We start from the raw sequence: 72,089 nt of genomic DNA on the forward strand, positions 1-72,089 counted from the left end.
AGTATTACATGTGTTTAAGCAAGCAAAATGAATAATAACAATGAAGGCACAGAGAAACAAAGACATTATGATTACAGAAATAAGAGGGTGTGCATGATATATTGCATAAAAGATAAGTGGCACACCAAACTTAGTGTGATACTTCCACTTGGAATTGATGCAAGTATCCAGTAAAGATTGAAAGCAAATTTTGTTGCATAGCAACACCAAACTTAGAATGCAACCATATGTCAATTATTTTAACTAAAACAAAGGCAACTGTTATATGTTAAATACAATTACCAAGGGAAGAATCTGTCATGAATAAGAATTTCTTGGTAAGGTATTTAACAAGAACAGTTAGAGAGCAAAATAAAAGAAAGCATTAAAAACAAAGAAATGACTAAAGCAAAGAGGAAAATAGAAAAAAATCAAACCAAAAGAAAGATAAAACTGCAGAGGCATTATGATTATGCAGACAAGTGGTGTTGCTGAATAAATTGCATATAAAATAAGTGGCACACCAAACTTAGAATCTCAGTGTGACACTTTCATTTTTGATTTGATGCAATCATCCAGAAGGATTGAAAACAAATTGTTGCAGGGCAACACCAAACTTAGAATGTAATCATATGCCAATTTATTGAAATTTAAACAAAGAAGACAGAGAAAATAAACAAAGCAAAGGAATAAAATGTTACCTAAGGTTGGGTTGCCTCCCAACAAGCGCTCTTTTAGTGTCATTAGCTTGACATGTTGTTCTTCACTTTCTTTCTCTTCTTCCAATTTGTTAAGAGGAATGACCTCAAGGGGGGAGAAGATTCAGCTATTGTCCCCTGTCTTGGTCTCTCCTCAGCAAGCTTCCTTTTGTTATTTGCTAGATTGAACTTGCTTGCTGGATCAGGGATAGGATCGGTGCTCTTGTTAGTTACCTTCACTTCTTGGATATCAATACTTGGTGGTTGTGTAATGGTTGGAGCATTATCTTCATCAAAAGCCTTTTGAATTGGTGGTTCAATGAGCCATTCTTCTATGCAACTTTCTGCCTCACTTGAGTTTGGATTTCCTTGATTGTCTTCCTCACTTTCTTGTTCTTCCACTTCCTCTTTTGCACTCAACATTTGACTTAATAGCACTTTCATGGAGGAGGTTTGTTGTTCTTTCCAAGATTTCTTCATCTCCTCTTCATATCTTTCAATTACGGATTCAAGTGTTGAGAGTCTTTGGTTCAGGGAAGTCTGTGGTGGTTGTGAGTTTTCATATTCCTTTGTCATCTCAAGTGGCTTCTATGGATATGCAATTTCAGGTTCAAATACCTCCACCACCTCATTCTTTATTAAAATTTTGCTTGCACAGGGGCCTCTTCATCTTGCTTCTCCACTTCCTCCTTTACATCCACCAATTGATCTTCATCTTCATTGCTTAGCAATTCTTTGTTTTTCCTTGCTTGCTCTAGATATCCATCCATCTTATTGTAGAGGATTTCTTATTCTTTCCAAGAGTCTATAGATGTTTATAGGTATTGTTCAATTGCTAGCTCAAGGGATGAAGGTTGAGAGTAATTTTGTGGGCTTGGATGTGTTGTAGTGATGTTTTGAGGGGCATGGAATAAATTTTGTAAATTGTAGAATGAATTTTGTGGTTGGTATGGATCGTGGAGGAAACTTTGTGTTAAGGCATCATCAAGTGATGAAGAGTTTTCACATGAGAAACTGCGAGGTGAGGTTGGACAATTTTGCATGAATGAATTGAAGGTTTGCTCAAGTGATGATGGCTCTTGATAAGTAGAGTATGAACTGTCAAATGCTCTCTTGTTTTGATCCTCCCATCCACAATGTGAATCATTGTAGAATTGATCATTTTGTGGCTCTGGGGAGCAATCTTCCAAGTATGTATCGACAGTATAATCAAGTGATAATGTCTTTGAATGATTAGAATATGTAGCATTGAAATTCTCTTCCCAGCCATAGTTTGTGTCAGTGTCATAACAGTATGAGTCACTTTGTGGTTCTGGGAGGAAATTTATTTCACTTGATTCTTTACATTCTTGTTGATATGCCCAGTCACCATGAAGATAATGACCTAAATCATCTTGTGGTGGTGGGCAATATCTCATGAAATTGTCTTGATCATTTTTTGAAGCATATTCCCATTGATTGGGTTGCTCAGAATCTGTTAATTCTTGGTGATACTCCCAGCCACCATTAGGATATTGATATGAATCATTTTGTGGGGTTGGGTAATATTCCATGAATTTGTCTTGCTCATCTTGTGGCTTTGAAGCATATCTCCATTGATTAGAGTATTCAGAATCTGTGATTTCTTGGTGATATTTCCAACCACCATTAGAATAATCAATTGGTGATGGTGGGTAATATCCCATAAAATTTGTTTGATCACAGGATGAGTTGAACTCCATTTGAATTTTGTAAAACACATCACCAATGAAAAATTGAAATTCATGTCACAGAGAAGAATTTCTTAGTGAGACAATAACTCAAACACCTTGGTATCAGCCAAAATAGAAAATTAAAAGAACAAAAATAAAAAAATGCTTAATCTAGATTTCTCACCCACTTAATCATTGTCAATCTATATCAATCCCGGCAACGGCGCCAAAAACTTGATGAGGGAAAAATGATTCTACACAAACTCACCGGCAAGTGTACCGGGTCGTATCAAGTAGTAAAACTCACAAAAAGTGAGGTCGATCCCACAGGGATTGATGGATCAAGCAACTTTAGTGAGGTGATCAGTTTAGTCAAGCAGAAAGTGGTGAATTGAATGAAATTAAACTAACAGAGAATGAATTGCAAGAATTATAAATTGCAGAAAGTAAATTTGATAGAATCTTAAAGAGCAAGAAATATAAAGTGCAGTAAATGTAAAGGGGATCGGGTGCAGGGAATTTAAAGAAAGTAGTAAATCAGAATTCTGAATAATTGCAGAAGATGTAAAAGTGCAGGAAAGTAAATCAAGCTCAATGTGAACGGAAATGTTAAATTACAGAAGAACAGAATGGCACAGAATTGCAGGAAGAATTAAATTGCATAAGCTAAATTGGATTCAATACTCAAATGTGACAATTGCAGAAAGATAAAAGTGTATCAAACTATGCTAAGCTCTCTGGAGTCTCTAATCCTCCAAGAGAGATCTGGAGTCTCTAATCCTCCAGCTTAAGCCTCTATTCTACTCCTACTCCTACTGTGCGCTTGTCCTAATGAATGAAACTGATGCCTTTATATAGGCTTTACAAAATAAAAATGAAATTGCAAACAAATTACAAATAAAATGAAATTGCTATTCTAACTATCTCTTGTGCCTTTGAGTGATGTCAATGGGCTCTGCTTGCTTTGGAGCTTCAATGGGCTTGAAATCAGATTAATTGAACCAAAATTCTGCTCCCAGGAGAACGTAGCGTTTTAAAATTGAGCGCAGCGTTCATTCACCAACGCGTACGCGTCCCTCACGCTTGCGCGTGCCTTGCATTTTCGCCCATCGATGGATACGCGTCATGTACGCGTACGCGTCATCATCAGTCTTCAGCTCCAGCATGCTTGCGCGCCATGATCACGCGTACGTGCCTTCAATAGCATTAACTTAGTGAGAGCTACGTTGGCTTAGTGAGCGCTGCCCACGCGTGCGCGTCGTCTGCGCGTGCGCGTGGGTGGCAAAATATTCAATTCAGGCTTTAGCGTCAGCCACGCGTGAGCATGCTTTGTCCCAGGTGCTCCATCGACGTGTGCGCGTCAAGCACGTGTGTGCGTCGTTTGCAAAACTTTGCCTCCAATTTTTAATCTGCCCAAAAATGCTGGCTTATTGAATGTAGCTCTCTCTTAAAAAATGAGCGCCAACCACTTCCACGCGTACGCGTGGGTCTTCAACATTTGTTGCTCGACGCGTGCGCATCTTGTACACGTGCGCGTCGTGACGTTTTTGCGCCAAGAATGCTTTCCTTGTTTAAATCATGGGCCACGCTTTTAAAAGCGTGGCCTAAAGCTCCAAAGTGTGCCCCAGAATTCCTCTTTTCTCTGATTTAGCTTTTTTGCTTCTTTTTCCACTCATTTCCTACAAAGTTTATAGAATTAAAAGATCAAAGTAATATACTATTTAAGCACAAAAATACTTGCTATTTAAGCACTAATCATCAATTTCTTGTATGAAAAAGTATAGAAAAATATGACATGATGACATGTCTTAATTCTTTCTCCCATCTTCAATGAAATTCTCGCCCCCATCAATAGATTCCTCCTTCGGAAGAGCGGGTTGAGGATTCATCTCATTAAGCAACTCACTTCCTTCTGGAGTTATAGCATCAATGCTAGACCTCGGAGTTGATGTGTGTGGCAAGGGCGGAGGAGCAAGGTTAATAAGAGTGAAGTGAGAGGGTGCTAGACGTGACAAAGCCTCGGCAAGAGTTGCCATGCAATTCTCTTACTTCCTTTGAAATTTCCTTTGCTCTTAGATGTTGGCTTGAAAGCTAGGCTCTCCATAAGAGAAGTTAATGGGGATAGGATGGTGGTGGAAGCTAGGTTGTCCCAAGTGAGGCGGTAGGTAGATGGGTGGAGAGGGAATTGGTGGTGAAAAAGGTAAAGGAGCTTGAGGATATGATGGTTGCATTTCATGTAGAGGGCATAGAGCATGAGCATATGGAGGGGCAAAATGGTAGTGAGGACGTATTCCACTAGGTGTGAGAGTTTGCTAGGCATTAAGATCGTAGGGCCTTGCAACGGTCCTTATTGCCAAGAGTTGATTGCTTGTGACCCTTCCTCGAATTGACATCCCATACCTTGAGGTGAACCAACGTCGGAATCGCTACCCCCTACAACATGATAACAACTAGACTCCAAGCCAAAAGGGTGATAGTTCATGATGAATAGGAAGAATAGAACGCAATGATATCAACAAAAGTAATGAACAAATGAGTATATATGTCCTAATTATATCCACTCGTCTAGGGCTAAACAAACAAAAAGTGTCAATTGCTATCTATACTAAGATAGAGGTGCCTCCTACCAAATAATGCCTAGTAGCAAACCAAAAATCAAATATCCACACTATTCACATATTTACAACAACCAAAATTGTAGCACTCATTGCACTTAAAGTGAACTCCCCAGTAACGGCGCCAAAACTTGATAGGCGAGCAGCCAATATGCATATAGGTTAGGAACTCGATTATCCAAAAATTGGAGTTAGCATTGTAAGTATAGTCCTAACCCAACAAGTCAGCTGTCGATCAAATTAGAAATTCAGAAAATGTGTCACATTTCAAAATTAATTCAAAACTGAGAGTATTTGACTCCCGAGTCGTCTCCCAAGGAGTACTTTTAGAACAATGAGTGTGCAAATCCGGTTGTAGTGATCAATGGGTTGTCAATGAAGAAATGAACATATAAAGCAATAAAAGAACATGAAAAGTTATAATGATTGAACTAATGAAGAAATTAAAGAACCGACTATGTAATATAAACAAGTAAAGTATTAAAGAGATCAACATAGAAGTATATGAAAGATTAAAAGCATCAAAAAGAGTCTTGGCTTGGAGTGAGCTAAGGGTCCTTTCCTTGTTGGAACCACAACTATGACAATTATGATGGATTAATCTCACTTGATCAACCCTCACATCGAAAAGTAAGTTAAATGAGCATAAGTGTTCCCAACCCACAAATCCTAAATTGCTTGCTAATTGCCTTAGCAACAAATTAGCGTTAGTGGGAACAAGAACAATTAACAATCCAAGAATTAAAACTAAATGTTGGACATTCCAACTCTAGAAACTCAATTGCTCACTTTACCTAAGCCAAGAACCAAAAATTTAGCCTAAAACCATGTTTGACATTTTTCAAACACTTGGTGGACAAAAACCTTAAACATGGAGAAAATGAAAAAAGGCTTGAAACTAAGAGCAACAATTGATCTCAATCAACAAGAATAACACAAGAAAGCATAAAACAAACATCAAACATCAAATTCATCAACACGAAATTAAAATTGCAAGAAAGAAGCAAAATTGAACTATAACTTGAATTAGAAGAAAGAGTAATGACAATGTAACTATAAAGAGTAATAACAAGAGAATACTTACAATGAAAGCTAGCAAAATCCAAGATCAAAAACGAAAATGAAACTTGAATGTAAAACCCTAATATAAACCCTAATAGAGATGATGAAAAACTTAGAGAAAAACAAACTAAAGCTTCCTACTACTACTCCTAAAGCTACACTAATGATATGCTATCTTATGTTCCTCATTTCCCCTCCAATATGAGCTAGAAGAATTTAGAAATGGGCCTCCAAAGCCCTCAAATCTCGAGTCACATGCCATTTTAGTGAAGTCATGTGTGGACACCTGTGCGGACGCACAGATGCGTGCGTCTGCACACCTTGCGAGAAATCCAGTCCTGTGCGTACACACAAGTAGCTGTGCGCACGCACACTAGGCGATGCTTGAATGGACGCGTGATGCGCTCGAAGCAATCCACGCGCTCTGATTGGGCAGCTGTGCGTATGCATAGGCAACCGTGCGCACGCACACGTCTCTGAGCTCATCTCCTTTGATTCTTCATGTTTCTCCACTTTGCATGCTCTTCTTCCATTTTCTCCAACCCATTCCTACCTTATACACTTGGAATCACTCACAAATAACATCAAGGCATCGAATGGAAGGCAAACAGAATAAAATAAATTAAATTAAGCACAAAAGAACACATTTTCATAATCAAGCGCAATTTGGAAGGAAAGTTCAAAAGCATGCTATTCAATGGAATAAGTGCAAGTTTATATGATGAAAATCTATCAAATTCTAACCAAAAATTATCATCAAATATGGATTCATCAACGCCCTAATAGGTCGGGCCACTTTAAACCGACTAGTAGAAATTGTCTCTACACCTCACTTGTGTCTGAAATTTCCCACTATAGAAGAAATTGCCCCCATAAAGGGAGATCAAAATTTGGCATAAAAGTGTTACAATGAAAGCCTTAATTTAAAAGGCAGCCCAGGTGGAAAAGAGGTCAACACTATCGAGCTCGGTGGTGTCCGAACTCGGGAAGAACTACGTCCCCAACTTGAAGGGAAAATAGAAAAAGTGCAAATCGGAGATCATGCCGACAAGACAACGAGTGTAGGGGCCAACCTAGAGGAAGGTCTAAAAGGACAACTCATTGACCTCTTATGAAGAAACTCTGACATTTTTGCCTGGAAAGCCTTCGATATGTCTAGTATAGATCTCGACTTGATGTCTCACAAACTTGTTGTCTTCCTGGGATCTCGACTTGTTCAACAAAGGAGTCGAAAACTCGGTTACGAAAGGACACAGGTCGTGGAGGAATAGGTGTAGGCATTGTTAGAAGTTGGATTCATAAAGGAGGTAAAATATCAGGTGCACGACTCAAATACTCCTGGAACAGGCCAGCTATGCTCTCTTCACAGATCGTCTAAATCGTCCAAATTGTATTTAACTATCACCGATTTTTCTTCCTGGTATAAACAAAAGGGTTCATCGTTCTCATAAAAAAAAGAAAGGTTAGACATTCTTAATAGCTCGAATTTTAAAAAAATAATTCTTAAAATTATGAAAAGACTCGTCAAAGATAGCAAAAACCTTTCTCCCCTGAACAACCCGAAAGAGACTCATCCTTGTTTTTTGGAATTAGAACTAGAAGGCTTAGTAAGAAAAAAGAAATAAAAGAAGACCTTTGGAGATGGCTGGACATCAAGCTCTCGACACAACAACTAGTATATTTTCAGAAAACCCCAAGAATTAGGGTGCAATTGGGTAGAAGCGACATTACAAGTTCAGAGGACATCAGTCTCAAAATCGGAAAAAGGGAGGCAGACATCTAGCTTCATAACGAAGCAATCATAGGCATAGAAAAGTGGCATTCTGACCAATCATGTCAGGAAAAACATACCTTCTCCTCGGGATCAGAAACAATTATCTCATAATTTCTCTCATCCTCCCGATTTACACACAGCCTATAATGTCTACGAAATTGTTTAGCATACTATCTATCAATTACAGGGATGAGAGTAAGGACAGTTATATCTACCCAGATCAAGTCGAACGAAACTTTGATTAAGATGTTGTGAATTAAAGATCGAGACATAAAAGCTATACCTACAAATACAATAAACCAAGAAATTGTCACAAAAGAACTCGGACACCAAACAAAAGAAATTGGGTTGTCATCAACAGAAAAGAAAACACAAATTTGAAAGGTTTCTCACAAAGAAACTCAAGATATAGAAATGGCATCACTTTCAAATAGGTAAAAGTGATACCATTTGGGGACAACACAACTATATCAAAGTTCATAGCAACAATCTCAAGTAATGACAATTTCAAAGGTTTCAAGTAGCGACAGTTTTAAAGAAAACATAAAATTCTTCATCACCAACATTTCAAACCATCATTCAAAGCAAATACAGGTACCACCCAAAGCAATTTAAATAAAATAGAAAATAAGAAAAAGATAGAAAAGAGTACCAACCTTAAAGAAACGTGAAGACAAAGGGGGCACACTGACACTGCAAAAACACGAACGATCCTTTTCGAAATACAAATAAAACTCTGAAAAGATTCAAGATGGAGAAATCTTGCGTGATGGAGCAAAATTGAAAGAAGAAGAGAAAGCAAACATTTCAGAAACAAAAAAGAAAGAAGAGGAAAAAAGTGAAGATTTATAAAGACACAAAGGGAAAAATAGACATTTTGTACCCTTCTTTAAAGGTCATTAACAGACGCAATATTTCAAAAATTTTGAAACACGTCGAATATCCGACCTCTTGAAAGCGGCATACCAGTCAAAGAAAAATGAAGTCACAAATGGTTGAATCCGGCCTTATAAAATCTCAAACTCAAATAAGGGTATAACACTCCAAATTTTTAAAAATTAAATAATGAAATATTTTGAGAAAGATAAAAAAAAAAAATTATTATTATTATTATTATTATTATTATTATTATTATTATTATTATTATTATTATTATTATTATTATTATTATTATTATTATTATTATTAAAATTCAAAAGAAACAAAAAAGAAAGAAATTTGGCCGAAGCCAATTGGGAGCAAAAGAAAGAAAATGAAACATGGCTTTATATATATATATATATATATATATATATATATATATATATATATATATATTTGTACAATGGAATATTTGTTCAATGTGTACAATGGAGGTTTATTATAACCATTAGTGTTATCTTTTCCCATTAGCTGAAACTTTTGGGATGAGTGGTATCATGACATGGTATTAGAGCGCTAGATCCGAAAGGTCAAGAGTTCGATCCTTGGTGAACCCCAAAATCAGTTTAAGCTTTTGGGAAGATGTTTATTATCCCTAGTACTCGGATGGTTATTCTAGATAGTATGGGGGATGTTCATTTTATAACTCAATTGTCCATTATACACATTGTACAAATAATTCATTATCTCTCTAACGGGATCCATATATATAATCATGACACATAAGTCCCTCATGTGTCCCTTTAATACTAATTAATCATTCTTCCTTCATTAATAAAAAAGACCGAACCATTTTCTTTGGAGAAAAGAAAGAGAAATGACCGTAGGTAAGGAGAGAACCATGGAATTTTTGAGCTTCCGACTCTGATTTCTTCGATTTGAAACTCCAATAAAAAATTTAATCTTATAAAAGTGTTTGTATCTTCTTCCTCTGTATGTTGGTGTCACTTTTATTTGGTAGAAATTGACATTAATGTAGCTCTCATTTTTCTTGAATTCGGTCAATTAGAGTTCTAGGAGGCACAGACAATTTCTGATGTTTTCCTCTTCAGCAGCTCGGTCAGAAAGCTTCTTCTTCGTTGACTTTGATTTCGTATGGAGGTAGGGGTTCGTTTTAAAATTATAAGTTTTTAATTCATGAATGCTCAAAAGCTTAATGAGTAATTGCAAATAATTTATGACTGTCTGGACCGGTTGAATAATGAATTTGTGTTGGATTTGTGATCGTGAAAATAATTGAATTTAATGAATATATGTTTGATTTCCTAGATGTTTGAGAATGCTAAAGATTCTTATTTGTAGCTGGTTGTGATGAGAATTATCGAAACTGTGGCTATGAATAAATTATGTTTATGTTTTGGTAAAATAATGTAAAAATTGAGAATAGTGTATGGATGGAGATAAGTTAAGGAACGATGAAAGTGAAGGAGCCCGTGAGGATGGTGAAGTCTATTTTAAGGAGAGGTTTTGCCAAGTTTTTGTAAAATATACAAAAAAAAGTGATTTAATTTTGGAAACCTGATTTACAAGCTTATTTTAAAAAATGACTCTATGTTAGAAAAAAATTTTGGTTTACATATTTACTCATAATTGAGAAAAAGATTTTTGTATTAAAAATTTGACTTATTGAAAGTGATCTTTGAGAATTGAAAATAGATTTATAATATTGAATTTGATTTGTTTGAATTATCAAGAAGGGGTTTTTGAGAATTGAAGATAGTTTGGCAGAACCCTTGAAGGGTGGCAAAACCCATATTTTAGAAGAAATGTTGTAGAAATTTTTATAAAACTTCGAGGCTTGTTTAAAGCATTATTTAAAAGAAAATTTGATTTAAGAATCGTATTAATTAATTTTGATTTATTAAGAAAAGTATAATGTTTTAAGTTCAATCTATTAAGAAAAGATTTTGTTTTAAGTTAGGAATTGAATTCGGTTTATTAAAAAAGTGACTTTTATCCTGAATAACAGTTAAAGAAGTTTGGGTATTTAAAAATTAAAGATTTTGATGCTAAGACTGAAAGTATACCTATGAAGTGATGTGAAAATAAGAGTGATTGATTATTTGGTGATGCAGAGGTATGTGTAATTAACCGGTGATGCGGATGTATATTTAATAATGTAGGTGATGCGAAGGTATGTGTATGTAATTGGTGATGAGGAGGCATAATAAAGAGAAAGAAAATAAGAAGCCATGTATAAAAGAGATAACTGGAACGGACAATGAATCATGAAAAGTGTATTTTGAATGGGTCTCGTGCCAAATTGCTAATGCGAAAGGGCCCGCCTAACTGATAGTCTGAGATTGCTAATATGGGAATGTTCGCCTAGCTGATAGCCTGTTTCTACCATAATGCTAAGATATTCTGACTGACATGGGTTCGCCCATGATGATAATTGTGCCTAACTGACACGGTAAAGAAACCATATTTGTGGTTTGTAACAACCCTGATTTTCAAGTACGCGAGATCTTTTCTGAAAGTACAGATTTCTCCGGAGGATCAGCAAGGGGAGAACCTCTGATATATCATCAAGTATCTCAATCCTCATTGTCATTATGTCATCTTTAAGTTAGAACCTTTTATGAGGCAAGCTCGATAACACAGTCACGAAGAACCTAGTTTTTGAACCGTATCGGTTAGGAGTTTTGATTCTGTTTTTCGTAAATAGTCTCAGTTTAATGAACCGGACTCAATTCATGAGAGAAGAGATATAATAGGATAATATTATCATTATATTATTATTAGAAGCTTTTTGAATAATATTATAAGGTTACTTGGTCAGTTTTAGTTAAAAACAGAAAATCGGTTTAACCGGGTTCACAGTTTACTGGTGCAGCTTAGCACCAGCACTCTCTGATGACTTTAGCAATGCTAAGGCCTCATTATTCATATTTTATTCTCATAATAAATATGTTACTAGTGTCATTTATGCTACTAGCTCAGAAAATAATTTTTAGAGAAGTTTTTACGAGTGTTCCGATACATCTAGTTTTAGTAGTTATGCACCTAAGATATTTTAATATTATTTTAACCCACCTCCAAGCCAACCAATCACAACTCACCTTACACCCCCAAGACCTCCAAGGCTGTCTCATTTCATCATTTTGGCCGAAAATAACAAGAGAGAAAAGAGAGAAACCTTCATGAACACTTAATCTTCAAAGCTTGATTTCTTCTGAACTAAAACTCAAATCAAAACTCCGATTTCACCAAAATGATCCTCTCTTCTTTCTCTACATAACTATGTAACTTATAAAGATTGGAAATAAGGTTAGATGGCTGTCCCTTTCCCATTTGAATTCGGTTTCCAAGGAAACATGCTTAAACAAGTATTTTCTTGATGTTCTTCCTTAGATATCTTGATTAGCTTGACTTGTGGGCCAAAGATCTTTTATTTTCTGCACATTTAAGGTGAGGATAACCTTCCTAAGATGCTGCTGAAGTTCTTTTAGTTGATGGTTTAGAGTTTTAAAGTTGTTCTTGATGTGTTTTAGGAGGAAAAAGTGCTTTAAGAACACTTCAAAGAGTAACCGGATTTGGAGTAGCAAATCAAGGTAGGGTTTGACGAATTTAATCTTGATTAATTGTGCTTGAGTGGTGTTATTATGATATGGTTTGGCTGTGCTTGAAATTGATTATTTGTATGAGTAATTCTTGTTGAAATTTTGGTGAAATTTTGATGAAATTTGATGAAATTCAAGCTTTAAAGTTCATGTTCTTGGGGCAGCTGGAAAAACAAAACCCTAGGCTTAAATTGAGGTTCAATTTGTGTTGAAATCATGTAGAAAAGATGGGGTTTTAGTGGCTGCTAATTTATTATGAATTATAGTAAAAATTGGTTGCTGAAAAGACTGAAAAACGGGTAAAAACAGAGAAAGAATTTGAAGAATTTATGAAGAACATGAAGAACACTTTGAGTGTGATGAAGAACAATGAAGAACAGGCTTTAGATCCTTAAAAGGGCAAGGAAGTAAAAATTTTGGTGTTTAAGGGGTTATTTAGTAATTTCTAAAAGTTAGGGTGGTTAAAGTAGAAATATTAAAAGTTACGGGTGGTAAAAAGTGAATTTTAAAGGTTAAAAGTAAAAGGTAAGTTAATTTTCGAAAATTAATGATAAAATAATAAATAATAATATTTAATTAGAAATAATATTTTAATAAAAATAATAAAATAATACGAAAAATGCAGTTTTCTGTAAAAGCTTTAGAAAGACAACTTTAAGCACAGAATCTCATAATTACCTTCATAAAACACTTAGGGAGTGGTAAGAACATATTAGTGAGGCAAAGATAAATAAAAGATAAAAAGTTGAAGAAAAGATAAAAATCGAAGAAAAAGTCTGTAAAGTTTTAATGACAGAAAAACAGACAGAGAATAGCGAACGAACTAGGGCAACATAGTTAGACCTTGAGTTGCGACTAGGGTTAGGTATTATATGAAAAGTTAAAATGTTTCAGTATAGACTTATTGAACCTATACTTGGAACAGGCTAACTATTCATACCGAAATTTACATAAGCTTTAAATACATACGTTAAGCAGAGAAATCAAAGCAGAGTAGAGAAACACAGAGAACAGAGTAACAAGAGTAAAGTAAAGAGATAAAGAGAAGAAGAATAAATATAGATACAGAGAAAGAGTAATCAGAGAAAAGTAAAGAGATACAGAAAAAAAAAAGAGAAACCAGAACAGAGTAAAGAGATATTATATATATATTTGTTGCTTAATGCAACCCAAGAGATATTATATATATATTTGTTACTTAATGCAACCCAAGAGATATTATTTATTTATTTGTTTCTTAATGCAACCCAAGAGATGTTTGTTTATTTATCTGTTACCCTGAGGCAACCCAAGAGTAATTTTCCATTCCCAAGAATATATTTCATGCGAGTAGAAAGCAGAGGCTGTCTCAATAGAGCTGCTAATAATTATATGCGCATTTATTTGAATGGAAAATCGTATCCGGAAAATCGTGAACTCGTGACCGAATAAATGTCGGGAATGCAGGTGCCAACCGACACATGAGCTCATGGCCTGCGCTAGGGCTAGACATGCATCATTCTTATCTGCGCATCATTCTCTATTACATTCCTTTCTGTGTGTGATCTATTTCTTTATGTTTGTCTGCTTGTATGCTATTTCTGTATTTTATTTTCTTGTATTCTTTTGTCTGTGTTCTGCTTTCTATTTTCTCTACTTTCTCATCCTATCTTTATCTTCTGTTTACTACTTCACTATATTATGTTATTCGTCTGCTAATCGACCCCAAATAAATGAACGTAACTAATAACCCCGGCCCTACTAAGAACTCCTCAGTTCTTACCCCCTTCTCTCCCTTCCTCCCCTTCAGATGGAGACAGGCGTGATATTCTATGAGTTCGAGGACCCTTACACCTACGAGGATCCAGTACATCACAGTTACTTCATTATGGGATTGGAGCCTCGTATTAGAAGATATGTGTTACTTAGTCGAGCTTTTCAACATCCTCTATCTAGCCTGCATTTTGACCCCAATGCTCCTTATAACTTTCCCTTATCCTGGTTACATCCTGACGCACCTGGACACCCTTTTTCTGATGATCCCTACGACTTTTCCTTATACTGGTTACACCCTGATGCACCTGGACATCCTTTTCCCGATGATCACAGACACTCTACACCAGCTCAACCCTTGAATGAGGTGGTACCTGAGCCTATCATTCCTGATGACCCCGAGTTAGCTGGTGACTACGTACCTGTGATACCACCAGAGTGGGATTTTCCCCCTGAGCCGATCCCTGACTTTCCACAGCCTGATGAGCCAGCACTACCAGACGGTGGGATAGCTCCTATATACGCGAATGGACCTGTGCTCGCGAATGGTTTTGTATATAGTGACAGCAGTGTTTCTGGTGGATCTGAGGATATAGTTGTAGCTGCGGACGATGAGGAGGAGGAGGATCCTGAGATAGAGATAGAGCAGGATGAGGAGATGGACGAGCCTCATGGCGATTCTCCGAACATCCACGTGTAGATATAGTTTGACTGCGGAAGGGGCATTCTTTTTATGACACTCTAGTCTGACATTATCTGATAGTTAGTCTCTCACTTGTGTTAGTACACCCGAGTGCTAGGAGCTATATAGTGGTTAGGCTAGCCCGGGCGCCAGTTTAGCGGCTTTTTGTATAGGCTAGGCCTTGGGAGTGTCGTGTATATATTAGCTACGTAGGTTGATAAGGATGTGAACTAACTTGATGATGGTTCTAGTTGAACTTGAGAAGGGGGGGTTGAATCAAGTTGGCTTAAAACTTAAAATTTCAAACTCTGTTTTTGCTGTTGCTCGAGTTGTAGGAGATTATTTAAAATTATCTCATACGCAGAACATTAAAAGTGCAGAGAAGAGGAGAAAGAGGCCAGCATGTATCCTGTTTCGGATTCTTAGTGCCATGAATCCTACATCCAGTCTCCACTACAAACCATGGTAGAATTTTCACTATAATTCTCAGGTTACATACACCAATACTATTGAATTACTCCCTAATTCAACTAGTATCTACCCCTAAGCTTTCTTCACCAAAGCTTAGCAACCCCAAAGTGCTATCCCAACTTGGAAGGAGAATCTACACAGATTCAATTCTCACCAAGTGCTAACCCAACTTGGCAAGGGGAACTAATCCTAGTTCATAAACCCAAATTACATCAGAAAAATAGTGGCTATTTTGCATCACTCTTGCCTTTTCTCTCTTGGCTTTTGATCCTCACATAATTGCCTTTTTCAAAACAGAAAATAACGCAAGACAGCCATAACAAAAAATCAGAATTAAGCTTGAGTAGAAGAAAGAGATTTCAGCTCTGTGTTAGAGATGGTGCTCTGAATGTGTGTGCTCTCTTTCTCCACTAGAAATGATGGAATGAGACTTCATATATATCTTCAGCTTGCCTTGAATTTCTGCCTCTTCCATTTTCTTGTGCCAGCTGCACGTTGGAGCTGTCCTTGCTAGCATGCAGTCCTTTCTTCATCTTGCTCCACCACCTCTACTGCTGAAGTAGCTCGTCCACCACCTCTGTGGTCCTTTTTCTTGCTTTCTTCCTTGGCATGTTCTTCTTTTTCATTCTGCTCCATTTCCTTGCTGCTACTGCTCTATGCAAGTTTGTGTTTTGCATAACCACGATCCTAGTATTGCTCAGCTGATGTCCTTGGGCTAGTGGTTGTGCCCTTGTGTCCTTTCTTGCTTTAGCAGAGCCACACCTGTCCTTGCTGTGTTGTTGCTTCCTTTTTTTTCCAGCTGTCTTGTTTTGCTTGTGATGTAGACAGCTGCCCTTTTTCTTTTGCCAAATGCATAGCCTTTCAATTTTGCTGAACAGTGTAATAAGGATGAAGTATTGGGCTTGTGCATTTGCTTGGAACATCAAAGGAATAAACAAGTAGCATTGTTTGTCTGTGAGAACTAATGGGCCTGCCACAATAAAACACACATTAAACAACATTGGGCTTTCAACCCAATTGAATGTTTGTCATCATAATTAACCCAAAATCAAACTAGGCTCAACAATCTCCCCCTTGATGACAAACATGATAAAATAGGAAAATTAAAAATTTAATTGATGAGTTAAGAATACTTCCCTTTGCTGATCTTTGGATTGAGAGTTGCTCCCCCTCAATGCTAGCATTACTCCCCCTTGATCATGGTTTACATCTTTTCCTGAACAAAACTTAAAAACAGCCAAGACCAATATTTCCAAACAATATATCACAGTAATGAAAGCACAGAGCAATTGACACTAAGCACAACACAGGATAAATCATAGCACCACAAAACATTGTTCTTAACTATTACTATTAATCCCTTAAGCCCAAAACTAACATTCCTTTTCTTCTCTCCCCCTTTTGTCATCAAGGGAGGAAAGGAAAAACCTGCACAAAATTTGTTAGTGGCTTGTGCATATAGTCTAAGTAGCAGAGTAGTTTAAGTCCTTTACAGTCATCCAAAAGAAAGTAACATAAACAAGTTCAAAACGAAAACAAGTCATAGTCGCAGATGAAATAACAAGAGCTAGGCATCAGAGTCGGATTCATTAGAGGTTCCATCGTCCTCCCCCTCATTGTCAGATGTGGTGAGGCCAACCTCAACATCCTCCACAAAGTCCCTCAGAATGCGAATCCCTCTTTTGGTCTTCTTGAGAGCGTTTTCCTCCAAAACTTGGTTCCTTTTGCGCTCAACACCATGATGGAGAAGAAGGTCTGTCAGATTGATAAATTCTTCAAGCACATTCTTCAGAATGCGGGTCATGACCTTGATCATAGTGGAGGTGGAAGGGGGAATCAGAGGATCCTCATCAATAGAGGGAACATCAGTGCTGTCATCAGTTTGGCGACGCTTGGGAGCTGTTTTCTTTACTGCACCACCCCCTTTGATATATGAGTTACAATCTTTTACAATTTCAGCCCCAAAATCAACATTGTAATATTGAAAAATTTTTGTAAGAAGCATGCCATATGGTAACGCATTTTTGGTACTGACACAAGCATACATATGTCTTACAAGTAAGTAAGCAAAAGAGATGGAAATTTTTGAAAGAAGTGCATACAAAACCAGTGTATCACAAAATGAGACGCATTGAAAAGAGCCGCTCTGAGGCAAGATGACATGGTTTACAATCCTGTGCAGCTGGGCATGGACTGGACCAAGAGACTTATGAGTAGGAGTGTTACCTTCTAAGAGAGGGATATTGATACAGATAGTGCTTAGGGCATCAAAGTATGAAACATTGAGCGTTTCGTCCCACTTATCAGAGGTGTAGACATCAGGGCCTCGGTCCTGGTAATCTAGGGCTTTGCCTAGGTGATATTTTTCAAGAATAATCACTTTGCCTTTAACAAAAGAGGCGATTCTCCCTTCTTTGTAGGACATGTTGCTAGAACTGTTTTACCAAATCAGGGTAAATTTTTTCTTTGATGGACAGTATGGATGTCCAACCTTGATATGCAAACAATGGAGTAAATTTCAGACCTTTCCTACGGGGTTTGTCTAGATTGACAAGCTTAGAGGGACAGAGAGTACGCTTGTAAACATCTTTGCAGAAAAACAGGTAGTTCATGAGAGATTGAAAACGGCGACGATCAAACGACTCATCAGGAAAATCAGCAAAAAAGGACTTGTAAGCAATAGGATTGGAGAGTCTAGGTTCAGCAACAGGACGAAGATGAAAGTCAATAACTGTACCGCGAGTATGGCGAGTCTGAGTGGGGCGAGTCTCTTCGTCTTCGTGAAGAGGCCTTTTTCCTTTGGAGGAACTGGGTTTGGAAGAACTAGGCTGAGAGGTGTTTGGAGGAGTAAGAGGAGAAGGGCGAGGCGCAACGCCAGGGTGGCGAGCAGTGGTCTTAGTGCGGGCCATGTCAGGAGAAGGGTTTGGTGGTGATGGAGGTGAAGAATGAGTAGGTGACTGAGAGGGAGAAGAGTGTGTATAATCAGAACGGTGGTGGCCACTATGTGAACCTCTGCGAACTACTCTTTTCTTTCGTGCCATTTTATAGAGCACTGGTGGGAAGAAGATGAAAGAGTGGAGAGTGTGGTGTGAATTGATGCATGCAGTGGGAAGTTATTATAAGCTTAGAGAAGTGTAAAGGTTGCACCTTGAAAAGATAAAAATCCCAACTTTGAAAATGTTTTAAAAGTAACAGCTGTAACCTTCGTACGTTTGAAATAAGGACAAAAAGCAAACAAAAGGGGAAATTAATAAAAGGATGCAAATGAAGTGAATCCCAATTAAAACACAGTGCAAATGACAAAAATTTGAGACTGACAAAAAAATAATGAAGTGAGTCCAGTTGTCTCAAAAAATTAGAAATTGAATTTAAGCCCAAAAATTTTGAAATCCCATTCTTCTTAAAGACAAAAAATTCAAATCCTAAAAATTGAAAAAGCCCCAAAGTTTTCAATAAAGAAAAGCCCATAGTTCCAGAGACTGCTTCAGCACTTGATGCCCATCATTCATTATGGTCAGAATTGAATCCATTAACTTCAGGATGACTTAATGAGGTTTACTCATCATCTGCCAAAAAAAATCTCACCGCGATTTATGGATAAAACATAAAAAATCTCATGATCAGAATCATTAAGAAATCAAAGATGAAGTAAGAATGTCCAATTCAGTTCTCAACTTGCAGAACCTCTCCTCTATCAATGGTTTGGTGAATATATCAGCTAGCTGACCTTCAGAATTAACAAACTAAATATCTAAATTTCCATTTTGCACATGTTCTCTTATAGAATGAAAACGAACTTCAATGTGCTTTGTTCTTGAGTGCAAAACAGAGTTTTTGGAAATATTAATAGCACTCATGTTGTCACAAAATAATGGAATATTTGAGGCATTTAGTTTATAGTCAGCTAGTTGAGTTTTCAGCCATAATAATTGAGAGTAACAAGAGGAGGCTGCAATATACTCAGCTTCGGCTGTTGAAAGAGCTACTGTAGCTTGCTTTTTACTAGACCAAACAATGAGAGATTTCCCAAGAAAGCAGCACATGCCACTTGTGCTTCTTCTATCAATCCTATCCCCAGCAAAATCTGCATCACAGAAACCCACTAATTGAAATGAATCAGTCTTAGGAAACCATAAAACATAGTTAGTGGTACCAAGCACATATCGGATGATCCTCTTGACAGCTGAGAGATGGGACTCCTTAGGCTTTGATTGAAACCTTGAGCAAACTCCAACACTTTAGATGATATCAGGCCTTGAGGAGGTTAGATACATCAAAGATCCAATCATCCCTCTATAGCGTGTCTCATCAACATCTCTACCATGTTCATCCTTGTCAAGCTTGATATTGGGATGCATGGGGGTTCCCATTGGCTTAGCACAGTCCAGCCCAAACTTCTTGACAAGTTCCTTTGCATATTTTTCTTGATGGATGAATATGCCTTCTGCAGTTTGCTTGATTTGCAAGCCTAGGAAGAAATTGAGCTCTCCCATCATGCTCATATCAAATTTATTGGTCATAAGCTTAGCAAAATCTGCACACAAATCCTTATTAGCTGAACCAAATATAATATCATCAACATAAACTTGCACAAGAATAAAATGATCATGATAGTTCCTAATAAATAAAGTGGTGTCAGTGGCTCCTCTTTGAAAATTGTTTTTCAACAAAAATGAGCTAAGCCTCTCATACCAAGCTCTAGGAGCTTGCCTCAAACCATATAAGGCCTTAGCTAGTTTGAAAACATGGTTAGGAAAAGATTTGTTTTCAAACCCAGGTAGTTGATCCACATAAACCTCTCTATCTATTATGCCATTGAGGAAAGCACACTTTACGTCCATTTGGAATAGCTTGAAGCCACAATGAGCAGCATATGCAAGGAGCAATCTGATGGCTTCCATTCGAGCTACAGGTGCAAAGGATTCATCGAAATCAATCCCTTCTTCTTGATCATATCCTTGAGCAACCAATCTAGCTTTGTTTCAGACTATGGATCCATCTTCACCCAGTTTGTTTCTGAAAATTCATTTAGTGCCAGTGACTTTCTTTCCATTTGGATAAGGCACTAATGACCAGACCTGATTCTTCTCAAATCGCTGCAATTCTTCCTTCATAGCTAACACCCATGAAGGATCAGCAAGAGCTTCTTGGATGTTTTGAGGTTCAATCTTTGATAAAAGAGCAATGTTGTTAGATTCGGCTCTTTTCAAAGATGAACGAGTAGTCCTACCAGTGGATGGATTTCCTATTATGAACTCCTCAGGATAGTTTTTCAGAAACCTCCATTCTCTTAGTCTTCTTGACTGGTTTGAGGATTCAGGTTCCTCTTGATCAACAATGGCCTCTGCATCAGTATTTTCTACAGCAACAGGAGATAATTCCAAATTGTCTCCTGCAGAATTGGGATTTTCGTTGCTAGCAGGTGCAGCTTCATGAGAGCTTGAATTTTGTTGAGCTGACTCATCGTTCTTGGGTAATTCAGCTTCAAAACCTGGACTATCATCTATGCAAATACTAGGAACAATATTAGACTCACAGAATGTGACATGCATGGTTTCCTCAACAGTTTTGGAGTTCTTGTTATAGACTCTATAGGCCTTGCTATTTGTGGAATAACCAAGAAAAATCCCTTCATGTGTTTTAGGATCAAATTTTCCTAAATTTTCTTTGATATTCAGAATGAAACACTTGTAGCCAAACACATGAAAATAACTAAGATTATGAGGATGCCCTTTCCAAAGTTCATATGGGGTTTTCTTCAAAAACTTCCTAATGATGGTTCTATTTAAAACATAGCAAGTTGTATTCACAGCTTCAGCCCATAAGAACTTGGGGATTTCATATTCACATAACATAGCTCTAGCCATTTCTTATAAACTTCTATTTCTTCTCTCAACAACACCATTTTGTTGAGGTGTTCTTGGACAAGAGAAGTTATGTGATATGCCTTGTTCATCACAAAAAGATCCAAAGTATTGATTTTCAAATTCTTTACCATGATCACTTCTTATTGAAAAAATTTTTGAACCTTTTTCATTTTGAATCTTTTTGCTGAACTTTTCAAAAACAGAAAAAGCCTCATGTTTATGAGCAAGAAAGAACACCCAGCTAAATCTAGTATAGTCATCCACAATTACCATGCCATAACTCTTTCCTCCAAGACTTTGAGTTCTAGTAGGTTCAAACAGATCAAGATGCAACAACTCCAATGGTTTCTTAGTAGAGACATCTTCCTTGGGTTTGAAAGAGGTTTTAATTTGTTTACCCATTTGACAAGCATCACAAATGATGTTCTTATCAAATTTTATATTAGGAAGACCTCTAACTAAGCCTCTCTTTACAAGCTTAGAGATTTAGAACATGCTATCATGTCCTAACCTCTTATGCCACATCCATTTTTCAGATTCCATTGAAGAGAAATAAGTTACATTTTGAACTTTTAGATCATCTAGAATGATACCATAAACATTGTCACTTCTTTTGGCAACAAATAAAATAGCCCCTGTTTTTTCATTTATGACTCTACAATCAGATTTTTTAAAGGTTACAGCATATCCAAGATCACACAATTGACTTATGCTCAATAGATTATGCTTTAACCCATCAACTAAAAAGACACTATCAATGCAAGTTGAAAAATCTTTACCAACCTTACCAATGGCAATTATTTTACCTTTACTATTATCTCCAAAAGTGACAAATCCTCCATTATACTTGTTGAGTTTAATAAAGAAAGTATCCCTTCCGGTCATATGCCTTGAACATCCACTATCAAGATACCACATGTCCATTTTCTTCTTGGATGCAAGGCAAACTTGCATGTTCTTCAACTAACCTTAGGTATCCAAATCCATTTGGATCCTTTGATGTGAAATCTTCTTGGTTGCCCAAGAGCATTATAATCATGAACAACTTTATATAATTTACTATCATTACCAAAAGACTTAAGAAAGATGAAACATTGAGGAAGATCATGACCATTTCTATTGCACTTGTAGCAATGATTCTTGTTTACTGATTTTTGAGGTTTGCTAAATCCTTTTGGTTTGAAAAGCTTCGAAGAGGAGGCTTCAGATTTTTTAAAGTTTTGTTTGAAAACAGCCTTGTTTTCCTCTATGAATCCAAGTCCAGATTTTTCAAATCCAAACCTTTGACTAGCAAGTAGTTTGTTCAGATTTTGAAAACCTTGAACAAACTTTGCTAAGTCTTCATTCAAATTTTTTATTTGTTCATTCAGCTTTTTGTTTTCAGAAATCAAATCAGTGGAAGCAGTAACTTCATGCTTGAGTTTGAATTTTTCTAATTCAGCTCGCAAGGCAATGTTTTCTTCTTTTAAAAACTTCTCATTGCTAGTTTCATTTGCCTTAACCTTTTTCAAAAGAAGATCATTTTCTGTCGTCAAAGCCTAATTTTCTTTCTTATATTTAGCATACTTATCCAAGAGTTTCTTAGAGTTCACAGAAATGTCTTTGATAATGTAGTGCAATTCATCAATAGATAAGTCAGAGAGATCTACCTCATCTTCATCATTATGATCTGCCATCAAACATAGTTGAGCTTCTTGATCTGAGCTCTCTGAGCTGGTGTCGTTCTCCAAGTCCTCCCATGTTGCCATCATCACCTTCTTTTTGTCTTTCTTGGATTTTTTGCCTTTCTTAAGTTGAGGGCAATCTGACTTGAAGTGACCAGGCTCCTTGCAGTGATGGCATGTGAACTTGACTTGATCTTTCTTGACATCTTTGGATGAAGAGCTTCCTTTGCCCTTGTTTTTGTATCTCAGTAGTCTTCTCATTTTTCTTGCAAAGAGCACCATTTCTTCATCTGAGAAACTGTCATCAGATTCTTCTCCTTGGGCTATCATTCTTGATTTTAGTGCTATACTTTTCTTTTTGTCATCTTTGTCTTGAGACATGTGAGTGGTTTCATAAGCTAGCAGCTTGCCTCTCAGCTCATCATAGGTGATTTTGATCAAATCATTCCTTTCAGAGATGGCTGTGCTTTTCACTTCCCACTTCTTAGTAAGACTTCTCAGAATCTTCCTTACTAAGGTTTCTTCAGAGTAGTTTCTTCCCATGGCGTCCAGATTGTTGATGATTATTGAGAACCTTTCGAACATTTGATCGATGCTCTCATCCTCCTTCATACTAAACATTTCATACTCCTTCATTAGCATGTCAATTATGGTCTCCCTCATTTGCTTAGTGCCTTCATGAGTGAGTCTGAGCTTATCCCAAATTTCTTTAGCCGTTTTACACCTTGACACTTTTCTGAACTCTTCAAAACTGATTGTACAGTGCATCAGGTTGATTGCCTTGGCATTGAGTTCAACCTTCTTCTTTTCTTCAACTGTCCATTCACTGTCTTCCTTTGCCACTACTTCTCCATCAGCATTCTGTTTGGTGGGAACATCTGGTCCGTTGAGAATGATCTTCCAGATGTTGTAGTCGATTGACTGCATGAAGATTCTCATTCTTTCTTTCCAGTATGAATAGTTGCTGCCATTGAAGTAGGGAGGTCTATTATTAGACTGCCCTTCAGTAAGAGTAAAAGCCACGATGTTGGGATTCAAGTTGTTGGCCATGGATCTTTACTCCATGCTGTGAAGCTTGCCTTCTTGAGACCTTGCTCTGGATACCAATTGATGGTTCTAGTTGAACTTGAGAAGGGGGGGTTGAATCAAGTTGGCTTAAAACTTAAAGTTTCAAACTCTGTTTTTGCTGTTGCTCGAGTTGTAGGAGATTATTTGAAATTATCTCATACGCAGAACATTAAAAGTGCAGAGAAGAGGAGAAAGAGGCCAGCATGTATCCTGGTTCGGATTCTCGGTGCCATGAATCCTACATCCAGTCTCCACCACAAACCATGGTGGAATTTTCACTATAATTCTCAGGTTACATACACCAATACTATTGAATTACTCCCTAATTCAACTAGTATCTACCCCTAAGCTTTCTTCACCAAAGCTTAGCAACCCCAAAGTGCTATCCCAACTTGGAAGGGGAATCTACACAGATTCAATTCTCATCAAGTGCTAACCCAACTTAGCAAGGGGAACTAATCCTAGTTCATAAACCCAAATTACATCAAAAAAATAGTGGCTATTTTGCATCACTCTTGCCTTTTCTCTCTTGACTTTTGATCCTCACATAATTGCCTTTTTCAAAACAGAAAATAACGCAAGATAGCCATAACAAAAAATCAGAATTAAGCTTGAGTAGAAGAAAGAGATTTCAGCTCTGTGTTAGAGATGGTGCTCTGAATGTGTGTGCTCTCTTTCTCCACTAGAAATGATGGAATGAGACTTCATATATATCTTCAGCTTGCCTTGAATTTCTGCCTCTTCCATTTCCTTGTGCCAGCTGCTTGTTGGAGATGTCGTTGCTAGCATGCAGTCCTTTCTTCATCTTGCTCCACCACCTCTGCTGCTGGAGTAGCTCGTCCACCACCTCTGTGGTCCTTTTTCTTGCTTTCTTCCTTGGCATGTTCTTCTTTTTCATTCTGCTCCATTTCCTTGCTGTTGCTGCTCTATGCAAGTTTGTTTTTTGCATAACCACGATCCTAGTATTACTCTGCTGATGTCCTTGGACTAGTGTTGTGCCCTTGTGTCCTTTCTTGCTTTAGCAAAGCCACACCTGTCCTTGCTGTGTTGTTGCTTCCTTTGTTTTCCAGCTGTCTTATTTTGCTTGTGATGTAGACAGCTGCCCTTTTTCTTTTGCCAAATGCATAGCCTTTTAATTTTGCTGAACGGTGTAATAAGGATGAAGTATTGGGCTTGTGCATTTGCTTGGAACATCAAAGGAATAAACAAGTAGCATTGTTTGTCTGTGAGAACTAATGGGCCTGCCACAATAAACACACATTAAACAACATTGGGCTTTCAACCCAATTGAATGTTTGTCATCATAATTAACCCAAAATCAAACTAGGCTCAACACTTGATCTTTGTAAACGCTACCTGTTTTGATATAGTGTTCATGATGTATATTATCAGTTGTGTTTCTATGTTTCTTTATGCTTCCTTATTATTTCTGTCAATGTCTGCTTGTTTATTTCACCTTATCATCCGCAACGAATAAAACAAAAAAAAAGTTACTCGTAAAATTGGCAACGTTCTAACAAGGCACAGGCTCATATATTAAATAATAGATAATAGTTAGGAAGGACAAGTTAGTAACACTTAGCTTCTTGTATGACCATGGCATACTGGGAGTTGGGTCGTTACATGGTTCGCCCTAAGTAACGTCGGGTTGCTGGTAGACAACCGACGCGTGAGCTCATGGCCTGCTTAAGACAGACATGCATCATATTGTTTGTGCATTTGCGTTTGGTTGTGTTTTGCTTGTTGTATTTTCTTTGTGATTGTGCTGGTTGTCTTATTTTGCCTTGCTTGTGTGTTCAATTGGGTTTCTAGTACTATTAGTTTATGTATTAAAGTGATTAAGAATTATTATTGTGAATGAATTTTGTTTAAGAAAGCAATTAATGTCTAAAATAAAATTAAGAAGTATTTTCAAAGGCTTGATAAAAGAATAGTTTACTGAGTAAAGTCAATTATTCTCATTTTGTTCATTATTTTTACGGTATTCACTTTCCCTAATGAGAAAATGCGAGGACGACGTTCTTACCCCCTTTATAGATTTCCCTTTCGGCAACAGGTTCAGAAATCCTTAGCGCGGAGCCGCGACTGAACACCAGAGCTATATGTAAATATGTATCCGTATTTTCTGTAGTTGGTTTAGCCTTAGACTTTCTCTTCGCCATTTATTGTCTTTGATTTTTAGAGGGGTAGGACTTGTATTTGAGAATTTTGGAATAAGTCTATGTATATATTGCTATGTAAGTATATATGTTTTTGTAATTAAGAGTTTTAAAGTAAAGATCTTTCATTTTCTTGGTTAAAATTCCAATTTGTATTTGCGAAGGCTCAATATTAAATAAAGATAGTATAAAATAAAAAAGGTTAGAGGTAAGTAACGCCTAAACTTTTATTACGATCATGAGGTGCTAAAAGTTAGGGTGTTACAAAGAACAATGTTCATAGACTGGCCCAAAATAAACCTAGGCCTAACAAGGACAAAGATCCACCCAAAAATGGATGGCTTCTTCCACTTGCTCGACCTCTTAAGAGGTCGGGTATGACAAGGAGGTTCAGCCCTGCTTATTTAAATAGGTTACTACCTCCCTAAATATCTTCTATTATCTCTACCTCCTCTAAAAGGTAGATCTCAACATACTCCTAAGATAAAGAGAACGGTTATCCACCAACAAAGGTGGAACTACTCTAAAAAGTAGTTATCCACTTTACTATAAATACACTGATATCTCTCAGGTATATTCAAATTCCAATCTATTAAAAACTTGCTTAAAAATTCCTTGCTAACTTAAGTATCGGAGTCTCTTGCAAGTACTACCCCCACCTCCTCACGAAAAACTTGGACAGTAGCACCTCGACATCAGTACAAGTCGGATGCTACCTCAAAAGGTGTCTAGACCTCACGTTCAGGCCCAAATCATCGTTTCAAGTAATCCTTAAAACAAATAATAATAATTTGAAAACATTTTCTCATTAATTATTTGCTGTGTTTTGTTATGAGCGTTTTTTGAGATTCAATAGTCATTAATTATTTTCTCATTAAAATTTTGATTCAGAACGAAGTCCCTCGATTAGGATACTCTTATTATAGCACTGGCAACCACAAAGTGGTGGGTCAATCAGATGGAGTTGCATAAACATGCATCATAATTTAAACAACATTTAATTGAATCTACATGTTATATAAAATAGTTTATAGTTAGTGTTAGATATATTAATTTAATGAATCATTTTAAATCAAAATAAAAATTTTATAATAGCAACAATTATTCTCTATGTACAAGTCATTTTTTCATACAAGTTCATATAAGTCATTTTACTCTAATTTACCTCACGCGCTTCTTAATCTAACTAACTTTTCAATCAATGTGCGAATATATAATTGCCTTTTTTAAAGGATTTTATTTTCGTTTTTGAATTTTCTCAACGTTTTCGATCTACATTCTCTTTCATCTCTGTATTTTCTGCGTTTCTCTTCGTTTGTTCTCTACGTTTTTGAAATCAAGCTCTAAAATCAGTTTTGAACAGTTATCTCGTGGTTGACGATAATGAATAATTCAAGTTCAGATTGTCAATTGGACTAGAACAAAATTGATTATTATTTTGAATCCAACCAAGTGGCTGAAGTGTGGTTCGATTCTAGTTAATGTTTTCGTTAATAGTTTATGATTCTGTAGGTGAATAATGTTGTTTTTGTTTGTGAAAATTGTTGTTCATCGTTGATGGTTTAAATTGAATGTAATGTAAAAGTTTTGCATTAAAGAAAATATTTTTCTGTATTTGCAATAAATTTCGGTGTAATACGAAGATATTTGAGTGTATTGTTTAAGAATTTTCGGTGTATGTGTGCTGATAAGTTCTGCATAATTCAAAACTCTTCTTCTCTCTCCTCCTTATCTTCTGTTACTTCTTCTTCTTCTTTTTCAACATCATCATCATCATCATCATCATCTTTTTTTTCTTATTCATCTTTTTTTTCTTGTTTTATCTTTTTAAGTTTCTTCTTGTTTTACTCTCTTAACAAGAATAAAAAATAAAAAAAAATCAAACAAAGAAGAAGAAGAAATAAATAATGGTACAAAATTATTTGAAAAAAGATGAACGTACATTCATTCAACTAAAAGAAAGAAAAAAATAAGAAAAAAATGCAGTTTTAGACAAAATATTTTTCTATATTTGCAGGAAATTTAGGTGTAACATAAAGATATTTGGGTGTAACACGAAGATATTTGAGTGTATTGTTTAAGAATTTTCGTTGTATGTGTGTTGATAAATTCTGCATAATTGAAAACTCTTCCTCTTCTTCTATTCATCTTTTCCTTCTTGTTTTAACTTCTCAAGTATGTTCTTATTTTACTCTCTTAACAAGAATAAAAACAAAAAAATCAAACAAAGAAGAAGAAGAAACACATAATGCTGCAAAATTACTTGAAAGAGGATGAACTTACATTCATTCAACTAAAAGAAATAAAGAAATAAGGAAAAAAAGAAGAAGAAAATGCAGCATTAGAAGAAACATTGTTTTATATTTGCAACAAATTTGGATGTAACACGAAGATATTTGAGTGTATTATTTAATAATTTTCGGTATATGTATACTGATAAGTTTTACATAAGTCAAAACTCTTCCTTTTTCTCTTTCTCATCTTGTGGTGCTGCTTCTTCTTCATCTTCTTATTTCATTTTCTCATAATTTTTTTCAAATTCAGCTTCGTAACTTCATTTTTCGCGATGATTTTCAGAGATTTTTGAGAGATTTTGATCCTTGCTTGAATTCTGAGTGTTGCGGTTTTAATTGAGGAAAAAGAACCGTTTGCATTATTCAAGAGTTAGGAAAGCGCGTGTTTACACGCAATCTAAATTGAATGTCGTTTTTGTTGAATTTAAACTAACTTGTATAAATTTATATACCAAAAAGACTTATATGTGTAATAAATCTTTAATAGCAAATCAAATAATAAAGTTTGATTTCTTTTATATTTATTTGGATTAGAAAAAATCCAAGCATATAGAACTTGTAAGAAAATTGATTCTTAGTCTCTTATAGAATTGCAAACTCTTTATATTATTAAATATTATTTGAAGACATTATTATACACATAGTATAAGCAAAAGAAAAAAAATACATAATTGTAAATAAATATTAAAATATTATTTGAATATATTTTATTAAGATATAATATAAATAAAAAAATAAAAAAAATATGTATGAATAAATACTAAAATATGTATATGCTTAAAATATTATTTTGATGAATTTTTTTTTATAAAATTTTAATTTATAAATAAGTTATTTAAAAATACCTATATACATATTTAAAAGATATATTTATATAAATATTCATCGTATATATTTAACAAGAGAAATATATACATTGAGAGGCTGAGACTAACAACATGCCTCAAATCAAAGAGAAAAGGAAAACAACACCAAAGACATATAGTTACTACATCTATGCCCCTTTTTGTAAACTATAAAACAGTCTTTTTTATTCTCAAGAAAGGACAAAACTATGTTATCCCAATAGCGCCATCTGCTAATTTATTGTATTAAAATTAATTACCAACACAATAATCTCTCATCACGTGACACAGGAGAACCTTGCCTTATAAGAAACTACACAGCTCATCTTCGGTGTACTCACATGTCAGCCATGTTTTCTTAGATCATTTTTAATAGAAAATTCATTTCCGACTCTATTTATATTTACTTATTATAAAAAATAATTTTATATTAATTTTTGTATCATAAATAATAAATAAAAATTTAAAATATTTTTTATTAAAAAAATTAATTTTAATTCTTATTATAATTTTACTTAATTAATTAATTAAAAAAATTAAAATTAATATAATTAATATTTTTATAATAATATTTTTTAAATTTATAAATTTAAATATAATTCACTATTAAAAAATATTAATATTAAAAAATTTATAAATAAAAATAATATACAATATGTAATTCGAAATTACACTAATTTATAAAATTATTTAATATAAAAAAAACATAATTAAACTCCATAGTTAACGATAAGTATTGTAAAATTATCATATGTGTTCAATTAAGTCTTCTTTCAACTGTTTACACTGCTACTTATTTTGAAGTTAAATATTTTTTTAGAGAAATTGATAGTATGGTACAAATTTAATATGATAATATAAATAATATTTAATATTAATTTAATATAATTATTTATATTAATTATAATTTAAATAATTAATATAAATTATTAATTAAATATAAATTTAATTAATTATTATAATTATTAATTTTTAATTATATAAAATAATTAAATTATATTTAATTTATTAATAATTATAATAATTAATTATATACATAAAGTATATATATAAAACGTTCAGCTCATATATGTATATAAAGTATTAATTTTATTAACATAAAGTATTAATTTTATTAACAAATATTATTTATTTTTTAAATTTAATAAACAGATGTCTATATATTATTGGTTAAATTGAAAGAAAATGAATCTCTCTTAACAGAATTTTTATTGTTTTGAAACACGTAAAGAAATTCTCTTTTTGTTTACTTCAATCGTAAGTTCTCATCTTTTATTAATACATAATGAATGAGGCTCCAAATTCTTTTACCATTGGAGTTACTCTTAATAAAAGCTTCCAATCTCATTCATCAGTTCTAATAAAAATTTTTTACTGTAACAAATAAACCAATATATATGTCATTCAAAATATGGAAAGTTCTATGGTGCTGTCATAGAAAACATGCATGTGATGCTGTCCCTGCGTATTGTGATTTTTTTTTTTTTTTGGTCATGGGCTTTAGCCCTACAATGACTTAACCCGCCCAGAAAATCCAACCCAAACACCCAAGATGTTATCCAAGTCCCAACCAAAATGAAGCAAATCACGCTCTTCTTCCTCAGTGCTACCAAATTGAAAGACAATCTCCATGGATGCCTGACTCTCCCTTCCTCCTATCTAAATTGGCGACAGCTTCATGCCCAAACAACAATCCGAATGCCGATCCTTTCCTAATACCATCGTCGTCCTCAGAGGGTTGTTCAGCGCCGTCTTCCTCAGCCGCAAGATCGTCTCCTTTGTCAACCTGGTATCAATTGCCACTGCCGCCTTCAATTGTATGGCATGTTGTTCCTCTTTTATTAAAGCTTAGTTCTTTGTTGATCCTCAAATTTTAATCAAATTGAATTTCGCTTCTGATGATACTGTGAATGTTTGCAGGTGGTTGAGTGCTCCAGTTATAGTGCAATGTCCCTATTTCTGCTGCCTTGGCTATTTCATGGGCGAGGAGATTCCCGTTTCTAGGAGTCCAAGTTAATCCCTTTTTCGGTAATTGTTCCATTAGCATATCAATGTCTTGAATAATTGCTGAAATTTCTCCTATTGAACCCTTTGATTTAATTGCTTTTATGAGTTTCAAATTATCATATTCTATTAGAGTCTTTCCCATCTGGAGATTATTAACTATGATTATGGCTTGTCTAACTGCTGTTGCTTCTGCTGCGATACTTGAATTTGCTTGAATTCTCCCTGTAAAGCCTAATACAATTCTTCCTCGATTATCCCTGACTACCACAGATATTGCACCAGAACCCTTTTCTTTCCTGAATGCTGCATCGATGTTTGCCTTCAGCCAACCAGTTGGAGGAGGTCTCCATCTTACCAGGTTTGTTCTGTTCTCTTTTTCTCTAATCATCGTTCCTGCTTGTTTTTTTCTTAGTCTCCAGTAAACATTTTTCATAATATTTGCTTTTTTTATTGTCCACATTGGATTTATTTTTAGATGTTGAAAAAGTTTGTCGTTTCTGGTCTTCCATATTTCCCACATCAAGAACCCAAAATTACTGATTCTCTTCTCTTATTCTTCGCCTCCTGCTACTCTTATTTTTCTTAAATTTTCCAATAACCAATTCCCAATAGATGTGACTGTCTCTCTAGTTGGAATACTTTGACATTCAGTCCCAAACCATGTAGCTCTTACCCAATTGCATAGCAAGAAAGCATGTTCCACTGTTTCCATTTCTTTAGAACAAACCTGGCAAATTGAATTTTGTATTATCTTTCTCTTATATAGATTGTGACCCACTGGTAATATATTCTGGCTTGGTCTCCATAGCAGCATTCTGATATTTGGTGGGACATCCATTTTCCATATTTCTTTCCATAGGTCCCTTCTATCTTCACTTGTTGACGGATTTTCTTGGTTCAATTCTTGACTTGCCGTTTTAGCCACATGATATCCCGTCCTGACTGTGTAACTCCCATCCTCTTTCCATGGCCAATACAAGCAATCAATTTTGTTCACGACACTAATAGGGGTCTTTAAAATTGCTGTGCTGATCTCGTGGGGAAACATTCCTACAATTTTTCTTTCATTCCATCCCTCTCCCTCCATAATCAGATTGCTAACTTTGGTCTCATCACTACTTTCTGCATTCAGAGCCTTGTTCTTTCTGGCAATCCAATTGTCTTTCCAAATGTATACTTTTGACCCATCTCCTATGCTCCACTTGCCTCTTGCTCTAAGAAGTTCTCTTCCATGCAAAATGCTTCTCCAAACCCATGATGATCCTTTTCCTTTTTTTGGCTGTCCAGAAATTGCCTTCTGGAAAGTATAGCGATCTTAGAATTTGGATCCAAATCAAATTCGGGTTTTTGACAGCTCTCCAAGCTTGTTTTGCAAGAAAGCAGTGTTTTGTGATTCCAGATCCTTGAAACCCAACCCCCCATCCAACTTACCCTTAGTAATGGATTCCCATTTTTTCCAATGGATACCTCGGTCTCTTCCTGATGCTGCCCACCAGAATTGTGCCACCTTAGCACATATTCTTCTGCAAAATTATTTTGGAAACTTTATGACGTTCATAGCGTATGATGGTACTGCTTGAATTACCGCTTTGATTAGAGTTTCCTTATCCGCTTGATTTAATAGCTTCTCCTTCCATCCTTCTAATTTATGCATTATTTTCTCTTCAATCCATGCTAAAGCCTTGGTTTGAGATCTTCCCCAAGTAGCTGGAAGACCAAGGTACTTTCCAGGTGTCTCCCATGATGCCATGCCTAGTATCTCCTCAATGTCAACCCTTTTCTGAATTGATACATGACTCCCAAAGGTGATACCCGACTTATTCAGATTTATCCTCTGTCCAGACACCTCTGTGTATTCATTCAGCACTAAAATAATTTGATATGCTTCTTCCTCTTTAGCTTCAGCAAAAATAATATAGTCGTCTGCAAACAAAAGATGAGTAATTGTAGGGCCTGTAGGAGCAATCTTTAATCCAAAGATGTTGCCTTCATTCTGTGCTTCCTGCATCAAAATAGTAAAAACTTTGGCCGCCAAAATGAATAGGTAGGGAGACAAAGGATCACCCTGTCTTAGGCCTCTTTGCGGCTTGATTTTTTTGGACAACTCGCCATTGACCTTAAATCTGTAATTGGCACTTCTCACACATTTCATCACTAATTCCACCCATCTTTCATTAAAACCAAACTTCTTTAATACATTCTCAAGAAAATCCCATTCTAATCTATCATACGCTTTATTCATGTCTAACTTGATTGCCATGTTATTAGATCTTTTTCTTCCCTTTCTGTTCAAGCTATGATATATCTCTTCCACGATCACCACGTTATCTTGTATCAATCTCCCTCCTACAAATGCACTTTGAATTGGTGAAATTATGTCCTCCATTAGTCCTTTCAGCCTCACCACTAAAATCCTTGATATAATCTTATATATGAAATTACAACAACTAATGGGTCTTAGCTGGTTAAGTCCTTCTGGATTTTTAATTTTCGGGATCAAGACCACTGTGGTTTCACTAATATATTCCGGCAGTAGTCCACTTCTGAAAAATTCTTTGACAACCTCACATACCTCCTTCTTGATTACCTCCCAATATTTCTGATAGAATAACCCGTTTAAGCCATCTGGCCCTGGGGCTTTGAGACTCCCCATGCTGAAAACTGCATTCCTTATCTCATCGTCTGATACTTCAGAAATCAACCCTCTATTCATTTCTTCCGTGACCCTCACTGGAATCTTACTTAGGGTGTTGTCATACCTTTGTCTTGTAGTCGAAGTGAACAATGCTTCAAAATGCTCTTCAATGTGCCTCATTATTTCTTCCCTCTCCTCCAACCAATAACCTGCTTCATTTTTCAATCTTTCAATGTGGTTTCTCTCTCTTCTCTAGATGGTTGTTGCATGAAAAAAGGATGTGTTCTTATCGCCCCACTTCAACCATTTCAATCTGGATCTCTGGCCCCAAAAATTTCTCCTCCTGCTTCCATAATGCTGTTATTTTCTCCTTTAAAACTTGTACCCGATTCTGCTTCTCTTCAGTGAAATCTGAATCTTGTAACTTTTTCAACTCTTCTTTCAACCTATTTATTTCCTTATCTGCCCGTTTAAATGTAGATTTACTCCACTTTTTCAGTTCTTCCTTGCAATTATTCATCCTCCTTTTTATCCTTGTCCATTCGCAGCTCTGTGCGTGTTGTGATTTTTGAGATTTGTTATGTGGATACTGAGTTTAGTAGTATGGGCCAAAGCAGTGAATTTGAGGTCAAACAAAAAAGGGTTAGGAAAAAATTGTAATGGGTAAAACAAGCCAACCCAAAAGAGGAAAAAATTCCTTTGAGTTACAGGTATTATTTTAATATGGGAGAAACTATTTAAACAAAGTTAATAGAGAATGACAAAAAAAAAAGACGATGACCAAAAAAAACTTTTTTTTTCTGTTAGGTAATTAAGAACAAAGTTAATAGAAGTGTCAATCAATTGGGAAAATGAACTAGGCAGTGTAATCCATCTGATTTTCTATCATTTTCAGTTGACTTCGTAAACGTTTTCTTTGTGCCTTTTTAGTTAGCCAAATTGGTCATGTAGTTGACTGCAGTGTTAGATTCGTGACATGGGCCTAGTGTAACCGGATGTGGATGTCCATTATGATGAAAAAATCTATAAGCATAAAAACTGTTGATAGAAAAAAAAGGAAGCATGAAAACAATGTCTTGCCTAAATATACTTATTGAATTTAATTTTCTTGGTATAAGCATGACAATGTTTAAATTTCCTTGTGTTGGATGTAGTTATCGTATTAGATTGCCTTCTACTGTGTGTACTTCGTGTATTACATTTATCGATTATGTCTGGAGTTTTTTGTTTCTGGGTTGAATTCAGCGTAACTTCAACCAATACCCTATCTGTTATGTGTTGGTGAAGAGACATGTCCAATCCATACATAAATTTCAAGTTTGTTATTGTTACATGCATAATTCTATTATGGAGTATTATAACACAATGATTTTTATTTAAGTAAAAGAAAAATTTAATCATAAAAATATAAATCAATTTATTGTTTTTACAAATTAAAATATAAATTCTTAAAAAAATTTATTAAAATAATAGTTTATCATCAAAGACAGATGCATGCAGGGACGGACATACGGGGGCGAGTGGAGGCCTCGGCCCCCCAACTTTTTTAAGAAAAGATTAATAATATTAAATTATTAAGTATGATTTAATTTTTCTTTTAAATTTATTTAGTATTTAATCTAATATAAATAAAAGTCTAGCCTAACTTAAATATTAATGATTTCTAATATCTAAAAAAATAAGTAACAATATTAAAAAAATCTGAAAAGATATTATTACTTTTTAATTAAATAAAATTTTTTAAATCCCATAAAGTGGATTTTTTTTTCTTCTTGCGAGCGTCCTTCTTAATTCATTTGGTGTTAATTCTCTCCGTTTCAACTATTACAACTCAGATATCTTTTTCAGCGATGAATATTGTGAAGAATAACCCATAAACAAAATGAAAGGTTAATTTCTTGCTAATTGTCTTTTAATTATATTGAAAAGAAAATTGTTGAAAATTTTGACACAAATTCTATTATCGATAAATTTTATGATACGAAGAATCGACCACTTCGTTAATAAAAAGTACATACATATTTTTTGTACTTAAAATATATTCTCTATCGATATATTTTTGTAATATATTTTACATTATATAATTTTTTGTATAATTTTTTAATATTATATATGTTATTGGCCCCTCCAAAATAATATTTCTGGATCCGTCCCTGGATGCATGTATCACATTATACAAAAAAGCACTCCACTATATTTAATAAAAGTTTATATAATAGATATTTTAATTCATAAAAAATATAAATTAATTTTATACTTATTGAGATTAAATTAATTTGATAAAATTATTAAAATGATTTAATAAATATTTTTATTGGATATCTATATAATTTTACTAACTTAATTCAATTTTTGACGAATATTAAATTAATTTATATTTCCATGATTTAAAATATTTTTATTTTGTTTTTTACTTGAAAGAAAATTTCTTTCCTAAACACAAACGTCTTAATAGAATATTAGAGGACAACCATTCATTAGCATTTAACTACATCAAGGAAAAGTAAAATATATAGTAGATTTTTTTTTTTATTTTGGGTTGGTTTTTTTTACCCACGACAATTTTCTCCCTATGCTTTTTTGTTTGACCTCAAATGTACTACTTTGGTCCATACCACCAAGCCCGCTATTCACATAACAAATCTCAACACAACACGCACGAACAACATGACATGCATGTTTTCTGTGACAGCACTATAAACTTCCATAATTTAACGTTAACACGACAGGTTCCCAACCTCTCAAAAGTCAAAAGTGAGTAGATAGAAAAGTGGAGGATGCAGTGTATTGAAAATCTGAGAGATGTAAAACAAGTGCCATACAACCGATAAAGTCAACGGCTTTTCCGGTCTATTTTACATGACAGCACGATCAAAACTAAAATTAAGTTCCAAAATTTTTGGCGTTATTTAACAAGAAAATAATGGTTTGTATAGTAAGTAATGGATATGCAAATCGAGGATTGCTGCTGTCTCGTAACACCATGACACGAAAATCTGAGGAAACAAAGACTTGGGTCGTCAGGCCCAGATATTCACACTGAATGGTGAATTTGATGAGCAAATTCTAAAGAGGGTACATGGAGGAAGTAATGTAACATATCTATCATATAGCAATAAACGTGAAATACGTCACCGGTAGGTAAAGAATTAGTGAATTACATAACAAATCTTAGACTCAATACGTGCTTCCAACAGCAACTCATCAAATCATCTCAATGTCACACTCTATTTTCAGGAGAGAAATGACGAGCAAACCAGGAATTCGTGATGCACACTAAGCTCATGTAGGTGCCATGAAAGAAGACCCTCTCGAGCAATGCTGGTAACTCGAAGACACGGCTGAACACATAAAATATGCATGCCAGACGAATGATAATGAGTGTCGTATATAAAATATATCTAAGTATCTAACACGTAGACACAGCAACTAAGTGAAATGTCTCGTAATTAGACACACTTATTTCAGTTATTTGTTATTCTTCAGTCTCCCCAATCCAATTTCCATTTTTTGTTCCTTTCTTCTTAGAATTACAAAATTATCAAATTCTCTCTTTACTTGTAGATAAAGCATTAATCAAACTAAAAATGCATTGAAGCCAACTTGGTAAAATGGATAAGATAACTTTTTAATAAATATGTTGAACTGAAAAGACGCCAATCACCAAAAATACTTTAAAATATTATTTCAGATGAAACACTTCATGGTTTTAATTTACAAAAAAAAAAAAAAAATTCATCTTTAGAGAAATGGCAATACGGATATTTAATTAACTTTGTAATATTAAAATAGTTCGTCACTTTTAACTATATACATCAATATCAATTATTAACAACAAAATACAATTTAAATTATAAAAAATTTTATAACCAAGAAATAACAATTGTCAATACCCAGTGCAATGGAGCGGCAAATTGATTAGTAGATACATAAAATACTGTCAGAATAAAACAGATTTTGCACAACATGGATCATATGCAAACTTCATATGCACAATTCGGGACCTTCACCCTTCATCCCCTTCTCCCCTATCCTTCCTAAGAAGAACAGTACAACAAAGAGGGCTAACTGCCTAAGCACACAGCCTATTGTTCTTTCTTCTGAGACTCAGAAGATTGCGGAGCATTGGTTGTAGGCTGCTTCATACTAGCCTTAGCCTCAGCGAGAAATTTGGGATCTGGCTCGTGTTTTTCGGCAGGTTCCTTCATCGCCAAGTATATGTAAAATGCTATGACTACATTAACTGATATAACCGCAAGAAATCCACTCACTAGTGTCACAGAGTAAGGGGACAAATTGTCTGCTCCTGATACACAAAGGGAACAAGGTAATCTAGTTTTACATCTTACACATCTTATTATGGGACACTACTCTACATTGCATTCAAGAAACATTAAATGAAATTAACAAGAAAACCAATGAGATCCATTCCCACAAGGCAAGGGAAAAGTAACCCAATAAATAACACAAACAAGAACTTTATATTTGACGAGTCTTAGAATGGAAACATTTAGATAACAGTTCAGATAAACAAGTAAATATATAGCAAGAGTCAAGGGTTCTGTTCTGAGAATTATGTTGATATGGTCAGCTTTTGAAGCACGGAAAGATGTTGATAAAATACAATTTCAAATGTGCTTAACAATACAACAATAGCAACAACAAAGCCTTATCCATTATCCCACTGGGTGGGGCTGGCTAGAACAAAGGATGCCAAATGCCACCTAGAAAAAAAAACGGGGAATAAGCCCTCTGATAATTCATTCTCTCATTCTTTGGTTATTATAAATGGTTTTCTTGGTTACTCAGCATCGTATGAAATAACACATTAAAATGGATTAGTTGTTTCTTGTATGATTGTTGGTCTATATGTCAAACATAAATAAGAAACAAGATTCAAGAAAGCATCTAACTTGCACTTTAAAATTGCAATGACTATTACATATTTCCAATTTACAGATACCACTAAAAATTGAAGGCAATGAGAAAAATCAACTGCCACTGACTAGAAATTTTGAATGCCTTTAAAAAGGCAAATTCCAACTTAATGCATTGTTTAAGATGCAATAACATTTCCCTTCGAGTTCATGAGTTATCATAACCAACCTCTTTATCAGGCCGACAATTAAAAAGAAGGGTAAAGTATTATTTTGGTCCCCAACATTTAGGTCGAATCCTAATTTAGTCCTTAACGTTTCAAACGTCAAATTTCAGTCCCAAAAACTCAAACGTCCTATTTCAAACCAAAAATTTTTTTAAGAGGTTTCAATGTTGCCCCACCATTAAATTTGACAAAAACAATTCACATATTGAAGAGCCAATAGCATTCAATTTCAATATGTAAGTGAAATCGATCCACTGATGATCACTAATATAAAAGTTTTTCTTTTAATTTTGAAGCATTGATGATTAATTGTTAGAATTTGGAGTTTTGTACAAAAAGAAAATTGAAGAGAAGAAGTGTTACAAGAAGGCTTTGATTATATTTTTCTAACACATGGAAGAAGATATGACTTAGTAACGTTATTAACGTCCACGTCACTCATTCCGTTAACTATTAGTGTCAAATTTAATGATAGAACAACATTGAACCTGTTTGAAACTTTTGGGGATAGAAATAGGTCGTTTGAAACGTTAAGGAGCAAATTAGGATTTGGCCTAAACATTGAGGACCAAAATAGTACTTTACCCTAAAAGAAAAAAAACTCTTCGACAAAAAAACATAAAACAAGTAAAAAAAGGGGTTTACTTGAAAATGATATACATCCATTCTCTTAAACAAATGTAAGATAATGAAACTATCAAGCAAAACCAACAACCCCTTGGAAAAAAAGAGAAATCAGTAAAGAAACAACTAAAAATGCTTAAAACTATGAAAACTTACCAGGAAACAGATTATTGTTAAAACCATATAGAATTGCAACAGGGACAACCCACATGAACATTGAAGCAATGAAAAACTTCTGAATCACACTCATTGTTGCTTTTGGTCCCTAACGAAGCAGAAAAAGAAAAAATAAAGTAAAAAGAAGAAAAAGAAGATATTAAACCAAGATGCAAAAGTGCTTTAAATTTCAATTTCCCAACAAAATTCATCAACAGAGTTGCAAATTTTGAATCAGAAAAGACATACCCAATATATGATATTCTTTATCTAAGATACATTCCATGTTCTTTACAGAGTTACCTTGTGCTGATTTTTCTTCACTAACATTAGTAGCCCTTATTCCAGAAAGAAGCCTCTGTAAGGTTTGTTGAAGATTTACTTCTTTCTTTCTTCCTTTTAAGTTTTATCCTCTTTTGCATTTCATTTTTCTTTTAAAGAAAACGAGTAATACTAAGTTATCAACTTTTTTCAACCAACATAAGCCAATTTTTCAAAATTATTTTGTCTATCTCAAATTCTAGGCTTAAAATCATAAACTTTTAACCTTAAATCCTAAACTTTAGACCTAAATACTAAAGTTGGCTAATGTTGGCTGACTAAAAGTTTGTTCCTATATTTTCTCAATAAGAATACATAGCCATTGATAATACACAAGGTAAATCACATAACCTTTGACTGCTAAATCACAAGAACAAAAGAGCTCCATCCTAACCAAGTGTACATCCAAGGTAGAACAATAATCAAAATTCATAAGACCAGAGAATTGCAATGGGCAGAGACCCCCAAATCCATGGCAGAAGCATTAGAACCACCTATCTCATACCATAACATCCAAAGGATAGAACAACAAAATTTAAGAAAAGCACAGCCTCCAAAGCACACATTATAGAGCCAAAACAGCACCCACACTCCAGCCAAAAAACAGTTATTCTACATTATACTTCTTATTAATTAAGATATGATTAAGAATTTTGTAATGAAAAATATGGTACAATGATATAATTAAATGAAAACCTAGCTGGAAAAAAAAAGAAAAAAATGGAATAAGAAAACACAAATCCAAATAAAGAAAAGAAAGGAGAAGGAGGAAAACCTGCAATTAATGGTGGCGGCGACGGCACTGATGGGTGACGGAGGCAGGACGCTCGTGCTGCAGCAGATTCGAACCACGCACAACGCAGGAGATGGCGAGCAGATCTGGCGGAAAGGAGGAAGCAGAGGAGCAAGTCATCGGCGTTGGAGGCGACAGCAGAAGCGCCGACGGAGGCTTAGGGAAAGAGGATTAGAGTTCGCATGGTTTGGGCTGCTAAAGGGTGCGTGTTAAGGGGCGTATGTCGATGAAGATCCGAGTGGAGGGTGGCAGGTTACGGAGTCTGATTTTGTGAAGTGAGAGGTAAAATATCGAACTGCAAAAATTAACAACTCCAGAAGTTTAACCGGATAGACTTGGGTTTAACTAAAAGTCTGAAATACTCAAAAAATTAAATGTTGTAAATAAATAAAATGAAAAGGTGGAATAGATATGAAATAGAGAGGTGAAAATAAAAAGTTTTAGTATTAATATTTTTTAATATATATTATTATAGTTGAGATTTTATATCACGTTTTTATTAGTATAATCATTTTTTTTTTGGTGACTGAAATAAATTAAACAAAGAAAAATAAAAGAAACAAAACAAGGAACTGTTTAAATAGAGGGACAGTCCCGTTTAAGACTACTCTTAAACTCCTCCCAAGGTGAAAGAAGCTCCACATGCGAAAGTTGTAACTTCATCGCCATCTTTGCCATAGTATCTGCCACCGTGTTTGCATCTCTCATAATCAAACGAAAGTCAACACGCCAATTCCAATGCATGATATCTCTTATTTTGAGCACCAGTGGATCAATAAACCCAAAACCATCTTGAGTAACAAGATTAAATGCTTCCACACAATCCGTCTCACAAATAACATCTCGTTGACCCACATCCCAAGCTAAGAGATATCCTCTCCAAATAGCAAACAATTCTCCTTGAAGAATACTATTACTCTCAATCATTCCCAAACACCCCCTTTGCCAGCTCCCATTACAATCTCTAATAACACAAGCAAAACCAACACTATCACCCGAACCAAAATAACTAGCATCACAATTAATCTTAAAAGTACCAATGGATGGGGGATTCCAAAAACCATTTAGAGTAGAGGGAAGGGACATACGTTGTAATTCAAAAATATTTCTAAGCTCCTTTTCTGAAGTTAATGCCAGACAAATGACTTTTTCCGGAGGCCAAGTTTCATGGGGATTAAAGATGTCGTTATTCCTTGCTCGCCATATCCACCAAAGTCCCGAAAAGAACTTGAACGGGTGCTCTCTGCTATGATACAAGAACCAGTTCTTCAAATCCAAAGGATGACAAGGAATATCCAACCTTTGCCAGACAAGCTGAGCTTTTGGACAATCCCGAATACAATGTATAACCGATTCCTGGCTAGAAAGACATCTTGGACACCTATCCGATGACGACATCCCTCTTCTAAAGCGAAAACTTGCAGTAGGAAGAGCCTCCTTAAGACACAACCAAGCCAAAAACTTATGCTTTTCCGGAACAAGCTGACGCCAAAGCCAAAGCCAATTCTCCCTCTCCTCCCAACCAAACAGCTGCTTACACAACCACAAGTAACCATTGCGTGAGTCATAGACTTTGGCAGCAGACCCACTCCAATACCAACCCACTTCCGGACCTGCTTGTTCATCTGGATTGTAAGAGAGAATATTATCTTTTAGATTTTGAGATAAAGGAGAATAAAGAGTATCCAAATGCCACCTACCAACCGACCAAATATCCTGTATCCGGAGATTCGAATCAGAAATGTGGACATAATCCATCTCATTAGATAACCGTCCTTCTCTCCTCCAGCTAGAAAACCAAAAATTCTGGTTCAAATCTCCAATACACCAAGCAAACCCATCCTTCAACACTTTCCAAGCCTTGCAAAGACACCTCCAAATGGGAGAGTCCTTGTTCTTAGGATAACTAAAACAGTCATATAGAGATGATCGGTATTTGGCATCCAATAATTGGACCCATAGCTTGTTTGGCTGCTGGAAAAAAGTCCAAACTAGCTTCCCAAGAAGAGCAATATTTACACAATAAGGATCTCTAATCCCCAAACCTCCATATTTTTTTGGAGTAACCAGTACCTTCCAACTAACAAGATTCAATCCTCTTCCATCAACTTGTCCTTTCCAAAGAAAATTCCTCATCATAGACTCCAATTTACTAATGATTCCTTTGGGAAAAATAGAGACCTGCATCTGGTACGTGGGAATAGCAGCGGCAACAGAATTAACCAAGCAGAGTCTACCAGTCCGATTGAGTAAACTCCCTTTCCAGCTTGCTAGCCTACTCCGAATCTTATCCAGGACACCATTGAAAGCTGAACGAGTCACTCTAGAATGGCTAAGGGTAACTCCAAGATACTTGCCCAAATCCTGGACAAATCTGATAGAGGATACCCCAGTGAAAACCTCTTTCCTTGTTGCAGAGACATTCTTGGAGCAAAGCGCTTTAGACTTCTCCACATTAATCTTCATCCCAGATGCTTTGCAAAAAGTCTCTAAAACCAACATCACATTTTGCACTTATCTCTTTGTAGCTTTACAGAATAGAAGCAAGTCATCCGCAAACATTAAATGGGATATTCTTGGTCCCCCTCTAGAAATAGCAACCGGCTCCCACAAGCCCAAATCAACCTGATGACTAATAAAGCATGCCAGTCGCTCCATACACAACACAAAAAGATAGGGTGACATAGGGTCTCCTTGTCTAAGACCTCGGCTAGGAGTAAAGCCATTCAGACGACTCCCATTCCAAAGAATAGATAAGGAAGAAGCAGTGACACAATTCATAATCAAATTAAGTGTAGGAATAGGAAAACCAAAGCTCTTAAGGGTATGAGCTAAAAACCTCCAGTCAACTCTGTCATAAGCTTTCTCCAGATCAATCTTAAAGGCCAGTGTGCCTTTCTTTGATTTAGTCTTCTTCATAAAGTGGAGGACTTCTTGAGCAATAATGATGTTGTCAGGAGTTCCTCGTCCCGGAATAAATCCTCCTTGAAGCGGGCCAACAATCTCCGCAAGATGAGGACGAAGCCTATTAACAAGGACCTTCGTGATGATCTTGTAAACTACATTGCAGAGACTAATCGGCCTGAAATCTTTCATAGATACCGGTGATTCAACCTTTGGAATGAGAACCAGTAAAGTCTCCAACATTCTCGGATCAAGAGTAACACCGGAGAATGCCTGCTTAACCATCTTCCAAACATCAAGACCAATGATCTCCCAATATTCTTTGAAGAAGAAAGCTTGAAACCCATCCGGACCTGGAGCTTTAAAAGAGTTCATGTGAAAAACAGCTGTTTTGACTTCCTCCATAGTAACTGGTGCCGTAAGATTATTGCAAGCTTCCTCATTCAGAGAAGGAAGAGGCACATCACCAAGGCAACCCAAATCAATATCATCCAAATGACAGAATAAGCTTTTATAGAAAGACTCTGCTTCTTGACTCAGAACCTCTGGATTAGTTTCCCACACTCCATCCTTGAGAAAAAGGCCATGAATCTTATTATGCTTCCTTCGCGCAAGAGTTTGAATATGAAAGAATCTTGTATTCCTATCCCCGAACCTTACCCACTGCTCTCTGGACTTTTGGAACCATAGGAGCTCTTCTTGCACTAGAGTATTATTATAATCATCAAGCAACTGTTGCTCTTTCTGACGCAAATAAATACTATCCACCACTTCCAAACGCTTTTGTAAATAATTAATCTGCTGCTCTAATTCACATTTCTTAACAAAAATGTTACCAAATACCTTCGAGTTAAACTCTAGTGAATTCTTCTGTACTTCTGAAAGCTTGCCATGAATTCCTCTATTACCAGACCACCATGACTGGTTCACAATATCTTTATACCCAGGATGAGTAGCCCAAGCAGCAACAAATCGGAAAGGTCGATTCCCTTTAGGCTGAGGACGACCTTTACAACGCACCAGAATAGGGCAATGATCAGACTGAAGCCTATTTAAAACTTCTGCATAAGCCTCTGGAAAGATAGATAACCAACTACTATTTATACAGACTCGATCAAGCTTTTTTGCCACGTCAACATAATTTTTCACCCTCCTGTACCAAGAAAACTGCCTCCCGATAGTCTTCAGATCAAACAAACCACTATCCCCTAATGAAGTAGCAAACATGTCTGCTCTTTGATGAGAAAATTGACAGCCCTTAGATTCATGAGAAAATTTGACTTCATTAAAATCACCAAGAACAATCCAAGGTCCTTGAAAAACCATGGATTGTGCAACAAGATAATCCCAAAGGAGAACCCTTTTATTAAATTGAGGACTGCCATAAATACCACTACACCTCCAAATTAAATTATCAAAGTGAACCTCAACAGTAACACCCTGATCAAAAGCATCAATGAACTTACAACAAACACCCTTCATAGAGGATAGAAACCAAATACCTCCCTTATGCCCCTGTGCCTCTACTATACCAACAGAGTGATACCCCAACCTTTCCCAAAATAATTTTAAATGCTGAAAAGGGGAGTGAGTTTCAACCACAATAAAGAAAACAGGTCTAAATTTCCTAACAAGTTCCTTACAATGCACCCGGGCTAACTTATTAGAAGCACCCCTAATATTCCAAACAATCATATTTAAACTATCCATAAATAATAGGGACAGAATAAATAAGAACATAAACTCTAAACAGAATCACCAACCTCAATAGGTGGTTTGTCCTGCGGTACTGGCACACTCTGATCCTCAATAATTGCCACCTTTGGACCCCCTGACACTGCACTTGCCATGCTTCCATCTACTAAGGTTTCCTCCGTTGTGCCACCATTTTTATCAACTGGCGAGTTCTGCAAGGAGGAAGGCCGAGGACGCTTCCGTAGAGAAATTCCACGACGTGCAGGAGTTCTGCGCGATGGAGATGGCGCAATTTCATGTTTTTCTTGCTTCCCCATCCTAATGCCAGTTGATTTGCCTCCATCACCATGCAAGTTGGGCCTTGGAACCCTTCTCGAACCAAACTTGTGCTGCTTTCCATCTTGGTCCTTCAAACCTGATGACTGGCCCATTGTAAATTTTTTCTTACGCAGCACTTGTTGCCAACCCTCTCCATCATCCATGCATGCCTCATTAACAAGACCATCAGGCACGTGAGGAGCCAATGATTCCGTAACCACATCCTTCCCTTTAACAACTCCTAATTTCTCACCCAAATCACGAGCTTCTGATTCAGCCTCTTTTTGAATCTCATGATTGTTGTGTGGCACTAGTGTTGGGGCTTCATTATTTTTTCCATCACCAAAGGAATTTATGTTTCCTTCCAAGGACTCCTTCTCCATGCACAACGATTTATCATGCCCATACCGTGCACAAGTAGCACAAATCAACTGTAAACTCTCGTACTCCACTTCATAAGTCACACCCTCCACTATAATATGTTTGATTACAGGCAACTCAAGATTAATTTGAACACAAGCTCGGGCATATTTTCCTCTTTCTGCGAGCTTAGTAGCCAAGTCTACTTTAACTGGAATCCCAATTGCAGAAGCAATTCGCAGCATTGCTTGTTCCTGGTAGCACCAAATTGGAAGTCCCGAGACTCGAATCCATACCAGCGTTGATCCAAAGGATTTTTCGCATGGCCTAAAATCCACATCCCATGGCTTTACTGCAACATAGTGACCGTCTATCAACCACGGGCCACCAAGAATGACTTTCTCACGATCCCCAACAATATCAAATTTAACCAAAAAATATCCAAATCCCACATCCAACAAATCAAACCCTCCTTTGATGCGCCATACTATCCGGAGCTTATGCATGAGAGCCGTGTAGCCATAATACTTATCCAGCACCTTGATCACGATGGCTTCCTTATAAGGTTCAGCTAGACAGCTCTTTGCCTCCTTGGTAAAATTGACACTTGGTGGACGAGAATCACCCTTCTTACCTGTCACCGTCGCGATACCATCCCCAGATAAAGACCCTACTAATGCAAATGCCTTAGACTTTTCTGCACCAATGACTTTATCTCTAAAAGAGACCTTGGATGGCTTTCCTAACCCCTCTCGAGAAGAACCCTCCTTAACACCAGATACACACCCACCCACGCTCTCCCCCTTATCTCTTCCGATGGCATGGCCATCTTCCTCACCGTGTTTCACCCTCAACCGCTCGCCCCCGCTTTCTCCTTCTCTCATTCTCTTTGAGTACGGAATTAGTATAATCATTTATTACATGGACATATATTCTTTATGAGAGCACAAGGCACAAGTAGAATTTTAACACAAAATTCTGATTGTTGAGGTATAGAGGGATCTAAAGCGAAGACACTTTTTTTTTTTTTGAAAGTCAAATAACAGGTTCAACACACTAGGTGGAGCATACAAATTGGAAATAAGAGCGTAGCATCTCGTATGTCATTTCCGGCATGGTCATCAACACTATCAGTTTATTTCATTCCATTCCTTTGACCTACGGAAAAATCTACCATCTCCTCTGTCTTATTCTGAAAAATAAGTTCATTCCTACACAACCAGATATTCCATATCACAGAGAAAAATTCCAGTAACCATGTTTTGCGCTCCTCTTTTCTCAGCGGCATCGTCCTCCAACTTTTAAAGTGTTCTCTGATGGACCCTAGGATACACCAAACCCTCCCCGCATGAGTAATCCATGCGCACCAGACCTGCCAAGCATACTCATACGTAACAAACAAATGTTGCACAGTTTCAAGTTCTTTGTTACACATGACACAGATATTATCATTCTGATCAATAATTCTAAATCTACTCAATCGATCCTTTGTATTTACTCGACCAACTAGCACAAACCAAGTAAACAACTCAACTCGAGGGGGCACTAGTCCTTTCTAGATTCCATTTGTGTACTTGTATCTAAGGATATCATCTGTCAAAGTGTGTTCCTGCAAGACCTGCACAAATGAGTTAGTAGTATAAACGCCTTCCTTGTCAAATTTCTACACCACTCTATCTTGTTAAAAAGAAAAGACTACAGAAGATATTGTTTTGTTATTTATGTTGTTGACTTGTATTTGAAATTTAGTATGAAGTAATTTTAAACGTGTATTTAATTAGATAATATTTAAGGTTGTGAGAATCAGACTAATTATCGAATCGATCAAGTAATTGGTTCAATAATTTAATCGGAATTGAATTGTGGTTGACCGATTTAATTAAATATAGAATAAAATTATAAAAAAATTAATATATAATCTTAAATATTTAAATTCAATAATCTTTAAACTAATAAAATTCAAAATTTGACAATTTCACACAATGAGTTATCCATAATTTATCATTAAAGTTCATAAACAACTTCAAATATTAAAGTTTATAACTAAGAAAATCAAAACTCACATAAATGACAAACACAAAATATTTTACAACCAAAAGAAATAACATTGAACAAAAAATATTTCAACTAAACAAAGACACTACTCATCAAAAGTCATAATCATCATTAAGTGTTCTGATGTCTCCATCATAAATAGGTAATCCAAAGCCACCATCTTCAAAAGTACCACCAAAAGAAGTATTTGAGGATTCAATTACAACATCATGCATATTCACTTCAACTTCCATGTCTCCTCCATCTAATAAAACAAGGAAAAAACTCAATAAAAAATCAATATTAAGGACATATATCTTTATAGAATGAAACAAAGTTTACTATGTCACTCACCATTAGGATACGAAGGCATAGCATTATCAATGTATATTAAACTTTCAATGCCTTCAACATCTCCATTAGTAAATTCAGGATCGTCCTCATATGCCATTACCCAAAAAAACTACCGTGTTAATACTTTGAATGTCAATTGGATCATAATTCCTCTTCTTTCCATGCAACTTAGATTGAAGGTGTAGGTTATAGGTCACATAAACAATGCCAGTTAACCTTTGATGCTCTAATCGGTTCCTCCTCCTTGAATGGATTTGTTCAAAAAGGCTCCAGTTCCTCTCACATCCAGATGAAGAAGATGTTTGATGAAGAAGACGAATTGCCATTTTTTGAAAATTAGGAGCATTCCTACCATATAGCCTCCAACATTCACCTATATAGATATAAAAATCAAATACTTTTTAATGTTTATCACTCAACATATTAAACTTTTAAACTAAATTGAACTTGGGAAGAAAATAACTTACCAGGTTCGAGTCTTGTTGTCGCTCTCTTAGCACTTTTCCTCCCAAAACTTTCTTTACAATCTCAATACAGTTGTATCTCTTACATTGCGGCAATTGAGTCATCGCAAAGTATTTCAACATCAAGCAAATCAAGTAAAGATCTCAAGATATTTTCCTTCTCATAAAAATCCTCACTATAGAAAAAGCTGGATTTAAAAAGTACGCCACCGCATGGAGATCGCGCTTCAAATGCTTATCCCACTGCATTTTCAAGATACTTGTGTATGGCATATAAGCAGCTTTTCGATTTTTAAACATTATCTTGATAGAATTTTTGGCTCTTTGCATGTCTTCATACACGTATCTCAAAGAGGATTTCTCATCAGCATCAACAATCCTCAACAACTTAATAAGAGGATCAACAATTTTGACAATGGTAACACAATCTTGGCAAAAGTTACTATCTAAGACAATTGAACAAACAATCTTTCCATTAGCACTTTTAGCTAATTTATGAGAAGTGAAATATTTATCCACCATCAATGCTTGCAAATCTTCCTTGTGATCATATATACTTTTCAAAGTAATAAAAACGGTGGTAAAACGTGTGACCCCTGGTCGAACAATTCCTTTCTAACTTTTTCTTTTTTTAAGCCAAGACAAAAAGATCATATGATTGTAAACAAACACATTCACTTTTGAAGCACGGGAAGCAAGGTCAGATGTGTGAGGAATACTTGTAATATCTTTCAAAATAAGATTGATACAATGGGCAGTATAAGGAGACCAAAAAATGTTTGGATATTTTTTATGAATGAATTTTGCAGCAGATACATAATTAGCAGCATTATCGGTGACTACATGCACAATGTTACTAGACCCAACCCATTCAATAACATCAACAAAAAAATTAAACAAGGTATCGGCAGTTTTTATAACATCAGAAGCATCAACAGACTTAACAAATGACATACCAGCAAGATAATAAACTAGAAAGTTAATTAAAGTTCGTTGCCTTTGATCAGTCCATCCATCGGCCATCAGCGTACAATCGGTGCTTTTCCATGAGCTCCTATACTTTTCAACAAGCAACTGACACTCTTTTTTAAGATCGGCCAGCAAATGAACTCACATTTCATCATATGATGGTCCCTTGAAACCAGGTCCAATTGCAGCAATACCATCCAATACAAGTTGAAAGTAAGGTGATTGAATTGCATTGAAAGGAATGCGTGCATCAACGATCCATTTAGCAAGTTCCAACTTAGCCTTGTGCACAATTTCTTTACTAGCCAAAATACTTTTCAAAGTCAGTTGAGATCCTGGAGTAGTCCTTTCTTTAAAGTAACTTCCAATTTGTATAGCTACGATAGCTCTTGTCTTTTCTTTGTCTCCCTTTGTTGTAGGAATAACAGCTTATACAGGGTTAGGTGATTCAGACTCTTACGCTTGTGTTTTCACTCCATAAGACCCCTTCTCAAAGTTTCTTTTTTCTATCTTATTTTTTTTATTTTCCATCAGAAGCCTTTTGAATTGAAGTTTAACCTCTTCAGTGACTTTGTTACATACTTTAATTTGTCCAAAAATTTTTGCAAGGTGATATTTCATTCTATATATCCCCTTCCATTTTAAGTATTCAAACAAAAGATACATGTGTATTGCGCCTTATGATTTTTGTCATACTTCACAATGACATATTCCCAAGTCGGATAAGATTTTTCTCAAGAGGAACCTGTTTGAGATTCTTGGACAACATTATCTTGTGGTTGTTGATCAATTTGTGGTTGTTCCATCTAAATTACATACAATATTTTACTAATTACAAATAGCATACAGTTATTCATAATGACATCAATTCAGAATCCAGACGATTATATCAATTCATAATTTCATACCATCCATACAGCATTCAAAATCCAGAATTATATTCAGCAAAATTCAGAATCCAAAGTCCCAAAATTAAATTTATATCAAATTTATATTCAGTAAAATTCAGAATAATAGAATGATTAATTCATATGACATATCAAAATAAAAAAAATTGAAAAGTAGAAGAAGAACTCTGCATCAAGTCATCAATTCATATAATTAACAAAATAAAAAAATTAACTGAACTAAAATCTGGACTAAATTCCTCACTGCAGCAACTAGCAATTTATACAGTTAATTAACCAAATAAAAAAAATTAATTGAAAAACTCAGGAACTCACCGTGGCAGAGAGCACAAGCCGACAATGACGTTGATAGAACAAATGCCCGATGACAACATTGATAGAAGCCAATGACCAGGACGACAAGCCAACAACCAAGACGACCAGACAATGCCGACGCCAGAAACTTTAGAGTTTAGAGTTCAAGATGACGACGGCGCTGACAGCTGCTTCGATCCGCGACAGTGATAGCTGCTTCGATCCGCTAACAGCAGCTCCGATCTAGCGTCAATTATGGTCGTGACGGTGGAGTTTGTTGGAAGAAGCTGGAAGAGAAAATTAGGGTTGAGGAGGTGAGTGGTGACTGCTATTCAGGGTCTTCGAAATGGGTTAGGTAATGGGTAGGGTTTAGCTTCAGCCTTCATCTTTTTATTTTTTTCTCAGCGTCAAAATGATGCCGTTTAGTGGATTTTGGGAAAATCAGTACTTTTAAAAACCCGACCGGTTTGGCAACTAACTGCCGATTTGACCGATTTTTTCCATTTTTTGCAAGGCAGTTTTAGGGATGGACCGGACTGGCCAAATGACCGTTCTCCGGTTAACCCAGTTGCACCAGCTGGTCCAGTTTGGTTTTCAGAACCTTGGTAATACCACATTAGTAAATGCTTCACACTATCCTTAAATAACATAGTCTTCCCATCCTCACTTAGAGATCTCGGGTTTAAGTCTCACACCTAACTTTGGAAAAAAAATTGCTTCACACTATCTGTGCATCAAAATTAAACTTTACAATAATGCTCTACATCCAAATAATTTCCCTAACCAAGTCCAACCATGTTATTTTCTCTCACGCACTGTGCCACCTTTTCTTTCATGCTTTCATAACAGACTTTTAACGTAAATCTCAGCGTAAAGCTTCCTCTTTAACATAAAGCTTCCTTCTTCGTTCTTCTTCAACGTAAAGCTTCTTCATTCTTCTTTGATTTCTCTTATTTCTCTTCAGATTTTCGTTCATTTTCGTTGTGTTTCTCCTTTGATTTCTTCTCTTTCTCTTCAGATTTCGATCTATATTTGAATAGCGTATTATTCTTCTGAATCGAATAGCGTATTATCAAAACAATGAATGATCCAAGTTCAAATCAGTTGAATGAGAGCGATTTGGATTATTCTTCTGAATCGAATCAAGTGAACGAGGTTTGGATCGGTCTTCATTTTAACTAGTTTTATTCTTCAATAATTTTGAATTGAATGGAATGGAATGCAGTTGAATAAAGTAATAAAACCAGTGTTCAATTTTTGGTTCATTTGGTATTATACAATGGTTTTATTTTGATAATATTTTTTGTTCATTCTAGAATGTAGTTTATATGTCACTTATTCAAAATTAGAGTGATTAAAAATCATGTATGTGTTGCACACTAATTGAACCACTATTCTTAGGCGAATTCAAAGAGTCATGTGAAAAAGTTTTCAAGTTTTAATTCAAATATTAAATTTTCAATTATAATAAAAGAATTCAAAAGGGATTAGCATACCTTCCGATACCTCTAATCCGAATGAAGAACGAATAACTCAATCATGAAATAGATCAATGCAAGACTTAAAAATAAAATAAATGTAGATTAATAATTCATAGAAAACATAAACAAAGCACATAACCCTTTGACAGAGGATTAGTTACCCTTGGAATAAAAGAACAACAAGAAGAAATTTGTGCTAAGAAACAGAATGTCCTCTGTGAACAAGGTTCACTTATTTATATCCTAATTCTATAATTCAAATTTAAACTATCCTAATCTCATTTTTGAGAGGAAAAGATAAGATAACTAGTTAATAACTTTAATTTCAAATCAAAAACAATAATTCAAATAAAATCTTAACAACCAAATCTTTTATGTTTCTAAAAAGAATTCATAACTAATCTTCTAGAGTTTTGAGTGTTTTGGATGTGATTAAGACTTCTAATGATGTGTATGATTGAGATTGGCCATTAACTGTTACATTCTAGGAGTTTAGAAAGTGTCTTCATGCCGGGATTGTATAAAGGACTTTGGGCGTGTGACCTAATTACACCTTCAGGGGAGCTATCCATTGAGCTTCTAGTAAGGCCCGTCAAGCGTGCATGTTTGGAGAAAGGGACCGCCAAGCATGGGGCCTTGGTCACCGGGTGTGCATAGTGAAGTTTAAGGCACTATTTTTTCAAGTCCAAAAGATGATGGTGGTGTGTAGCTCAAACTAGATGTCCACTATAGATATATGCATGTCATTCTGAAACTCTAGACATTAGCTTTCTAATGCAACTAGAATTACCTCATATGGACCTCAATAGCTTAAGTTATGATCACTTGAGTATGAAAAGGTCAAGATTAAGAACTTCTACACCAGGCTTATGGACATGCACACTAGGCTTGTGTATTTAGGCTCTAGTTTTCTCCCTTTTTGGCACAGTTTTTCTACTTAGGGCACGGTTTTGCTACCCTTAAATTGTAGTTGTGTCTTTCCTTGTAAAAAGCTTTATTTTCTACTTGTTTTTTTAGCCAAAAACTCTAGAAAACACAAAAATACTATCCCAACTCCAAACATTTGATATTCAAATCCTTATGCTTGAGTCATAAGTCAATGATAATAAGGTGGTACAACTCTCAAGGTGGATTTTTAATACATAGTTATAAGTATAATTGAAAGGAGTATTAATCGAGAAGCCTGAAAAGGAGTAAAATAAAATCGTGAAGTCATAAAACTCACGTAACCGATAATTAAAATGGAGATAAAGCTTGACCTCAAAAATCATAAAGATAATTTCATAGGGAATAAGATAAAACAAAATATTGATATACAACTTAGATAAATAGTCACTAGTCGCGGCTCGTGAAGTTTAGGCCGGCAAGGTAAAGAATAAAAACAATTTGTCAACATTAGTTCACGTCTCTCCCAAAATATACATACAGTCTTTATAGGCAAGTTCCAAAAGGAGTTAATACATAATATAAGTTTTTCAATATAAAGATGGAGAAATACTAAACAAAATATAAAGCAGAAAAATACAAAGGTCTTCGCTGTCTTTCAGACAAACCGTAACTCACTGTCGAGCATGATTCACGAAAACTTGTCTCTCAACAAATTTTCACCGGCAAGTGCACCGAATTGTTGTCAAGTAAAAACTCACAAAAGAGAGAGGTCTAATCCCACAGGGATTGGTTGGTTGATCAACTTTAATTAGAGGAGTGTTCTAGTTGAACTAAGCAGATTTGAATTTGGAAGTGCAGAAAATTAAATGGAGGGAAAAGAAAATAGCAAGGAATGTAAATGACGGAAACTAAATACTGAATATAAATGGCAGAAAGTAGATTGCAAGAAAATAAATGGGAATGGGGTGATTAAGCATAAAAGTAAATGGCAGAAAGTAAAGAGAATGGGTAAGATCAGAGTGTTAGGAGATGTTGCATTCTCCGGATCAAGTTCATTCTCATCTCTCCCTCAATCAATGTATTCATTGATCTCCTTGGCAATCTTAGGTGATTGAATCCCAATTCCTTGGCAATCCAATCTCTCTAAGCTTGAACAATTGCCCAATTCCTTGATTTAATTGCTCATGGGAAGAGATGAAGTGTGGTCACTGATTATACCACATGTATTTCCAAATCAAAGTATTGGAAGGATTAAATGTCACAATATCCATCCAAACCCCAATCTAGTCCAACATGAGAAAGCATTTCTAGCATGATCTCCTCATTCCTCTTCCAAGGTTCAGAGGAGATCCAATTATGAATAGTTTCTCTTCCAAGACAACTACCTAATTGGATGAAGATCGAAAGCTTTCTAGGAAGATCAAGAGAAAAGAAAGAAGAAGAAGAATGAAAATTAATATTGATCCATTGAAATACAACAGAGCTCTCTAACCCAATGAAATGGGGTTTAGTTGTTCATAGCTCTGGGAATGGAAATTGAAATGAGAAAGTACTAAAATTTATAGTGAAATTGGGCAGAGTTATAGTACTCAGTGTGTAAGCCCCCCTTTCTAACTTAAACTCTTATCTATTTATACACTTTTTTCATTCAGTCTTCAAGTACTTGGACTGGGCCCTTTGGTCTCTATTGAAGCTAGTTGGAAGTGGCCTTTAGTGACGTTGATGGAGACATTTGGGAGTCAACATTTTATACTCTGCATGGGTGCCTTTTGTATTGAAGTTGGATTGGCATTGAAGCTCACGTTGGAGTTCAAAGTTTGAGCGCAAATGTTGGGTCAAAATTTGCCAATTTATGATTTATCTTATGCTCAATTGAGTGGTTTTTATCAATTCTTCACTCACTTATTCATATAATTTGCATGGTTTTACAATTCCTTCCTTATTATGTGATGTATGTGGAAACATGTTTCCTAAGCCTTAAAAATGTTAATTTTAATTATCCTTTATTACCATTCGATACCGTGATCTATGTGTTGAGTATTTTCAGGCTTTATAGGGCAAGAATGGCTTAGAGAACAGAAAGGAAACATGCAAAAGTTGAAGGAACGCGCAAAATGAAGTTTTGAAGGAAATGGCAGCGACGCGCGCGCATGGACGACGAATGCCTAGCGTAGAGCACGAGCGATGCGTACGCGTGACTGACACGTACGCGTGATAAGGAAAACTTCCAAATGACGCGCACGCGTGACCTACGCGTACGCGTGACCTACGCGTACGCGTGACCTACGCGTACGCGTGACAGACGCCACGTGCAGAAAGTTGCAGAATTTGTCCCAGCGATTTCTGGACCCTTTTTCGGCTCAATTCCAAGCCCAAAAACACAGAATAGAGGTTGGAGAATGAGGGAATCAATTCATTCAATAATCATTCATTCAATATAGAAAAATTTTAGGTTTTAGATGTAGTTTCTAAAGAGAGAGAGGCTCTCTCCTCTCTCTTAAATTTTAGGATTAGGATTTCTTCGTTTTCTCAATTCTAGGTTCAATGTTCCTTTAATTTAATTTCTCTTCTACTTTTAATTATTCTATTACTTTAGTTTGTTTATTTTCCCAAATTGGTTTATGGATTCCTATGTTTAATTTGATTTTCTATTTAATACAATTCGAGGTATTTCAGATTTATGGTTGCTTTCTTCTATTTATGATATAAATAATTTGGATTTTTCCTCTTTTAGCTTTGGTTGAGTAATTGGTGACACTTGAGTTGTCAAACTCAGCTGTTGATTGAAAATTGGAAATTGCTGATTGATTTGGATCCCTCTAAAGCTAGTCTTTCCATAGGAGTTGACTAGGACTTGAGGAATCAAATTGATTAGTCCACTTGACTTTCCTTTATTTAGTAAGGGTTAACTAAGTGGGAGCAATAACAATTTTCATCACACCTGATAAGGATAACTAGGATGGGATTTCCAGTTCTCATACCTTGCCAAGAGTTTTTCTAGTTATTAATTTACTTCCTTGCCAATTTATTTCCTTGTTCCCTATTTCAAAAACCCCAAAAAGATACAATTTCATAACCAATAATAAATCATACTTTCCCTGAAATTCCTTGAGAGATGACCCGAGGTTTGAATACTTCGGGTATCAATTTTATTAGGGGTTTGTTACTTGTGACAACCAAATTTTTTGTACGAAAGGATTCTCTGTTGGTTTAGAAGCTATACTTACAACGTGATTATTTTTATAAAATTCTTTACTAGCAAAAGTTCGTTCGTCAGGGACATTGACCCTAAAGTTTGACCCAACGTTGGACTCAACGTTTGAGCACAAACGTTAGCCTACTCACGTGTATGCGTGGGTCACGCGTACGCGCAATATGGCCAAAATCTTCACCCACGTGTACGCGTCGATGCACTTTTTCCAACTCCAAATTCTTGAATTTTATCGCGCATGTTGGAGGTAACGTTGGACCCCCAACGTTCCCTCCAACGTTGGCACCCCTTCACCTTGGCATTGCCAGCAACATTGGAGCACCAACTTTCGCTCCAACGTTGCACCATAGTTGTAGTTGAAGGTATAGTTGGAGGTCCAACTATAGCTCCAACTATGGCCCTTTTGAATGAGTAGTTGGAGGCATAGTTGGAGGTTCAACTATGGCCTTTCTCATGGCAACATTTAGGGTGACGTTTGAGGTCCAAATTTGGGCTCAAACGTTGCCTTCTTTTGTAGTTGGAGGTATAGTTAGAGGTCCAACTTTGACTCCAACTATCCTCCTTTATTGGCCAATGTTTGAGGAATAGTTGGAGCACCAAATTTGGCTCCAACTATGCACCTCTTGAGTATAACGTTTGAGGCAATGTTGGAGCACCAACTTTGACTCCAACATTGCTTCCCCTTGCTTCCTTCCATGGCCTTTTCATTGCTTGTATGCTTTCTGACGAGGGGCAGAAGTTAGACCAATTAAGAGATTATAATATAATAGAATTGCGTTGCGAGTATAGCTCTTAACCAGAAAAAATCCGCCTCATCAATTTAGAAAGGTTGTCACAAAAAGTTTAGAATAAAAATACTGGGAGTATGAGTCCCAGGTCGTCTCCCAACGAGTTGCTAGAAAGGATGCTAATTTATAAATCAGGAGTTTCCAAGAGAATTTGATAGTTGAATAATGAGCAATTAAATAATTGTAATTTGAAGCAATAAAAATTAAAGGAGATTTGTAATATTCTAAATAAAAAGCCTTGACTGGGGGAATGATTAATCGGAAGTTCTATCCTTGTTGGGATCTCTTAAGTGTAGTATTAAAAAGGTTGTTGTTTTCACTTAGTTAACCCTTACTAAATAAAGGAAAGTCAAGTGATTGAGCTAGCTCTTATTCGCAAATCCTAGTCCTCTCCCTTGGGAAGGTTTAGCGTTAGTAAATACGAAACTAGCCAACAACTTCCAGTTTAATCATCACTTAAGCCTTCCAACTCAAGTGTCTCCTTTTAATCAACCCCCATGTCAAGTAGAGAATCTACTCCATTGACATGAATATACCGCTCATAGAAATATAAGAAGAAAACATGATGAATTGAATAAAATAAAAGCCTTGAAAATTAATTAAAGATAAAAGTAATCCTTTTCACTAACAATCCATGAAAATAATCCAATTACCACTCTAAACAAGAATTAAGAATATGGAATAAATAAAAGAGTAAGTAAAGAAACAAACTAGAATAGTATCTTCAACGGAGGTGATGACTCTTCAATATCCAAAAGTAAAAGCAATAAACTAGGAATGTAAAGAGAAACTAGAGGAAGAGTAATTCTCTCTCTAGATTCAGATCTAAAAACCTAAAAACTATCCTAACAGGAATATGTTAATGTGTATCTCTGTATATCTCGAGTTTCTGCCTGTTTCCTGGCTTTATTCTGTATTTCTGGGCCAAAAATTGGGTCAAAATGCGGCCCGAAATCGCCCCAACATTTTCTGTTAATTTTGCAGATCGCGTAAGTTACGTGTACACGTCAGTCATGCGTGCGCGTCATTTTGTGAATTTCCTTGTCACACGTACTCGTCGTCCATCCGTGCGCGTCATCTTGCAGAACTCCATTCCACGCGTACGCATCAGGCACGCGCACGCGTCGCTGCAATTTCCTCATTTCTGCGCACTCGCGTGAGCCATGTGCGCGCGTCGGTGCTCGCTGGTCATCTCCTTAGTTCCTTGTGTTCCTTCCATTTTTGCAAGCTTCCTCTCCATTTTCTAAGCCATTTCTGCCCTATAAAGCCTGAAACACTTAACACACGGATCACGGCATCGAATGGTATAAAGGAGAATTAAAACATACTAATTAAAAATCTCTAGGAAGCAAGTTTTCAATCATAAAACAATACTAGGAAGGGATTATAAAATCATGCAAATCATATGAATAAGTGGGTGAAGACTTGATAAAAACCACTCAATTAAACACAAGGTAAACCATAAAATAGTGGTTTATCAACCTCCCCACACTTAAACATTAGCATGTCCTCATGCTTAGCTTAAAGAGATAAAGTAAATGAGTAGGAAAAAGTAAGACTCATGCAATGCAATGCAACTTATGTATATGAATGCAACTATATGCTAAAATGGATTTTCCTACTTGGTTAAAAAGTAAATAAGTTCTTCAAGACAGATTTAAATCAAATATCACTAATTAAAACTATACAGCAAAAACAAGCAAACTTGTAAGAAGACAACTCATGAAAGCAGGGAACATAGAATTAAGTATTGAACCCTCACTGATGGTGTATATGCACTCTAGTCACTCTAGTGTATAGGGTAATCACTCTGCTCTTCTCTAATCATGCTTTCTAAACCTTGTTCTTCACCTAACCAATCAACAAGTATTTAATGTACCAATACAAACATCATGAGGTCTTTTCAAGGTTGTAATGGGGCCAAGGTAAAGGTGAGGGTATATATATGGCTAAGTGAGCTATAAATTGAATCTTTGATCAACCTAAGTTCTTACCTATACATACACTCTATATACTTTTTAAATTCATCCCTAGCTATCCAAAGTTTTCTCATTTTTGTATTACATACTCATGCATCAACTTTTCTCTTAACTTTGTATCACACATGCATTGATTTTTTCATTAAACTTAACATTGGGGTAATTTTGTCCCCTTATTCATTTATTTAATCACTTAATTACTTGAATATTTTTGGATTTTTTTTGAAGCATAAAAATAAACATAACATTGCCAATGCACATGGATTTTTAATTTTTCTAGTTTCACATGAGTAGTTACCCAAATTCCCAATATTTTATCATGACACATTCCCTTATTAACCTATGTTCCCACAATTTTCCCACACTTAATTGACACAATTTCTATCTTAAGCTAACCAAAAATTCAATTTGGGGTATTACTTATTTTTCCGCTTAAGGCTAGTAATGTGGTAAAATATAGAACAAAGGGGATTTAAAAAGGCTCAAAGTGGCTAACAAAGGTAAATAGAAGGGTAGGCTATTTGGGATAAGTGAGTTAATAATCAATTAATGGCCTCAATAATATGCATGCATATAACACATTAAACATTGGACATATAGGATGGAACAAAATATAGATTACAATCATAGAGAAGCAATCACACAAGAATAAAATTTTTATGGTTAAATAGTGTAACCATGTAATTAAGCTCAAATCTCACTGGGTTGTGTGTTCTTTAGCTTTAAACTATGTTCCAAATAAAACTTCCAAACAAGTTTTAAGGAAAAGTTTTGATTTAAATTAGTGAAATTTTTACAAATAGGGTCTTAAAAAGAAACTTATTATTTTTCAACCAAATAGAACATGCATGCAATTACCTATTACTATGCTATCTATCCTATCCTAATAAAAGAAAAATAACTTATTTATTGGTGTTAAGAAAGAGAAATTACCTCCGGAAGTCAGGTACTGACCGACCTCCCCACAGTTAAAGCTTGGCACCATCCTCGGTGCCATCAGTCAGGAACAAAGGGGGGCTAGTAGTAGCATCTCCACAATTGGGACCGTCATGGCTCCCTGTGCTGGTAAATGAAGTGGAGTCCGGGGTGTCTGGATTTTCTTCAGGTGGGTGGTTATCAATAAGTAGCTCCTTAAGGTATGTAAATCGGCGCTTGTTACGGTGCTCTCTTCGTTTTCCTTGCCGGTCAAGCCGGTCAATTTCTCAAGTATCTGATGGAGCAGTTGGTTTGTTGAAGGTGCTTGTGATGTGGTAGGAGAATGGATATCTTCCGCTAGTTTTGTGCTCTGGTTGATAGTGGCTGCTGGAGGTCTCATATACTTCCTGTTAGGGACGTACTGATCATCCCGTGGAAGCACGGCCTTGGTGTCCCCATCTCTGTAGGAGACTCCGGCTGCTGAGACTAGATCTGAAACCAAGGCAGGAAAAGGTAGGTTACCCGCAATCTGTACGTGTCCCATAGCATGCTGAATGTGTCTTGGTAAATTGAGGTGCTGGTCTGTAAGGATACACCAGAGTAAAACACCCATATCTGCAGTGAAGGAAGACTCGTGAATGCTCAGAAAGATGTAATGTAACATGATCTGTACCCATACTCGAACCTCCAAGGTAAGTGCTGAAGCCAATATGCTCTTAGGTCGAGATCGATGGTATCCATAGATCCATCTGCTGCCAGGTTGTGCTATAACTCTGAGAACTGCGTCCCAGTCAAATTGGTATGTCTGGCGCTTGAAAGAGGCTTTTTGGAATGCGTCTAATCCTTCTGGAGCAGGGGGAAGAACTAAAGCTCGTTGAATGGCCGCTTCAGTTATAGGGACTTGCTTCTGATGGACATAGACAGACTGCATAGTTGGCATGTGAAAATTAGAGTAGAATTCAACTATCCATGAAAGGTTAACCTGCCGTGGCTGTCTCCGTAGGAATCCCTATTGTCTTTGTTCAATTCGAGGCTCAACAAATTCAGCAATGTTGGTCGGGAGGATGAGAAGGTATTCATTATTATAGTTCCTTTCAGCCAGGATGGGAAACATCTGCTCACAGTAGCGGTTAGTGAACCACGCAGTGTCCTTTGTTGGAAGGGCTTTCTCTTTTTCATCGACCTTGATGATCCTCTTAATTCGCTTTGTTGAGGGTTTTACTGCTGTTGAAGATGGCTCTGTAGCTAGTGCTCTTTTTGTTCCTTTCCTTGCCGGTTGTTTGGGAGTAGCTTTCTCTTTACCCTTCTTGGTGGCCATCCTGAAAAAGGAAAAGGAAAGTAACTTTAAAACTAAGGGTTAGAGCAAGGAAGAGGATGGTACAAGTGATAATCAATGCACGGTAAAGAAGGATGTCGTTAGCACATGGTCGCGAATCCATGTGAAAAGTTCATCAATGGAAATATAGCAAGTGCATGTGATGGCAATTAGATGCAAGATATTTATTGGCATGCTGGCAAAGGCATGAGTAGCATAGATCAAGCATTAAATGTCCAAGTTTGATTATCAACTCTTTCAAACTAACAATTTGTTTGTATTGACAATTATATTTAATCAATAAAATATAGAAAGGGGTTTTGTAAAAAAAAAAAACAGGCATTAGAGTAGTAGAATAACATAAAAGTAATGCATAATGCCATATGGGCTTTTTCACAAACACATAGCATGCATGGTGAATATGTTATCGAAAGTATTAAATTGCACATGTAAGCAACCCTTTAGGAAGTAATATTAATTGTCAAACAATTTCTTAATATACTCACAAGCAAAATATAGAAGAAAACAATCACCCAATTAAATTTCTAACACCAATTAAAGGAATAAAAAGAAAAAGAAAGAAAAAGAAAATATAGATACTAAAAGTAAAAAGAAAAGAAGAAGAAAACATAAATAAAAATAAAAATAATAATGGAAAAGTAAAAAGGGAAGAAGAAAAGAAAAGAACCTTGAGAATGGATGTGATAAAGAGGGGAGAAAAAGATAAAAAGTAAGAAGGGATAGAGAAGAAAGAATGGAGAAGAAATAAATAAGAAGTGAGAAGGAAAATTAAGATTGGGGAAGAAAAGATAAGATATCTGGCGCTGATCTGGATAAACTGTGCCTCGCATGTGGCGCGGACGCGTGGAGCACGCGTTCGCACGGTTAGCGTTATATTCCAGTGACGCGGACGCGTGAGTCACACGTTCGCGTGAAATGAATTGTGCCGTTGGCGCGAGAGCACCCTCGCGTATGCACAACTCTCTGTTTCTTTCGCATGTTGCAAAAATTTTGGATGACGCGTGCGCGTGGGTGACGTGCACGCGTGAATGGCCTCTTTTTGAAAAACGACGCGGCCGCGTGGGGCACGCGTTCACGTGATAGAGCTTGTGCTTCCAGCACCATTCCAGTCCCACTCCATCCTAACTCTCTGTCATATACCCCTTTACGTCGATTTTGCAGGGTCACCCATGCGTATGGGTGACGCGCACGTGTGGGAGGCTATTTTTCAAATGACGCGGACGTGTAGGGCACGCGTTCACGTGGGCGTGCTTGTGCCTAAGGCACGCCTCCAGCCACGCTCCCGCGTGACTCTCTACCTCTTTTTTTCTTGGTTTGAAAGCACGTATGATGCGGACGCGTCAGCGACGCTTGCGCGTCGCGTGCTTCTTTTTTTTTAATATATGCAGAATGTAAATGCAGATGCATGCTATATGCAGAGATTATGAGAAGAGTCATTAACAAAAGCAAAATAGAATAAAGTAAAATAAAACTAAGACTGAAACGGAACGATCATACCATGGTGGGTTGTCTCCCACCTAGCACTTTGCTTTTACGTCCTTAAGTTGGACGTTCTTCAGGCTCATTCTGCTTCTGTTGGTGGGTCTTCTAAGAGGCAAACCTTGATAAAGCTCTTTGTGATCCTTCATCTTCTCACCATGATAAAGCTTTAGGCGATGTCCATTGACCTTCATGAATTTGGAGCTTGAAGGATGACGCAGGCGAAAAACTCCGTATGGCTCTGCCTTTTCTACTCTGTAGGGACCTTCCCATCTTGATCTTAGTTTACCTGGCAAGAGTCTCAGTCTGGAGTTATAAAGAAGAACTAACTCCCCTGATCTGAATTCTCTCCTTTTTATGTGCTTGTCATGGACAGCCTTCATCTTCTCTTTGTATCGCTTGGAGTTGTCATATGGTTCTAGGCGAAGATTTTCTAATTCTGCTAGTTGCAGCTTTCTTTCAGCACCAGCTTCTTCAAAATTCATATTGCATTCCCTCACAGCCCAGAAAGCCTTGTGTTCCACCTCTACTGGAAGGTGGCAAGCCTTTCCGTACACTAAGCGGAAAGGGCTCATCCCAATGGGTGTTTTGTATGCTGTTCTATATGCCCAGAGTGCATCTTGTAGCTTGGCACTCTAGTTTTTCCTATGAGGCTTTACTATCTTCTCCAGAATGTGTTTAATTTCCTTGTTAGACACTTCTGCTTGTCCATTGGTTTGGGGATGATAAGCTGTTGCTACTTTATGAACAATCCCATGCTTCTTCAGTAATCATGTTAGTCTCTTGTTACAAAAGTGAGTGCCTTGATCACTCACGATTGCTCGTGGTGATCCAAAGCAACAAATAATGTGGTTTCTAACAAAGGAAACAACAGTGTTAGCATCATCAGTACGGGTAGGAATTGCTTCTACCCATTTAGAAACATAATCTATAGCTAACAGTATATAAAGGTAACCATTAGAGTTTGGAAATAAACCCATGAAGTCAATGCCCTAAACATAAAGAATTTCACAGAAAAGCAAAATCTGTTGAGGCATCTCATCCCTTTTGAATATATTACCAAATCTTTGGCATGGAGAAAAGGATTTACAAAATTCAGCAGCATCTTTAAAAAGAGTAGGTCACCAGAATCTACAGTCTAAAATTTTTTTAGCTGTTCTTTGAGGTCCAAAATGTCCTCCACTCTCAGAAGAGTGGCAGGCCTCTAAAATGGACTAGAATTCTGATTGGGGCACACATCTTCTAATTACCTGGTCAGCACCACACCTCCATAAGTATGGGTCATCCCATATATAATATTTAGACTCGCTTTTCAGCTTGTCCCTTTGATGCTTAGTAAAATTGGGAGGAAAAGTATGGCTAACTAGATAATTAGCTACAGGTGCATACCAAGGAACTACTTCGGATACTGCTTGCAAACTATCAAATGGGAAAGCATTATTTATAGGAGTGGAGTCATCCTTAATGTGCTCAAGGCAACTCAAGTAGTCTGCCACTAAATTCTGGTTACCACTCCTATCCTTAATTTCTAAATCAAATTCTTGCAGTAGCAGTATCCAACGTATCAACCTTGGTTTGGACTCTTTTTTAGCTAATAAATATTTTAGAGCTGCATGGTCTGAGTACACTACCACCTTAGTACCAAGTAAATAGACTCAAAATTTATTCAGAGCAAAAACAATAGCTAGAAGCTCTTTTTCAGTAGTAGTGTAATTAGACTGAGCAGCGTCTAAGGTCTTAGACGCATAAGCAATTACGAAAGGATCCTTACCTTCGCGCTGAGCCAGCGCCGCTCCTACTACATGGTTGGAGGCATCACACATAATCTCAAATGGCTGGCTCCAGTCTGGTCCTCTCACAATTGGAGCTTGAGTCAGGGCGATCATCAGCTTATCAAATGCTTGCATGCAATCCTCACTGAACTCGAACTCAATATCTTTCTGCAACAGTCTGAATAAAGGTAATGCTACCTTACTGAAGTCTTTAATAAATCTCCTGTAAAAACCTGCATGGCCAAGGAACGAACGGACTTCCCTCACAGAGGAGGGGTAAGGTAAACTAGAAATGACATCCACCTTTGCTAGATCTATAGAAATACTCGTTTTAGAAACAACATGTACTAGAACAATCCCTTGTTTTACCATAAAGTAACATTTTTCAAAATTCAATACAAGGTTTGAATTAACACACCTGTCTAATACTCTAGCTAAACTATCCAAGCAAAGGTTAAATGAATCACCATAAACGCTAAAATCATCGATAAATACTTCCATACAATTCTCAATAAGATCTGAAAAGATACTTATCATGCATTTTTGGAAAGTAGCCGGTGCATTACATAAGCCAAAAGGAATCCTCTTATATGCATACGTTCCAAAGGGACATGTAAAAGTAGTCTTCTCCTGATCTTCAAGAGCTATATGAATTTGAAAATAGCATGTATAACCATCTAAAAACAGTAATGGGATTTACCTGATAGGCGATCAAGCATCTGATCAATGAATGGCAAAGGGTAGTGATCCTTGCGAGTAGCTTGGTTGAGACGCCTATAGTCAATGCAAACTCTCCATGAATTCTGCACTCTAGTTGTCAGGAGCTTTCCATGCTCATTCTTTACTGTTGTGACTCCAGACTTCTTGGGTACCACTTGTACTGGACTGACCCATTCACTGTCTGAGATGGGGTAAATGATATCTGCATCAAGTAGCCTGGTCACTTCTTTCTTGACAACTTCTAAGATGGTATGATTCAATCTTCTTTGGGGTTGACAGACAGGTTTTGATTCCTCTTCTAAATATATTCTGTGCTCACAAACTTGAGGGCTGATGCATACTATATCCGCCAAGCTCTATCCAATTGCTTTCTTGTGCTTTCTCAGTACACTGAGAAGTTGCTCTTCCTATTGGGGAGTGAGTTCCTTTGCAATGATAACTGGAAACTTCTGATTATCCTCAAGGTAAGCATACTTGAGGTGTGGAGGAAGGGACTTCAATTCCAATTTCTACTCATGGCTAGGCTCTGGATCATCCGGGGCTAGTGGTAATGGTAAAGTGTCTTCATTATGTTTAGAGGGTGTCCCCACACTTGGACCTTGCTCCATGTGTTTCTCTTCTACTTCTTCTTGGTGAACTTCAGCTACAGTTTCATCAATGATGTCGCACTAGAAGATAGAATGATCTTCCGGAGGGTGCTTCATAGTCTCATTTAACCTGAAACTCACTGTTCTGCCATCTATTTCAAAGGAGTAAGTTCCTGAGAATGCATCCAGCTTGAACTTCGAAGCTTTTAGGAATCGTCTTCCAAGCAAGATTGACGATGGTCTTCCTGAGTCATTAGGGGGCATTTCCAGGATATAGAAGTCAATGGGAAATGTGAGCCCCTTAATGCTCACTAGTACATCTTCAGCAATTCCAACTACTGTAATAATACTTTTATCTGCTAACACAAAATGAGCTGCCGACCTTTTTAAGGGAGGGAGCCTTAAAGTATCATATATAGACAATGGCATTATACTAACACACGCTCCTAAGTCGCACATGCAATCAGAAAATATTACACCTCCAATGGTACAATTTACCATACATGGGCCTGGATCACTACATTTTTCAGGTATACCTCCCATTAAAGCAGATATAGAACTACCTAAAGGAATAGTTTCTAATTCATTAATTTTATCTTTATGTATGCATAGATCTTTCAGAAACTTTGCATATTTAGGTACTTGTGAATAACATCAAAAAGGGAAACTGTTACCTCAACCTTTTTGAAAATTTCTACCATTTTGGGATCAAGTTCTATCTGCTTTTTGGACTTCCTTGCAAGGTGCAGAAATGGGATAGGGATGGCGCCACTTGCAGCCTCTGCATCCTTTGGTGCTCCATTCCTTGGCTTAGCTGCTTCTTCTTCAACCTTGTCTTGTACTTCATCATCTTCTTCAGCATCTTCCATTTCAGCATCTTCCACTTCCACTGAGTCTTCAATTTGGGTGTGTTCTATTGGGCTTGGCTCCTCCTGGGTCCTCTCTTGCAGTGTGGTTCTAGACCTCAAAGTGATGGCATTGATGCCACCCTTGGGATTAGGTAAGGATTGAGAAGGTATTCCACTGGAGCTTAAAGGTTGGTTAGTGGAAGTAGGTAATGAATCTATCCGGGCAGCGAGAGCTTGTAAAGTGGCATTCAGACCATTTAAAGTAGAGTTTAGTGTAGTCTACATGTCTTGTTGTCCTTGTGCAAGGGAACGAAGCATCTCGTTATTTGATGAGGAAGTAGGATAAGTGATCTATGGGACTTGTTGTTGGTTATGCTGGGGTCCTTGTGACTGTCTTAGGTGAGGAGCTCTGTAAGGTTGGTTCTGATTCTGCTGTCTGTTGTAGTTATTCCACCTCTGGTTTCTATTGTTGTCTCTGCCTCCTCTGTTATAGTTGTCCCTCCAGCCATGGTTGGAATTATCTCTCCAACCTTGGTTGGAGTTGTCCTACCATCCTTGGTTATAGTTTTCACCTTGGTTGTAGTTGCCGCCTTGTTGATTGTATCCTTGATTCGGGCAGTCATAGAAGTTATGAGTAGCTGCCACAGTATTGTCTTCTTGTTGGAGTTGTGGGTATTCATCAGTATAATGACTATAATTAGCATAGATTCCACATACTCTTTGGGGAACTAACTGTTGGTTTTGTTGTGGTGGGGGAGGCTGAGCTTGTTGTTGTTAGTTCAACTGTATTTGCTTCAGTAGGTTGGTCATTTTACATATACTCTGTGTAAGAGTAGTAGTTTTACTGCTAGAGGAAACTTCTGCAACAGCTTTTGAGTGGCTGTTCCTGTGCCTATGATTCTTGGTAGACTCAGCTAAGTCGCTGATCAGTTGCCATGCTTCATCTGCGGTCTTGTACTTTTTCAGAGAACCATTACTAGCACCATCTAATGTAGTTTTATCCCGAGGCTTCATGCCTTGAGTGAAGTAGCTGATTAACATTAGCCTGTCAATCATGTGATTGGGGCATGCATCCAGAAGGTTCTTAAAATGCTCCTAGTACTCATAGAGAGTTTCTGATTTACCTTGAACAATGCAGAAGATCTCTTTTCTCAATCTGTCTGTAACTTCAGCTGGAAAGTATTTTTTCAAAAATTCTCTCCTGAGCGTATCCCAGTTGGTAACAGTCGCTTCAGGTTGGGAGTAGTACCACTCCCTCGCCTTTCCCTCAAGAGAAAACGGGAAGGCGATTAACAGAATAGAAGTTTCATTTGCACCATGATGCCTAACAGTAGAATAGGCTGTCTAAAAATTCCTGAGGTACTTGATAGGCTCCTGAGCAGGTAAGCCATAAAACTTGGGCATCAAGTTGATTAATGCAGTCTTCAGCTCAAAATCTGCAGCCAGAGTTAGATGATGCACTTGATACGGCTGTAGCGTAAAATCCGGGGCTCCAGCTTCCTGGAGAGTTGGATGATGCACTTGATATGCCATGTTATCTGCACGTGAATCAACTGAATCAGTAGTAAAGGATCTTGTTTCTCTCTCAGATGGCGGTTCAGATTCCCTTTCAGATGAGACTGATGAATCGATAACAATCACTTCTCCACCCTCTGAGGCTAACCTGCGCCAAGCTCGCCTAATACGTGAAAGAGTTCTTTCAATTTCAGGGTCAAATGCAACTAAGCTTGGATCAGGCAGTGAACGCGTCATTCAATGAGAGAAACATATAGCTCATGGTTATAAAATAAAAATAAAACATGCAATTAAAAATAAAAATATGTACACTAATTAATAATTTAGCACACAATTGCAATTCCCCGGCAACGGCACCAAAAACTGACGAGCGACAGAAGTTAGACCAATTAAGAGATTATAATATAATAGAATAGTGTTGCGAGTATAGCTCTTAACCAGCAAAAATTCACCTCATCAATTTAGAAAGATTGTCACAAAAAGTTTAGAATAAAAATACTGGGAGTATGAGTCCCAGGTCGTCTCCCAACGAGTTGCTAGAAAGGATGCTAATTTATTAATCAGGAGTTTCCAAGAGAATTTGAGAGTTGAATAATGAGCAATTAAATAATTGTAAATTGAAGCAATAAAAATTAAAGGAGATTTGTAATATTCTAAATAAAAAGCCTTGACTAGGGGAATGATTAATCGAAAGTTCTATCCTTGTTGGGATCTCTTAAGTGTAGTATTAAAAAGGTTGTTGTTTTCACTTAGTTAACCCTTACTAAATAAAGGAAAGTCAAGTGATTGAGCTAGCTCTTATTCGCAAATCCTAGTCCTCTCCCTTGGGAAGGTCTAGCGTTAGTAAATACAGAACTAGCCAACAACTTCCAGTTTAATCATCACTTAAGCCTTCCAACTCAAGTGTCTCCTTTTAATCAACCCCCATGTCAAGTAGAGAATCTACTCCATTGACATGAATATAACGCTCATAGAAATATAAGAAGAAAACATGATGAATTGAATAAAATAAAAGCCTTGAAAATTAATTAAAGATAAAAGTAATCCTTTTCACTAACAATCCATGAAAATAATCCAATTACCACTCTAAACAAGAATTAAGAATATGGAATAAATAAAAGAGTAAGTAAAGAAACAAACTAGAATAGTATCTTCAACGGAGGTGATGACTCTTCAGTATCCAAAAGTAAAAGCAATAAACTAGGAATGTAAAGAGAAACTAGAGGAAGAGTAATTCTCTCTAGATTCAGATATAAAAACCTAAAAACTATCCTAACAGGAATATGTGAATGTGTATATCTGTATATCTTGAGTCTCTGCCTGTTCTCTGGCTTTATTCTGTGTTTCTGGGCCGAAAACTGGGTCAAAACACGGCCCAAAATCGCCCCAGCATTTTCTGTTAATTTTGCAGATCGCGCAGGTCACGTGTACGAGTCAGTCACGTGTGTGCGTCATTTTGCGAATTTCCTTGTCACGCGTACGTGTCGTCCATGCGTGCGCATCATCTTGCAGAACTCCATTCCACGCGTATGCGTCAGGCACGCGCACGCGTCGCTGCAATTTCCTCATTTTCGCGCGCTCGCGTGAGCCATGTGCGCGCGTCGTTGCTCGCTGGTCATCTCCTTAGTTCCTTGTGTTCCTTCCATTTTTGCAAGCTTCCTCTCCATTTTCTAAGCCATTCCTGCCCTATAAAGCCTGAAACACTTAACACACGGATCACGGCATCGAATGGTATAAAGGAGAATTATAATATACTAATTAAAGATCTCTAGGAAGCAGGTTTTTAATCATAAAACAATACTAGGAAGGGATTATAAAATCATGCAAATCATATGAATAAGTGGGTGAAGACTTGATAAAAACTACTCAATTAAACACAAGGTAAACCATAAAATAGTGGTTTATCACTTTCCCTTTCTTAGCTTCCTTTCCACCTATCATCAACCAAACACTTGCATCAAAGTTTGCTATATCACATGATATTTGCATCATGCAATCATCAAGCAAAATTTGTGTAAAATCTTGTGAAAAGCACATAAATAACCAAGTTTGATTGAATTAATGGGTGCATGAAATTCTTATCCAAATACTTACTTATAGCTCAAGAAAGTGCATAAAACCTAATGAAAACAAAAGAAAAAGGCTTGTGAAACTAGCCTAAGATGCCTTGGCATCACAACACCAAACTTAAATCTTGCTTGTCCTTAAGCAAGTGATAGAACATAAGAAGAATGAAATGAAAATACAAGAGATATAAGTCCTTATTCAGAGAATTCAAATCCTTAGTTCATGGAGTTTCATGCATGGCAATTTAGGTTCATGTTCTTGCTGGTTTCTAAGCTCTCATATGCTCTTAAATTCTCACTCTATTGCCTTCTATGAGACTCTGATTCTTGATCCTTAGCTTAACTCTATTTTTGTTTTCTTTCCTTCTTTAGAGCTTATTGCTTTCTGTAGCTAAGTGTTCTATGTTGAGACAACTCTTTAGGATAGGCTTTCAGCTAATACCCCCGAACCAGTTAGTTCAAGGTGCTAGGTGTTGAAACACCCCTAAGGACTTAATCACCTAAGTCTCTCCTCAGCACATACACACCACATACACATGGTTTGTTATTCATTCCTTAGACCTTGGTGTCCAGCACCTCTTTGGGTTGCTAAATATTTTGTGACAAGGTTGCTCTTGATAGTGGACTTTCAGTTGACAATCCCGGGTTAGTTAACCCAAGTTGTCAAGTGATGAAGTACTCCTAAGAACTTACTCATCCAAGCAGATCCTTGCACAAAAACACCATAGACACATGCCTCAAGGTTCAAACTATTAGTGCCCAGCTTTATTTTCTACTCTTTTCTTTCTTTTTCATTCTCTTTTTCTCTTTTTAAGATCTTATTAATTCATTTAAGTCTCGTAAAATGCACTTCAAGCTCATAATTCAAGAGATATCTTAGTCTTGTACTTTATTGATGATCCAACTTAGCTAGCAAATACCACCACAACACTAGAACTTTATTCTGCACATTAGATTTCACTCTTGTATTTCACAGCAAATTCTCATAATTTCTTTTATTAAGCTCAAAGACACAACATACATTTCAAGCAGGATGAAAATGAAGCAGGTACTTAGACTAGCATACTTAAATGATAAGCATAGAAAGCAAGCACACAGAATGTCAACACAGGTAAACTAATCAGCAGGGCACATTTAGACTTCCAATTAAAGCACTACAAAACAGAAACAGTTAAGTAACAATACAACCTCTTGGTGTCTTCTTGTTTCTTCCTTGTTATCCTCATCCATAGATTTTGTATCCTTCTTTGTTTCCTTGGATGATGGTGCATAGTCCTTCCAAGAGATTGATTGAATTCCTACAAAGTTATTGGAAGTTGCTTGTTCCCCAAGCACATGAGAGATGGTTAGCATGCATGTATGCTTGTGATTTTCTGAACTTAAGTTAGTGTGTGAACACCAAACTTAGTTCCTTGCCTAATGTAACAGATTGAATACATGCAGAGAACCTCATGTACTT

General features: G+C 36.4%; 4 protein-coding genes and 1 pseudogene across 4 annotated transcripts; 1 reads left to right on the forward strand and 4 right to left on the reverse strand.

Moving 5' to 3' along the window:
• The first annotated feature begins 14,092 nt into the window (after window positions 1-14,092).
• Window positions 14,093-14,755, forward strand: LOC148574715 (uncharacterized). The gene is made up of 2 exons (XM_088504452.1): window positions 14,093-14,288; window positions 14,352-14,755. Exons 1-2 carry the CDS (start codon window positions 14,093-14,095, stop codon window positions 14,753-14,755), a joined length of 600 nt encoding a protein of 199 aa, XP_088360578.1.
• A 7,858-nt stretch (window positions 14,756-22,613) lies between these two features.
• On the reverse strand, window positions 22,614-23,789 carry LOC148574716 (uncharacterized). Its single transcript, XM_088505940.1, has one exon. The coding sequence runs from the start codon at window positions 23,787-23,789 to the stop codon at window positions 22,614-22,616; it is 1,176 nt and encodes a 391-aa protein (XP_088362066.1).
• Window positions 23,790-30,978: 7,189 nt separating this feature from the next.
• Window positions 30,979-31,500, reverse strand: LOC148574717 (uncharacterized). The gene has a single exon (XM_088505941.1). It carries the CDS (start codon window positions 31,498-31,500, stop codon window positions 30,979-30,981), a length of 522 nt encoding a protein of 173 aa, XP_088362067.1.
• Window positions 31,501-37,587: 6,087 nt separating this feature from the next.
• Window positions 37,588-41,068, reverse strand: LOC107625398 (uncharacterized). The gene is made up of 3 exons (XM_016328027.3): window positions 40,728-41,068; window positions 39,632-39,740; window positions 37,588-38,053 (listed from the first exon to the last, which is right to left on the reverse strand). The coding sequence occupies exons 2-3, from the start codon at window positions 39,723-39,725 to the stop codon at window positions 37,833-37,835; spliced, it is 315 nt and encodes a 104-aa protein (XP_016183513.1). The 5' UTR covers window positions 39,726-39,740; window positions 40,728-41,068; the 3' UTR covers window positions 37,588-37,832.
• Window positions 41,069-41,321: 253 nt separating this feature from the next.
• Window positions 41,322-46,906, reverse strand: LOC148574718 (uncharacterized; annotated as a pseudogene).
• Between the last annotated feature and the right edge of the window lie 25,183 nt (window positions 46,907-72,089).

This window comes from Arachis ipaensis, chromosome B2 (assembly GCF_059453495.1).
Source record: "Arachis ipaensis isolate K30076 ecotype BB chromosome B2, ASM5945349v1, whole genome shotgun sequence".
Classification (NCBI taxonomy): domain Eukaryota; kingdom Viridiplantae; phylum Streptophyta; class Magnoliopsida; order Fabales; family Fabaceae; genus Arachis; species Arachis ipaensis.

Excerpts from the sequence above, each read along its gene's own strand:
- LOC148574715 (XM_088504452.1), top strand. The coding sequence starts at position 14,093 with ATGGAGACAGGCGTGATATTCTATGAGTTCGAGGACCCTTACACCTAC. Across the intron at positions 14,289-14,351 it reads CTTTCCCTTATCCTGGTTAC|ACCCTGATGCACCTGGACAT; the intron begins ATCCTGACGCAC and ends TATACTGGTTAC.
- LOC148574716 (XM_088505940.1), bottom strand. The coding sequence starts at position 23,789 with ATGGCCAACAACTTGAATCCCAACATCGTGGCTTTTACTCTTACTGAA.
- LOC148574717 (XM_088505941.1), bottom strand. The coding sequence starts at position 31,500 with ATGATTAGAGAAAAAGAGAACAGAACAAACCTGGTAAGATGGAGACCT.
- LOC107625398 (XM_016328027.3), bottom strand. The coding sequence starts at position 39,725 with ATGAGTGTGATTCAGAAGTTTTTCATTGCTTCAATGTTCATGTGGGTT. Across the intron at positions 38,054-39,631 it reads TAACAATAATCTGTTTCCTG|GAGCAGACAATTTGTCCCCT; the intron begins GTAAGTTTTCAT and ends TTTGTGTATCAG.